At 41.0% G+C, this 52,658-nt stretch overlaps 1 protein-coding gene and 2 non-coding genes across 4 annotated transcripts; 2 read left to right on the top strand and 1 right to left on the bottom strand.

Moving 5' to 3' along the window:
- Positions 1-1,858: 1,858 nt before the first annotated feature.
- On the top strand, positions 1,859-1,924 carry LOC133225262 (small nucleolar RNA SNORD104). Its single transcript, XR_009729083.1, has one exon. It is a non-coding gene; the product is annotated as a small nucleolar RNA SNORD104 (small nucleolar RNA).
- Positions 1,925-2,110: 186 nt separating this feature from the next.
- Positions 2,111-2,245, top strand: LOC133225264 (small nucleolar RNA SNORA76). Its single transcript, XR_009729085.1, has one exon. It is a non-coding gene; the product is annotated as a small nucleolar RNA SNORA76 (small nucleolar RNA).
- Positions 2,246-3,120: 875 nt separating this feature from the next.
- TEX2 (testis expressed 2) lies at positions 3,121-52,157 on the bottom strand. Of its 2 annotated transcripts, none has more exons than XM_061377071.1 (12): positions 52,015-52,157; positions 29,801-31,452; positions 22,682-22,882; positions 20,712-21,048; positions 19,332-19,579; positions 17,604-17,753; positions 16,121-16,220; positions 11,406-11,538; positions 7,158-7,280; positions 5,705-5,914; positions 5,363-5,483; positions 3,121-5,145 (listed from the first exon to the last, which is right to left on the bottom strand). In XM_061377071.1, the coding sequence occupies exons 2-12, from the start codon at positions 31,424-31,426 to the stop codon at positions 5,023-5,025; spliced, it is 3,372 nt and encodes a 1,123-aa protein (XP_061233055.1). In that variant the 5' UTR covers positions 31,427-31,452; positions 52,015-52,157; the 3' UTR covers positions 3,121-5,022. The 2 variants fall into 2 exon arrangements, with proteins under 2 accessions (XP_061233055.1, XP_061233056.1); XM_061377072.1 differs by having other exon boundaries at positions 52,020-52,136.
- Between the last annotated feature and the right edge of the window lie 501 nt (positions 52,158-52,658).

Here is a 52,658-nt window from a genome sequence, read left to right as displayed (position 1 = left end):
TCCAGCACCACCCCACCCCGCTCAGTTTCCTGATTGATTTTTCACTTTCAAAGCAGATCATGACAAGTTTACTTGGCACAGCTCCTGTTCTGACCCGGCTGTGCCTTGCAGTATCTTAAATAAATGCAAAAAAAACCAAACCACAAAAACATGCTTTTTTTGAACCAAAACCCGGGTCTAAGCAGCTCTGAACAGATTAAACACACGCATAAAAAAATATATTGGATCAAACTGAAGTGGCTTTAAGAAGCAGAAAGTAAATTTACACTGCTTGGCAAAGGTCTAGCTTTCAGATGTGTATTTATATAACAAAGCCGCTTTGTCCTTGTTACATATTGTTTGCTTTTTAATACTGATATCGCTAATGGAGCTGCAGAGCACACCAAGTACTAAGTGTACAATATGCACATAGCAAATCAGCTCTGGCAGCTCTCTCTTCTAATGAGTGTGCCTTTGATGATATGGGCAGGACACATAATTATGATCTAACCTGCAAGTTTTAATATATAAAACCATGAAGCTGTGGCTGACCCATCCCTGGAAGTGTTCTAGGCCAGGTTGAAACCATTCTATGATTCTATGCTGGAGCTACAAACCGCACTGTGATTGCAGTTCTCCAATATTGACAGATAGGTTTACTTATGGAGGTCTTCGATATTAAGCATTCGCACTATTTGAGAACAAGCAGACCATATCACATGCTGCTTTGTGCGTGCCAGGGCAACAGCACACACAAGGAACACATCTAGGCCTCTACCACACACAGAGGAAGTCACAGAATCACATAGTGGTTTGGGTTGAAGGGACCTTAAAAATCATTTAGTTCCAACCCCTGCCACGGGCAGGGACACCTTCCACTAGAGCAGCTTGCTCCAAGCCCCTGTGTCCAACCTGGCCTTGAACACTGCCAGGGATGGGGCAGCTATAATTTCTCTGGGCACCCTGTGCCAGCGCCTCAGCACCCTCACAGGGAAGAGCTTCCTTGTATCTAATCTCGATCCACCTAATCTATCTAAAGTGCTCGTAACCACACACAACGGCAACCAACGCGGGCAGCTGTGCCCGTGTAAAAAGCACACACGAAAGGCACACAGGAGACTACTGGTTTTGCCCAGCTGCCGCAGCTCAGCTCCCGGCGGTACAGGTGCCGCAGGGCGGCAGCACTTTAGCCACAGCCCGGGAGGGCACGTTCCCAGCATGAAAACCGGCGGGCGAGCGTTAAGGTACCGTTTATTATCTTTACCTGAGTTCCATGCCGTGCTACACGAGCACCACGTGTATACTAACAAACTACAGTCATTTAACACAAATCCCTCCCAGCGGCCTCACAGGAAATACAAAAAGGCAAAAACCAGAGCTGAGGCCGTAGGAGACCACCGCGCACCCTCCCGCTTCTCGGGCACCTCTCCTCAGAAACCGAGGAACCTCCTCTGAGGTCCGAGCGGGGCCCAAAGGTTATACTTTTCTACCATTAAGAACTACCACTTTAACAGCATTGGAATACCAGAACACACCACTAACTAAACGAGCACACTGCTCTTGAGAGGACCGGGAAAGCTGCCCGCCGCGCCGGGGCAGAGCCAGGCTCTCCCAGAGCCTTACCTCCTCCTCCCAGCGCCGCCTCAGCGCTTCCCGCCTCACCGCTGAGGAGCCGCAGCTCCACCCACCCTCTCGTGCAGCCACACGCGGATCGGCGCGTGCCCCCGGGGTTGAACGCGATTGGCCGAGGCCCGGAAGGGCGGGGCGGTCGCTATATAAAGCGGGGCGCTAGGCGTTTTCGTTCTTTCTGCGTGTGTCGGTGGTGTGAGGTGAGAGCAGCATGGCGGGCTGTGGGTGCAGGGCGGGCGGGCTGGGCCGGGCCGCGATGATGTCTCTTGACACGTGTTAGACTGCTGATGTGCATGAAGCAAACCTATTACTGAGCGCCCAGGCTGCTGCTCAGCCGGCCGCGGGCTGCGGTGATCCGCTTGTGTAACCTCTCCCTTTTCCTTCTGTGTCTTGTAGGGCCCGTGTGGCGAGCGGCGGCGAACGGGCCGGTAAACAAATAAAGTTGAGTGCACCGCGAAAACGTGTCCGGCTGGTTCTTGAGCCCGTGTCCCCTCGTTCCCCCGCACTGCCTTTGACCCGGCGGGGTGCCCTGTCCGCGGCGCCGTCGGCCAAGCTGTAGTGCTAGAGTGAAGCGCTTGTTCATAACTGGAGCTGCTCGGCCCGACCCGGGTGGCGCTTTTAAAAGCAAGTGACAGCTCGTCCCCTTTCAAGGGAGCCGGGCAGCACCGCACAAAATGGCGCCGCAGCCCGACGGGAGGCGGTGCACGGCGCGGGGGGACCGTGTTTGACCTGGAAAGAGCGGTAGCTGGGTGAAAAGGGGCCGGGTTACCCATCATCTATCGGTGATTGACTCAAGAGTTTTACCCACTTAGACCACGTGCACCAGCATTTTCCTAAAGTAGGTCAGAGATCTGTTTGTAAAGGGGACTTTGAAAAAGCAGCAGCAGTCCTGGCATTCCTGTCTAGCAGCACGTGGGTGAAGGTGAGCTAGCAGTTGAGCATCCAGAGGGGTCCTTCATGTGTACAGCAAGGAACTGGAGACAAAATGGGAAGTTGACTCCAGGGTTCTAAGCTGCAGCTATTTAAAGTGCTTCCAGCTTAACAGCTGTGCTTGCACTGTTGTGCACACACAGAGGCTGGAAGTTACGGATAGTGCTTGCTTTAGATGGAAAAGTTGCAACATGCAAAAGAGTAATAGTTGAGTCTAGGAAGACTAAAACTGTGTGTTCAGAGGGTAATGTGTGCCGCCTCAAGTTTTGTAATTCCTGGTTCTCCATTTCAAGGTTCACAGAGAAACGTTTTTAAAGCATGTTCCTGATGTGAACGCTAACTGCTGCAGGGCAATTCAGTTTTCACTACATTAAAATTCAATTTAAGCTTTTCCTTTTAGAGCCAGAAAAGTCAGCATTGGTTAACCCTAAAATTATAACCACCACATACAGACAGCTCTGGGTATACATAAAAGTACCTGAAAAGCACCTAGCAGGCATCTTGGCAACCTGCCTTTAATGAGGTTTTTGAAACAACGTGCAGGGGACAGTGACTAAGCACAATGTAGGAATGAAATTTAACTGAGTAATTGTTTGACATGGGATAAATTTATTTAATAAAACAAAGCAAGCAGATTGTAGTTACCCACAGTTTATGAAGTGCAATATGACAATCTTGTGTAATAAGTCTAAATTTGTTTACACATTAGTGCATCTAGTCCTTTGACTTTAGTTATTGCACATAGAAATTAAATCATATAAAAGACTGCGTACAAGACATGCAGACTTCATTAGAGGCAAATAATGCCTATATGATCAGAGCAAACCCCAGAATATACACAGCCTGGAATGGTCAAGGAGGTGTTCAGGTAACAAATATAACCCACTAATATTTCAATTAAAGGTAACCAAAAATAGGTGTTCAAATATAGAATTTTAAATATATTAAATGCTAGGGTTTTTTTATGTTTCAGGCAAGGTGCTGTTTAAAAAACCTTCAATATAATAGCTTCATTTAGAGATGGTAAATCATCAAGTTACACATGGAAATCTCGATTTACATCAAATGTGACAACACAACATACAAAAAAGTTCTTAAAAAATTACTCCTTAAAAAAAAAAAATGTTATAAAAGGAGAGCCAAAACTCACCTTTGTAAACTGAAAATGTTTTCTGACATCCATGAACAGTTGGCAACACTATCAGAAAAATATCACGTGTTAAAAGAGTGGATATGTAGTGTTCAAATACTGAATTTACTGCATACATTTCATCTTGAATCATTATACCAGCGAGAAATAAAAGGCATTTTCCCCCTCCCCCCTTTGTTTTGGCCATTAATGAGCAGAAACAGTCTCTAATCACAATCAGCTTGAATAATTGCAATGCCTGAATTCCTATTCCACAAAGTCCAAAAAACCATTATGCATGGGAGGCAAAATCTTCCAGTCACGGCTGTTCCACAAACATCAAGTGATTTGATGTCTGGAGTTGCACGGCTGTAACCTGAGAATTTGGCCCCCTGCTTTGCATGTAAACACAGTGCAATGGAAAAGACAGCAACGAACTCCTAGAAGAAAAAAAACCTGTGTTTCATCATAGCAAGAGGCTCTATACACAGTAGGGTAACTAAGTACTTCTGGTAATGTGCAGTATTGACATTTTATGTGTGTGCTCATGTCTTTATAAACATTCAGAATTAATCATGAACCAAGGTGATTGTAACTCACTGTAAGGCGGCTTGCTATGGTTTGGTCTCATGGCTTTACCAACTTTTATCTCCTCATTTACAAAAATGTGAGTCCCACCTTCACTGATGTGTGTTTTATGGCTACTTGCTTCCCCCCAAAAAAGCATGAGTTCTGTATGAAAAAAGTTGTATGTATATACCACACTGAATCACAATACATCATACATCCGATTTACATTCTTTTATCCTGAAAGCATTTCATATTTCGATTGCTTGACACAAGCTATTGACTGCAGAAGTGAAAGAACATAAAACAGTTCATTCTACACCTCCAACTGCCTGAGAAATAAAAATATTCTTCCAGTTTTACAAATTCATTCCTTATTTAGGATTTTTTCCATTTGGCATGCAGTTCCTTTGCTGCCAAACAACCTTTCAATGCTTCAATGCACATTAACGTAGCATGAAAACATAAGCTGAACAAAAGGTGTGTCAACAAGCTCCTTGATCTATTACAGCTAGGTTCCTCCTCCCTCCCCCAAAGAACAGGTCATCTCAGCCTCCGAGTTAAAATCCTGATGGCAGCCAGTACAAAAATACCTGCTTAATGGAATGAAACTTCACATAGCTGAAGTACACAGGAACAATAACCAGGCAAGTGAGCACAAAGGTATGGTTATAGGCAGTCCTTTGGGGGGGGGAAGTGGCACAAGTTAAGGATGAGAACTACAGCACAGTTTATAAAACCATGAGAATAACTTTCATAATACTGTAAACTACAAGAGTCTTCACATGTCATGGTTGATCGGGGGCCTCCGTGCTCAGATCTTTAGGAGGGCACGTAGAGGAGCGGGGATCCATGGCTGAGTGCATTAAAGGGATATAAACATCATCCATGTTTGGCATGACAAAGATTTTCTGTGAAAAAGATGCAATTAAATGAAGTTATGTTTCATATGCCAGAATTCAGTTTCACTTCTTAACTTCAGTTCTTAACATCCTTTCCACTGAACAGAAGCAGTGGAGGATACCAACTAGTTTTGAACGAAATAGGGGACATGCAAAACGTAAAATCCCAGCCCCTCTAATAGACCAAAACTATAATTAATGAAAGGAAAATGTAAAGGGAACTGACCTGAAATTCTTGTTCCAGTTTCCTCTCTATCCAGTCAGTTACATGAACCAGAGTCACTTCTCTCTCACCAAGTTTTGGCCGAGCTTTTAACTCCAGGTAGGGAGGTCTTCGAAAGCCATACCTTAAGAGAGAACACAGAACAGGTTTTATTATAAACACTCCAAAGCACATACTTGAATGCATTAACTCTCAATTTTCTCTTAACAGCGACTTCTACCTCATTTACAACTGCTTTGTATCCCATCTCTTCCAGAACCCATTTAAGCTACACTTTATCTTTCATTCCTAGTTGCAATCACACACCCGAAACATTGCAGAGTTCTGCAGTTAAGTTCCTCTTACCATATTCTGTCGGTAGGTGGAGGTGGAATGTTAATTACTAGTGTTCCTCTGCACTCCTGTACTTCAACTGTTAGCAGCAACGGAGTATTGGAGACCTCTTCGATTTTCTTCTTAATAAACTCAGTCTCTGTTGCTTTCTGAAAGTACTTCGACTTAGTAATTTTATCCACAATTCTCATGATCTTACTTGTCCGATGTCCTCCAACATACCTTTACACAGATAACAGAAAAAGAGTACATCCAGATAATTTTCTTGAACCTATTGTTTGCTAAGACACCCATCAATTTCCTGTTAAATCATTAGAAGTCTTGATATTAAAATTCTAAACAGATACATATACATATATCCAAGCACTACCTACCACAGTCTTGCACAGCAGCTGTATTCTTTCAGCTACATGTGCCTGGCAGAAATTCTCTCTAGTCTGAACACTCCTTCCCAGACAGCATTGGAAACAACATTAATATTGCAAATACAATTCAATCATCCATGTATTTTAAAAAGATAATTAAATGCATCTATTGAGATAATTCCAACAATTTTTAACATCGTTTTCAAAACTGTTTAGGAGTAAAACACTAAGGAAACTCCCTGGAACATTCTGAATGTCACAGATTCTCTTGGTATGTCACTGCAAAACCACTGAGATAGGTTCAGACATAGGAAACATTGTGATTGCCTGAGCCATGTCAGGCTGGCTACAGCTTTCTCATTGCATGGCATAGTTTCAATCAGATACAGAAAGCATAGAAAAATAGAACAGCAGCCAAAGCAGGGAATGACGTGGCAAAACTGCTATTAGGAAATTTTCTTTTTAATTCTTGCACAGCATCAGAGGGCAGCATTGCACAGCTCAGGCACACAAAGCTCTGCAAGGTGAAAAAAACAAGGAAAAAAACCCAACACAAAACTCTGAGCAAGAAAGCCAGGATTGAATAGTGGCTGTTTTCTTAAAGAACGGAACACACTGGAAAGAGGGGATCAGCAGGATCAGCATGGGTATAATACTTTATACAAACAGTATTTTCAAGACCAGAGTGCTTCCAATTTTATATACAATATCCTGTTCTTCCCTCTGGTACCAGACAAGACACACTGGGGAAGGCCCCATAGGCTATGTGGCCCAAAGACTTGGCTCTCTCTGTAATCTACTGGTGAAGAAATTAGGTGCTCTAATAGCTCTGTATAGGTCACTCTGCAGAAGTGCTGTATAGTGAACAGTGCTCCCAGCACGGTAAAACACTCAGCAGATCAGCTTCCTTTCAGTTTGTAGTACATGGCTTGATTGCTGCTCTTTGCTCTAGAAATGGGTGGGTTGTGTTTGCTTAATTGCTTGGATATACTCACACTCTGACGTCCTGTGTGACAATGAGAGTTACAGGGCAGGAACAAGATACCAGTTGTACAAAGTCTGGAAACGTGGGGAGGAAAAAAGGATTAACAAATGCTCACCCTTCTGCTCCTGGAGTCACCTGCTTCTCTCCTGCCAGTTCTGGAGCATCATCCTCTTCTGAAGACCCAGCACTGGAGGATTCCTCATCACTGTCTGCAAGACAATACGCCCTTGGCCTGAAACTGAAACAATGCAATTTCCAGGTCAAATGTAATATTCTTAAATAGTTATTCATTATCTACAGCTTTGGCTGACATTACATGTATTTCTACTGGAGACTGAAATGTCCCCTCCTCTTTTTTATAAACTTGTCTAAAAGAACAAAACTGAAGGCACTCTGAAGCCGGTCTGTCAGAACTATTTTCAGAAGAGGGAATTTGTTTGCTCCAGTGGAACGTAATCCTGCACAGAAGAGGATGGGGAACGGCTATTCTCCATACTCAAATCCAATTCAGACGTTATTCAAAATGCATCTGAAACATTTGTTGTTGCTCATGGCTTTCCACGGAAGTTGAGCAGTATATAGGCTGGAGAGGGGGTTTTGTTTCTTTTTAAAACTCGAAGACATGCTTTTACACTGAAAGGTGAAAACATGCAATTCTGGCTTATACTAAAAGCAAACATAGGACTCCCCAACTTAAAATGACATCATCTACGAACTGAACCCCAGAATCCCTCAGAGATGGTAACTGAGGTGCTACTGTGTACCTTATCTTCACAATATACATCAGCAATTCACCTTTTTGTAGCTACACTGTGTGCCATCACTAACCAATTTTGTGTAGAAAAAGGCAATTTTATTAACACAAGTCCAGCATTACCCTGGGAAGGAATATTTCTTAGATGTTTTGCACAGATACTTTTGTCCCATACAAATTGAAGCTATAATCTCCCTTTAGTACCTTTGCTGGAAATACTCCTTTCTTTACTCTATTTGTGGGGAAATTGATCTTCTGGCTTGTGAATATTTAAACTCCTGTGACACAGTGAATGGTGGTTTTAACATTTAAGGTTTTGTTTAGTTTTTTCCAAGAAGACTCCAAGATGGGATAAGGCAAAGAATGTCATGGGGGAAAGAAGGGAAAGTAATAAAATCAAACAAGTGCTGCTCTTAAGATACAAAATATCACAGAGTAGGAACTTGAACTATGGAAGAATTCATGTGCACAATCACAGACAAAAAAAAAAATCAAATCTTTTAAATGGATTGAAATGAGGGAAGGATACAGCGAATACACTTCAGTACCAACAGATCTCTACCAAACGCAAGCGCTTGAAAGAGTTACACAACACAAGCTTCAAAAGCACATAGTTTTAGCCCTAAGGACTATACCCAGGACTGTAACATTCCACACTTTCAGAATGCAGGTCTATAGCTGCAGTTTCTTTCCTGTTTTTTTTGTATGTTCTTGGAGATTTATTTGAAGCATTTAATAACATCACACAGAGCATAGACTGAGGCTACTGTCTGCTGCTCTGTACATAGAATGAACTGTTCATTGCTTCATGAAGTCCTAACGTAAAAGGACAGTCCAAGTACAGCTCCCAGTGCACAACACTCCTTCCTAACTGCCTGTTTAAGAACTGGAGCAGTAATTCCTTGGCCTCTCTACACTCAGTAATTTGCTACCCAGGCTAAGGGATCAGACTCAAAAACCTCACCCAGAGATGCAGATTATACCTGCAGAAGTGTGAAACAGCACACCAAACTGAACCACCTCCCTGAGGACACTGCAGGTGGTGGATGGCTCACGTCACTGGCCCAAATAGCAGTGCTGGAGCAGTTTATCAGAGAGAAATTTGTAGTTTTAGGTCAGTTTCAAACTACACATTTTCTACCTGCGTGTGACCTCACTTCACTTTCCTGAGCACAACACACCACCCAGTTTGAAGCATGCCCAGTGCATTTTCAAGGCTCTCAAAGGTGTCACCTTCTTACAAGAAGGTGTTCTACTTGCCTGGGCAATGGGGCCCTGCGAAGTGCCTCCACAAGCGTGCCCTGACTGGCTAAGATCACAAGATCTTGCATTAAACAAAGCCACAATAAATAAGCTTGAGTGAGATTTCAGGGGATCTCTGCATACAATGGACCATTTATACGACACAAGCATTGGCAGAAAAACACTTTGGGGCTATAGTATTGTTCCTGAGCAGACTGCACACTATTTTTTGAATTGCCATTTGTGGGTTTGTTTTTACATGGTACAACATAGCAAAGTAAGACACTGCAGTAACTTGGGTTAGCCTGCCTGCATTTGCCTGATCTCCAGTATGGTAGAACCTGCTACTCTATTAATTTTATGAAATTGACAATTAATTCATTTTCCACCCTTTTTGAGAGCTGCATTTTCCTATGAGTGTATGCAAGACACCATTATCAAACTGTGTAACACCACACTCCTATTTCAAACAATAAACCAGCAGCAATGATAGAACTGGACTGCAAACACTGAATCATTTGTCTCACTTTATACTGACAATATCCAAGGTCAGTTAAAACTCAGCGCTGCTTTCCCCACCTTCCTCTTTCTGGATGAGTTGGTTGCTGCATTACAAGAGGTGTGTTTGTTCTAGGCTCTTGAGAGACAGAAATGAGTGTAAGCACCCAACATGCATCACTTACAGATGACACCACTGTGGATGCAAGGGCATGCAGAATAGTTTGATTTGTTACAGCAGCTGTCAACTGGTAATTAAAAAGCCCAATAGAATTAACTAACATAATGGAAAGCATAGATGTGAAGCAAACTGTTCTACACTTCTCCATCTTTGATTTGTTTGTTTATAATATCCATTGTCTTTAAGGAAAAAACAACCCAGCAAGCAAAAAGCCTTCATTCACAACTAGAATGCATGAGACTGCCCTACATAAGGCTGGCATGGTACTTGGCCCTTAGCATTTGAAACATCACAGGCATGTGCAGGAGCAGTGCAGTTAATGGTTATACCTTCAAGTAATTGGTTGCTTAGCTACAGACATTTACATTTGCACTGCTGGGGTCCTATTGCTCAGCTAGGATCAAGCTGATTTTTAAATATTAAATCAATGTGTTCACTAATAGTTTCTGAGGCCATTCTTGCACTGGACAGTTATGAAAATACACACAGAGAATCCTGAAGGAATGGGAAAGAAAACAAGAATTTTGTTTGTGCAGACATTTCCTCCTCTGCCCCCATTTTTTGGGTGGACAAAATTAAAGGGATTTTCCAAGGAAAATCACACCTATCAACTATACTGATGTAAATTCAGAAATATTTACTTCAAGCAGTGACAACAAATCTAGGTTGATTTTAAATCCTCTGCATTTCTACCAGTGTATGAGATCACTCAGCCATCAGGTTTTTCACATTTATTTTCTCATCCTGCCTGCACCATAATATAGTGCTGCTGTAACCATTACTTCAAGATATCTCAGAATAAATGGTCAGAGCTACGACATGAGTATACAAAGCATCTTGTGTCTTAATTCTGAAAGAACACAACATTTTATCTAAACACATGGCCAGATTTAGAGAATATTTTCTTGATTTGTTGGCAGTGGTTGTACAATAAATCAGAGATCGCTGCTTAGGGACTGCAGATTTCTTATGTACAAAAAGAGAATCAGCGCTCCACAGCTGATGGGATGGATGTTTGACAACTGCCACAAGATTAACACAAACAGACACACTGATGAGATTCAGGCAATATCATAAAAGTGACAGGGAAAGCACAAGTGCAAGTTAGGCAAGTTGCAGTACGTGTGTTACCCAATTAGCTCATCTATAAGGCATTTCACTTAGACATGGCAGGTGAATGGAAGTCAGATATGAGGAAACTGGAGACTAAAGCAGGGGTGTGATTATTCTCATGATGCAATAAAGCTATTGGAAAAAGTCTTTACACAACAATTACAGCCTATTTACCTTCCACCACTGTTTACTGTTACATGGTTTACAACTGTAGCTGTAACAGCATGTTCCATATGTATGTCTCTGTATCTACATGTGTTTACCACCAATATTCAAGTCTTACTGGCTAAAGCCCCAACTCAAGCACAAGACAGAACTAAACTTAGTCACAGAACATTTCAAAATCCTACAAAAATATATTTAAAAATACTGACTGTACTGCAAAGCCGAAGGCAATTATCAGTGGTGTAATCAAACATTATGGTTGCACGGAATGGCCAGATTCTGCTCTCATGGGTATGCATCCCCCACAGCTCCTTTCAGTCTATTACAAAGCCAGAGCTGCATATACAAGGAAAAATCCACTTTTTCCACTATGAAAGCTTTTACTTTTCTGTATGATTGTAACACCTTACCCTTCTTTGCCAATCTCTCCAACTTTAAGCGCTTCACCAAGCGGCTCTTTACCAAGTTTGGTCAAGTTCATCTTGGTCTCCAGGGTCATTAGAAAAGAACCATTGTAGGACATTTCCAGATCAATCCAAAGTCCTAAAATTAAAAACAATAAAAGATTTCACTTTAAGACCAATCACAATAATTTCATCTTCATGCCACGCCAAAACTCTTACAAAAAGTCTGTACTTCACACTTTCTTCCAAATAGAAGAACTACTTTTGCATCAACTCATTATTTCATTAACTCACAAATAATTAACGGCTTATCAAAGCTTTCTGTTCACAGTAAGCTTATGGAACAAAGTGGATGTTCAGACATATATCAAAGACATGCTGAAAGACAGATCAGTGAGTACTGCCAATGATCTAAAAAAAGGCGCGTGATTTACGCACACTTAAACTGCTTAAGAGATCTGAATGAAGATCAAGAAAATAGAATACAATCAGGGATTCACTTCAAAACTATTTACAGTAATGGTCCAAGCCAAGCAGTAATGGGGATGATCCTTTATATTACTTAACCTGTGCAAATGAAGCAGCTCTTGAAATCCCAGAGCAATATTGCTTGTCTCACATCACAACCTGCAGTATCTTTTGCTTTCAGCAATGCTGTATTGAAGTATGAAAAGGTTTGCTCAGTAACTCAGCTATAGGCACCCTTGTGACTCTCAGCAAACAGGGTCATTACTTACAACAACTCTAGATGTTTAGTATTAAGTTACATCCTGTTGTCTGGGCAGAGTATTTGTTTATCTCAATCTGCAGGAGAATTGTTTTGGGAATAACTGCATGATTAGGTCCTGCCTCTTAAGTGACACCCTGCTGCTCCACCGATTAAAAAGAGCTGTGGGGTATTTGTGATCCAGAGATTAGAAATCAGAAGCCCCTAAGCATAGATTATGCATCTTCCTTTTCCAGACCTTGCATCTGCACACAATATGCCCTACCAGTATCTGGCGCATCAACCATTAACACATCCTACTTTTATTTACTCATTCAGAAGCAAGCAATGGTAACTATCCTTTGGGTTTCACTGATCTAGAAATTACCTTTCCAGTTAAAGAAGAACTATTTTCTACTTGGCAAATGTATCAGAAAGGCACTGTCCCCAGTTCCACACATTTATATCAGCAGAAGGACACACAGCTCCCAAGGACCAGGTCACTGATAGACTATGAGATTACATGTTGGAAGCAGTACTGAAGGCAAGCTGCTGCTTTACTAACCCAAATTACTCTTTTCCATCATACTGTTCTAAAAGCAAAGACAGGAACTCAAGCACAAGCTTACACAGATTCTTCCTCTGCAGAGTAGCAAAGTAGCAGTAAGATCATGAGAAACAAGAAAACAGCTAAACAGACTTTTGGACAAAATGAATCAGCATGCTTCAAGCATCAATGCTGTTTTAACAGTAGTTCAAACTGAGCCAATGATGCCATTACTGAGAGGGAAAATTTCTCCTGGCTAGAAAACCTTCATATGCATCTTCCAGAGGGGAAAAGGGAGGTGAGAAGGAATAGGAGGGGAAATTAGGCAGATGGTACAATTTATTCAGAGTTATCCAGTTCCCTAGCCTTGACAGAAATACAGTAAATACTACAGCATATGCTGTCACCCAAACACGAGTGTATTAACGGAAACAAGATTATTTTCCCTAACATTGTCTGTTAACAAATTTAGTTACTTGGAGGAGCCACATAATAAAAAAATGTCTTCCTGCACTGGTTAAACAGTCTGGATGAAACAAAGCACATCACAATCACTCACTGCATTTTAACACCTCAGAAAAGGCGACCTCAAATGATTGACTGTCTCAAACACCTAAACAAAATTCTTAAGAAGTATTTGTACTGGATACTGGCCTGAAATTTGATATTTGCTTTTACGCCATATGTGGTTTACTCCTAGGTCAACTTACCAAAATTTATCCTTATGAAAACAAGCACTTCCAGTTATCTGGAAGTTACCCCTATTTATGTCCTTTTAAGTACAACAGCAAACCACATTCTTTCAGTAATTATTCACTGGAAGCTCTTAAAAACTCGGATCCTGAGAGTTCATGTGTGCTTCGACAATATGAAAGATGTCACAAGGATTACAAATGCTACCATAAATATTTGCTTGACACAGTTTAACTAAACAAGAAACTGAAGGAGTTAATTGTTCTCACTGCCCTTGTTGGCAATTCATTGAAGCCAAGTGTTCAGCAGTCTCCTAAATCCCATCTCATGACTTAGAACTACAGCATTTGGTTACAACTAAAGTTATGAGAACAGAGAAAAGAATTCAAAAACTGTTTAAATCCAAGCATAGGGAAACACTCTGACAAGAACCCCAAAGTGCAAGTTTATTTACAAACCATGACACAACTTTGCCAGCGTCATACATATCATGATTTCAAAGAGTTTTCACTTTGTTTTCTTTAACTCAAAATTTCTACCAATGGCAAAGCCACTTTGCTACTGGGAGCACAGGAGGATGTCATAGGTACTGTGGAGAACGCAGGAAGCATATGACAAGCAACAGCAGCGTGTTTTAGTTCCCCAAATACTGATTGTGCATGAGCTTATTCCATCTACTCAATTTTTATTTCTCTTAAAAGACAGGTTTTGTTCCTTGTGACAACAAAACAATCCACTTTTATCCACCATGCTTTCTTTATAAAGCTCAAAGGAAAACATTCTTTCCAGAAGTTGAGAGCAAAGTACTCAGTGTTTTACAGATAAGGCTTTTCCTCAAAGAGCTGCAAGTCTCAAGTGAGATAAGGGCAAACAATGGCATTTGGATACAACAGGCAGCATTAGTTAACATGTATGCCCAACAGAATTTTAATAATTCCTCAAAGTCTGTTTTATTCACACTTTTATGAGGGAAAGGTCAGCACTCACTAACATCATGTTTTCAGTCAGTGATTTGCATGGCATAACACTTGTAGTGTTGGTGATAAAGTTTACTTATTTCCTCCTAAATATCTTGCATCTGGTAGTCTTGCAAAGGTCTGATGATAACTGTTCATCTGAGAGAAGAGCACTGTAGTAAGAGTGGCAGACAAATGAGTCTTACTTCAAAACTACAGTTAAATATACCTTAAAAATACCAGGTCCAAACTATGTAATATGAGCAAAGACAAAGCCTAAATTGCTGCTAAGCAGAAAACTGGCTCCTTATCTCATACTGTGCACACAGCTGAATGTATGATAAATTCTCCATCCTGGGGAACCACTGCTGCTTGACCTTTAAGAACAATGAGCAGAACTGAGATCTTGTAGAGACAAACCACCCCAGTGAACAGAAACCCCCTCAAACCCCTGAGTTCATGCTGCAATCTCCTCCAACCACTATACACCTGCTGTGTGTTCAATACCCTCACGCTCTGAGAAGATACTACATAAAGAATGTAACAGTCTGTTCCTTAGCTAGAAATATTGTGCACAGGAGAGCTAGTGAAGATTAATCCTGTTACAATCTACAGCTAATTATCTGTTCAAACTTCTCTCTGTCCCTGTCTGTTGTTACTGTTCTAAACACACAACTGACCTGCTGAGGTTTGGCTCATGGCTGGCCTCTAATTTAGAGCTTCTCCAGAGGCTCTTAATGTTCTTAAAAAGTATTGCAAATTCATTCAACTCACTACCAGTTCATTTGGTTTAGCACCATCCAGAAATGATTTTGATATCTTCATCTAAGAGTTGAAAGAGAAGTTTAAAATAAAACTAAGCTGTCTGCCATGCAACCCATAGCTGCACCGCAGCAAGTTCTCCAAGGAAATATTTCCCTTTAGGCCAATTAGAAACTTTTCCACCCCAGTGTAACAATACAGTAACTAAAAAGATGAACAGAGTGAGAGGAGACAAGCTAAGAAATCCTTAATAAACTCAGAAACAATTTGAAACTAAAAACTGCTCTTTTTACATGTCTAAGAAGAAACACAGCGTCCACCTCTCAGCATGTAGAAATAAACAACATAGCATTAATAAGCTAAAATAAACAACATAGCATTAATCCAAGTTTGTGTTTCTGTGAAACGGAAGTGATAAAAGTATCCTCAAATATACTCTTGCAGCCATGTGCAAGCCCAAAAGAACAGAAAAGAAAGAAAAAGTTCTGATTAATGATTAATAAAGCAGCAGGAGGAAAGTCATTCAGCTTAAAAAAAGACCAAACTCCTATTCAATATTAAGGGCATAAAGGGATGCTGCATTTTGGAGGTTCTTTGCCAAGCAACACTGTAGTCTTATTTTTTGATTTATTACAATTGTATTTGCTGAACCACTGTTTTCAGAACAGAGAAACTACCCTTGAAGACAGCCGGATTTGTTTTCTGGTATTGTACAGAACCAGATCTGTCTTGAGGAGATGTGCACTGCTCTCTGTAGTCCATGTCAGAATATCAGATACAGGTCTGTGGCTCTGTTGCATGCAAATTTTTGTTTAGTTTAGACATTATTACCAATGGAAAGACATGTTCATATTTCCATATCTACAGAATTATGTTTATACCAAGCTTGTTGTTACTACTATTAAGATAGAGACCACTCTGTGTCTCTTCAGAATAAACTCTTATTAAGAGCACTTACCTCTGATTGAAACTACCACAAGATAAACAGATCATAATATTCTCCACAGGTACAAAAGAGTGAACCTGGCACAAGCAGAAAGAGGAAGCATGGGTTTACCTCTGTGATCAATAGAAGGTTTGAAGGCTTGAAGGATCTTCGGCACTGCTATCCCCATGTCAAGTTCAGTTAGAGTTAGCTCATTCATGAAGTATGGCAGCTAAAAGAACAGAATGCAAAAATCAAATCCGTGTTATTGAACTAAACATGGCTGCCTAAGAGAAGAAAAGTGATTAAATTTAAGGAATAGGTTGAGCTGAAAAGCCACCAGTGAAAGAACACAATTACACAGGTTTCTTCTAATGGCAGGATTTTGCAGTTAGTTTCTAAATATTATTTTTGGGAAAGATTCAGCAGCTGAACTTGGACTGTTTTAAAAACTATGCTGAAGTTCAGATGCTAACCACAAAACTCCAGCATGCTTTTAAGTCAAAGCATGTAAAAGCTTAAGAATGAAGTGTAAATCCTATTTTACTGTGAATAAAACTCACAGACTTCTTTGGGTTTTAAATTCAATCACATATTTTATAGTTGCAGTGTCTCAGCTATTTTTATCTTTGGCAAATTCTTTCATAGCACATTAACTTTTAAATATCTCGATTTTAATATAATAGAAGCACAGAATCATGATGATTTGGGTATCTATTTACTGTAAGGATTTCTAAATTATACAAATCCTATCTCCTGTGAACAGACAGAGCTTCAACCTATCAAAAACACATCCATTCCCCATTCCCAGTCTTTCCACTTAAACTGCTTCCAATGAGATGTTTGGGTACCCTGCTGTCATAATTGTGGAAACAGCTAGGGCAGAATTAGGTTACTGCTTATTACCCAAAGCACAGAAAGCACTATCTCACAGCTGGTGATGGCAGCTAAATTTCAGAGCTTTTGTCAGCAAGACTTCATCTTCCTTTGCCTTTAGGAACAGGCAAACTCCTCCCCAAACATCAGGAGCTAAGCAGGCCTGTGATTAACTGCTGCTGTTCAGCAGAGCTACAGAATGCAAAGGGAAGATCCAAAAGTCATTCAAAAGCACCACTCCTCCCTTCACCCTTTGAGCTTCTGCAGTTGATGCACAATTACACCCTATCACCCCCAGACAGCTCTTTCCCTGACTATTACCCTTACTGACCTCTCCTGCAAGTAGCATATGTCTGAAGTTAACAGGAACACATTAGAATCGTGGTTCCCTGATGTCCTCCATCTTAAAGGCAATCTACTATTTCCCAAAGCAGATTTCATCATTTAAAAGCAGCTCTATTTAGCCCTAAAGTAAATACGATATACCTCTAGTTTTTACATAAAACTTCACATACAGAAATAGTTAATCCAGCAGTAGTTCATTTGAAACTGAAGCACCAAAATTAATCTACTGTGAAAAGGATAGCAAAGCTGAACTGGAACTTTGTAGCACATTTATTTTCTTGTCTTTTACATGTAAGTGTAAAGTAAGTGTCTCTTCTACTGTTTTAAAACTCAAAGACTATGTGCTTGTTTTTCTCCAGTGAGGACATGTAGTGCAAGTCTCCACACTGATTACCTTTATTTTGCTAAGTTTCATTTGGATCTTCTTTGACACTAGATCAGACCAATACTTTTCTCCTAAAAAATCCCAAAATATTCTTCCAAGCAAAGCATTCACCCAGGCCTCCTGTTCTTCCTCTTCAGCTTCCATATGGGCATCTGGTAACTGAAAACACAGAGCAACTTATTCAGCTATATAAACTCTAAAAACTAAGGTTAGAAAAGGTTGCATTTACACTGTGAAGTTCTGTGTTATAGCCCAAGTTAGTCAAGAACACTGAATGCTCAGCATAGACAGCAGCTTTACAACCACATCAACTGGCTTGACATGAGCTTGCTTGTCATCATCCTGACATACAACAGAATGAACAAGATCACTTAGATACAGATTGACCTCTGGCAATGAAATGAGAAAGTTGTATGTAATTGAACCATTAGCAGAAAAAGCAGATAAACCCAAAGTGGGTAGACTTAGAAGTGTGTCTGTAGTAGAAACACGCTCTCTTTTCCCAATAGGCTCTAGAAGAGCAACTGCTCTACTCTTCCCTTGCTTTATCAGAAAATTTGAAAGCAAGACCAAATCTTACACCCTTAAATCCAGCTAAAAACCATTACAAATAGATGATAAACACAGTACAGGGAAATACATTAAAGGTCTTTCAAATGGCTGCAATGAAAGGAGAATTCCCCACCTCTCATTACTACAGACAGAAATCCTGAAGCCAGGAGAAACACAGTGCTTTCTAAGAGCACTCAGGCAGATGCTCTGAACATCATTTCTTGGCAGTGACTGCACCCAATGGCTGCAGCCTCACACAAGCAGAATTGCTGGGTTAGTAGCTTCTGCTGTGACGCAAGATTCCTGCCAGCCCTGTTCATCTATTTATAGAATGATCTCCAACACATGCCAGATTCAGCAGCAAATTCAGCACTGCTTCAGGGGCTGCCACAGGCTAGAATATCTTTTTCCCTGGGGAAAGACGTGTTTATTCATACGCTATACTAAGGCCTCCTCCTCCTTTCTGGACATTGTATGAAAGTCTGGCAGTAAAGATGCATGATGCTAATTACATCTTTTAAACGAATGATGATCATACTTAACATTAAGGATCCCCTTATTAAGAGTGTCATACTTAAAGTATTAAGGTTTTGTTTATTAAGAGTGATTCAAAGCAGTCCAAGAGGCCAAAGGATTAGTCAAGAGCTATAGACACTGTTCACTCTTATGCTATGTATACGCAACACGAATTTTGTGTCAACATGCCAGCACCTCAAAAATATGCTTTTTGTTCAATCTACTTTAGAATATACAAAGGAAAAAATAACTTTTTAATTTTACTGGGAAGTGAGGTTTGTGGCAGTTTGATTTTTGTTTATTAAGTTATTTTGGGACCAGTGTTCTTTAGGACACATCTGTGCATTCCCAAATGAAGGAAATCTACAGCCATATTGCCTTCAGCTGTACAATCTTTCAGGTATAAGACACTGCAAAAGCACAGACATTCTTGGGAGATAAGAAATCGAACTAAATCAAGGAAAAACTTATCTGTTACATTAAGAAGAAACTATGGCCAATAGGGAACTGGCAAACATGAAAACTCACGCTGGCTTTATAAAAAGTTTAGGTCCAATGTACAGTTACAGAAGTTAATTTTTCTTTCTACATAACTAGTTTTTAAAATAGTAGTTAACAAGAAAAAATACCTCCCCACCTCTGATGCATCTTTTGGGAGAAAAGCATTACCTTTTTCACAGCTGTAGGGCTGCTTTCTGCACTGAGGACTGGACTCCCTGCAGGGCTTTTCTTCTCCTGTGGAACACACTTTGCCATATAGATACTGTAGTCCAGAAGCATCTTCTGCCGTACATTGCCAGCCAGATCCTTGTGCTTTGGCTGAGATGCAATCTCTTCTGCACTTCCCTTGCTGCTGCTTCGGCTGTGTGTGAGAACTCCAGATTGACTATCAGTTCTACTTTGTGTTGGCAAGATCCCTAAATTCAAATTAAAAGGAACAATATCTATTGAACAGAAAAGGAACCTGACAGCCAAATACAGAGTGTATGATCAAACACTTCAAGGAACAAATTCAGCTTGCAGGTACAATTTATTTTGAAAAAAGACCATTCAAGAGTAGTGCTTTCTCATTTTGAAGGGTAAATTACACTACTGCGTGCTTAGGTGGTCGTAAACCCATATTAGTCAACACTCAGCAGGGTGTGGGACTGGAAAAGTCAGCTGATCAATAGCAGGTTTAAATATGGACACTCACATATGTATAACATATGGCAGAATTCCCAACAGCCCTGCTGGGGAAGGCCTAAAATAAAAGTCAGGTGATTAAAATGTACCTATAACTTTTTTTTTCAATGTAATTCTAGGCTGTTACAATTAGAAGGGCTGTCAACAGCATGTAACTATTAGAGTTTTAATTAGCCAGTAATTTTACATTTGCATTTCAAGAAGTTATGTGCCAGAAATAATGATGTTAACTAATTTTTAAAAGCATCTCAGAGAATAAAGACAGAAGAGCCTGAGTCATTCAAATTTAAAACCGTATCAGAGGATTAGCATTTCAAACATTCAATGAATACTGCAGACTAACATGTTTGTTGATTTAGATACATAAATATATATTAGCTCAGGACTTTCACTTAAACAGAAAAATGTGTTTTCTTGTGACATTAACCCATGAGAAAGCTCTGTTGCTTTCAAGAGACTAGAGTAGAAGGAAAGATGGAGGAGGAAGAATGGATAGTAAGAGGACTGAGTCTAAATACTGCAAATGTTGATGTCAGTTCCAGCAGTACAAAGCCTGAACAATTAATCCTTACAAAAATTACAGGAGCTGTTACAGTTACTGAAAACAGCATATGCACATAAACCAGCCTAAAAATAGTAAGAACAGTTGAGGGCATATAGCCAAGTGTATAGCCAGGAGAGGAAAAGGCAGGGTGGGAAGGTGGGAATGAGAGGCCAAGATAAGGAGCAGAAAAGTGTCTTTAGTATTATTCGTCTATAGAGATCACTATGGCTCCACAGTTGCTACAAACTGCCTTTGTGAAAACAGAACTTTGGTTTGTTTCTTTTAATAGAAACTTTTACTAGAATATGAAATTTGAATACCTGGCTTGCTCCCACATAAACTGGATAGCTTCTTTGCTTCAGACTTCAGCTTGGATGCAAGAAGGAACCTTCTGAACCATTCCTCCTTCTCCCTACCGGTCCTTCCAAAGAGATAAAGCACTTGATCCTTTTGGCTGGTGTACTTTGCTCCACCCTGAGATTTCTTGGACTCTTCGTTGTTCACATCTGCTTTTTCCGCAGATAACTTTTCCTCTGCGTTCTCTTTATCAGTCTGGGCCTTAGCCATAAAGTCGTCCTGTTTAGCGAGTTCTATGCAAATAGGGTACTTCTTATTCCAAACCCGTTTTCGTGCCAGACTTTTAGGAACCAGGGAAATCTGAAGGATAAATGAAAGGGTTAAATTAACATCTTTTAGTTATATCTTCTGTGCTTCTATACTCTCATAAGGAACACAGGAATGCAAGAGATACAGATCCTACATTGGATATGCTGGGTTTAAGTGACTTAACTTATAGCTGCCTGATGTCCAACCTACTGCTATCAATATCAACAGTCTTTGGTGAGCCATAGCTTTGGAATTAAAACAAAGACCATTTAAGTGGCTTACACATCTACAGTCATGTGGATTAGGAACTGTTTTCATTTAGAATGTCTTATCCTCATAGATATGAAGAAAATAGAAAGAAAAAAAGATAAACTTATTTATGTGACTACAGGATAGATAATGAAAATCCAAACTGAGTTTCAAACTCAACTTTTCAGGCCCACCTCATGAAACTTAAGTATTCAAATTTGGCAATGGGCATAGTAAGTATGTAGGACTTAAGCCAAAGAAGCAATTTGCAGATAACTATATTGAAAATTCAGTACATTCAGAGAGAATTGAGACAATGCAAGCGATGAGAAGAGTGATAAGAGTTAAAAGTTATCTTGGGGCTGAACTTACCAGTGTTCTCCAAAAACTATGGGTAAATACGCTGGAGAATAGTCACTCATCTGATTACTACAGTCAGGGCACTTGGCACTTGTGTAACCAAATGGGGCTGGGTTGTGGGGGAAAGCACTGGAAGTTTTTCTAAGATACCATGGGGAACAGTTGTCAGTCAAGCGCTCCTGTAGCATGTGAGAGCTTTGCTTGTCTTCGTTATGAGAAAAATGAGTCTGCAATAGCCAAGAATCTAATTTTTTGCTGTATCTTTTTCACTATCTCCCTTTAATGGAAAGCAGAGCTGACAACAGGCTCCTTTCCCACACTGACTGAGGGAAACGAAGAGAGGTTTTCCTTCCCATTGCCTTGGTCCCCCTCTCCCTCTGATTTCCATAGTCAATTGAAGCAGTTTCCTCATACATCTGTACTGCCAAGGCCCTCTCTTGATGCAGCACATTAAAAAAAAAAATCCATTATTTTATTAATGAGGTATTGATGTATTACTTAATACAATGACAATGGAATCAACTTCACATGGCAACTCTTCACAGATTTGAGGGAGGCACATAACATGCAGGAAAACTGTCCCATCATTACTCTTGATGCATTCTTGCAGCTGCAAAAACCCCTGCCTCCTTCCCTAGCCAGTGGGTACCAACTGCAAGTCATGTTTGTTCCAGCCGCCTCTCACTCTCCCCTTTTACATTCATATACAATGTATGTTCCCTCTTGAAATGGAATAGAGACAACCTAAGATTATGCATTTTGCTGTAAGCTTCAGAACACTCACGCAGTAATCTAATATATCAGTTCTCAAAACTCCCATGTGGTGACTTCTGCTCTGAACTGCAGAGGAAAATCATGCTTTTCTCTTGCTGTGCAAATACGTAATTGCTATTAAACCATGCTCAATCTCCCTCCCCAGCACAATCTTTTGCTGGTTAGTCACACCACCACTTCTGTTCACATAATGACACAACATGAAACTAGAGGAGGGAAAGAAAATTCACCATTTTAAAAGAAGTTTCAGTGTTTTTTGTTCAAATCAGACCCCAGCAAGGGCACACTCCCAAGCACTCACCTTGCTCTCTGTAAGTTCATAAATTTTCTGGCTGACATATGTGACTTCAGGCTTTGGCTCATTGTAGATGGCCCTTCTAGAGATATTTTTATTGGGTTTTGAAAGTCGTAAGGTGCTTCCTTCGAGTCGCACATAGACAGAGTGAGTCAGTGTAGCATGGTATGTTTCTGGATCATAGTTATAGATTTCGTTCATCCATCCCTAGAGAAGAAAACACTTGTTAACAGGCTTTTAAAAGGATGGAAAAATCAGGTCCAGCACGCACACGAAAGTTTTAAATCACCTATGCTTTTGCTACTGCACAAATACAACAAAACAGTAAATGTTCTAAACGAAGTCGCACCACAGTGACAGAGCATGAGATGAGGACTGTATTCTGAGCACATAATTTGTTTCTCTGACTAAATAATTTTGTCTATGTAGCACGGTGAGTTCTCACCTCATCTTCAAGAAACACTGCGAGATCTGCAGATGCACCTTGCTGGGACAACCCAAAGGGCAGCCAGCAAAGGGGACACTGCAGGGTAACCCATCTACTTGCAAGCAAGCATGGACTTTTCAATCACCAACAGACAAGGCAGAGCAAACAGTGCACCTGCTTATAGACAACACTGGCATTTTAATCACTCACAGTTAAGAACCAAGTGGAAAACCACACTGGAGTTTGTTTTAATGCACCATCATTGCTCAAGATCATTTAACATGTTGTGTAACTGCCCAGTTACAACACAGGAGTCATACATGTGCATTTGTTTCTGTGCAGTTAAAGAAGCAGAAAAACAAATCAGCCCTGCTATAACAAGCCTGCAAGTGCTGACTCTATCCGTGGGGGTGATGTTACTCCTCTTCTCTAGCATCTGGTTACAGAAAATGCAAGATAATAAATGGGGCAGAAGACAAGCCAGAATACTCATTCAAGGATGACAAGTTTTCCTTCTCTTGACCTGCCATACAACATTCTTTGATAATGACTCCTACCTGCACATCAAAACCTTCATTCAGCACACTCAATATTCACTAATGTCAACAGAAAGCAAAGGAGAGAGAAAACAGCCATGCCCTAGAGCGTAAGGTAAAATGGCACCTTTACAAATACCTAGGTGTGTATAGACGAGGGAGAGCATCCATTGCTGGGAAGTCAGGAGAGCTGAAGGAGTATCCATAGTATTCTTCAAAACAAAGAAGTTATAACTACCTTATGCAAAACATCCCAGAATTTACTGCAACATTTTGACTTAAAGGAGTTTCCACCCACACACAGAAATGTAAAATGTATTTTAACACTTATTTCCTTCAGTGCCATATAATTTCTCAAAGTAGACAGCATACACTGTCTTAGGTGCCATAGTAACAGTGATGTTTCGCTTACTCCAACATCTAGCTCCATTTTCAGTAGAAACTGAAGAAAAAAAAAACCCAGCATTTCTTTAATGTTCAGAAAGATTAAGTCACTCACCTTTGCTCAGTTCCAAAGCAGACTATCTCTTTTATTAACAGAAATACCTATACCCACATATGCTCTTTGAAGAAGCCACTTGCATTTAGGTTTTTTGCTTACACTGGGTTATAGACAACTACCATATAGGAAATACAATGCATGAGGGCAGGTTTTCTAGAAACCTCTCCAAGGCTCTGCACAGCAGGGTTGATGTATGTTTGAGCACACCCCATTTCCTTCCTCAAAATTATTAAGCCAAGATATCTTTGAGCAGACAGCAATTAATTTTCAGCCAGGAACTCCAGCAGGACTTAGTGAAGCACAAGGACATCACATGAGTCACCTAAAGCCACTGTGAGCCACTCACTCTGTGCAGAACTGGAATATCCATATGGCCCACAGGTCTCTGGAGAGACTCCCACCTGCCTCTGGATCAGATCTCTGAGCTATTTGTAGCTCAGACACCAAAGTCTGGACACTGCAGCCAGGCAAACACACAGATAAAATGCGCTGCCTCAAAAGTTCATTGACGTCTTTCAGGCTGAAGACCACACAAGCTGTACAAAGAGAAAAGGGGTACTTGGATATCCACATGAGCCCTTTTTGTAACTGTAATAAGCTATGATGTTATTTCCAGTAGGAGGGTTAGCAACCCACGGGTATATACAGTGCCCAAGAAGGAAGGTCAGAATACACTTGAAGTTTCTTTAAGTTCCTGCTTGAGACGGAACCAGCGTTCAGATGGAGTTTTCTAACACAAGCACTTCAGCTGACCAGGTGACACGTACTGATGAGAACAAGGAGTGATTTACACAGCATTCTCTTGGCTGCTATGTACCATAGTAACGAGTCAAAATCCATGAACAAGTGCTCAGGACACACATCAGATGCACAAGTTTTGCTGTAACTTCCCAATAGCTGTAAGACTGTTACCCAACACCCTTACAGTCATGTTTAATTTTATCTCTCCAGCGCATACTGAGCTAGCCACAGCTGCAATAAAAAGGAGCCAGGTCCAGCCTACATTAACTGATTTAAGCCCAGTGAATCTCTATTAACACAGGGAACTGAATTCATCCTTCACGTCATGCACTAGACCAGAACCTTTCCTATCCCATGTCTTCTGTAACAGTGCCAGTACCAGCCTTTCTGCCGTATTTCCTTGTCCTACACAACTAAACAACAGTAAAAGTCCTTTTGAAGACTGACACCTTCTTCCCAGCAGGAGCAAGACATGGCGAATTTAAAGGACAAAAATAAACTAAACTGAAACTCTGCTTCTCCAGGTTCTACATTCTCTCTTCTCCTTAGGCTTTCAGGAGCCCTGCAAAGTCCCACCTGCTTTTCTGATCCCTACCATGTGCCCAGGCTTTCCACTTCAAACAAAGGATTAGCTGTATAATCTGCCAAACACACAATTCTCAAATCCTGGACTGCTGCCTCCCTTGCCCACTGTACCTAACAAACCCAACAGAAGCGCAAACACTGCCTCTCATAGTTCAACCATCAGGTTTTTAGCAACTGAAGAATCTGTTTAAGACTTTTAACAACGATTTCTGGCTGCTTAAGGTACTGAACATTCAAAATTTAAGACCAACAGAAGACAAATGCATTTGCTGCCTACACAGTGATTTCTAGACAAGGAAAAGATCAGCCACTTCATGTATTTGAGGCATAGCCCAAACCCCAAAAGACAGAGAAGTTTAAATTCAAATATTTGGTGTTTTATTTCAAACCTACCCACCAGTCAGGATGAAAAGAGATATATATACCACATTACTACAAGCCTTCCTTGGACATAACTTTTTTGTTTCCTTATTTCTAAGGATGCACTGTTTGGTTTTGCACTCAACTTTCAAGTTCTTTTGTAACCCAGAGAAACACTGTGTGACTGAGAGCAAATAATATGTGTTAATGCTTCACCAAATAATGATTCTTCACTGAAAATATGCACCTGAAAATATGTGCCAGCTGCAGGAATTTCTTCCCCTCATATCCCCAGTGCTGTTCAAGGGGAGGATGACACCTCTGCCTTCTCACCTCAGCAATTTTCAGGTTTGTAAATTGTTTTGTTTAGCTTAAACAGGATTGAAAACAAGACCAAAAATTAAGCCAAAGTTCCTGCATTTTACAAACAATTTTAGCAGAAATACCTCTGCCCCCTCTCTCGGCAAAAAACAAGTTGGAACAAAAGATTTACAGCCTACGGAAATAGTTTTGCAATGCATCTAAACAGAGAAGTTACGTTACCATAACGTCCTAGAAACAGATACATTTTCCCAAACTACTGAAACAACAATGGATTTCCTTGTGTAGGAGAGCAGTGACTGTATGATGGGTCTTTCTTGTGCTAGCAAAGTTGTTAAAATAAGAAATTTAGTAATTCAGGGAGGACAATGACCATAGTCATAAGCCACTCTGCAGCTGCTTGCCATTTACACTGATCCTGTGATCTCCATTTATAAAGGTCAGCAGTTGCTCTGGATTCACAGCTGAAATCAGGAGAAAGTGCCTCACCATCAGACTGGTAACCTGGCAAAGCCTCTGGTGAGGATACTGGGCAGCATGGCTGGTACAGCAAAGAGCACAGTTACTATTCATGAACCCCTACCTGCGCTAACAGGATCTGGCCTGTCTGTTAGGTGGCAGAGATGGAGCTGGCTTTCAGAGTGCAGCACATCACCTCTGTCACAGCAGTGCTACCAACAGGAACAAACAGGTCCGTGGAAAACAGGCACCTGCATAAAATGGCTTTAAAAGGCACACCCTGGTTTATTTTTCCCCTTTCGTGGTTCTGGGCTCCAAATCTTTTATTTTAAATAAAAGATCATAACTTCTACGATATTTTCAAATACATAAATAAAGGAATTAGCAAGTCAACTTCAATCTAAACCCAGATCTGGATTAAAACTAGTACCAGAGTTTATTAGTGATATTAACAGGTTGATTATTATCCACTATCATTAAATAATACAGTCAAATGCTTCATCAAGAGACTGCTGATCACCCAAATCACACTGACTGTATTAGTATCCCTCTCATTACCACTATTTTATAACACTTCAATAGTATTTTGCTTGATGAACAAGGAAAACTAATGCAGTATTTTGAGCTTTTATTGACAGGGAATATAAAGACACAGAAAAGATCCAAGATGGGCAAAAGTAATCATCACCTGAACTGGGAAAAAAACTGCTTTCTTTTGCCAGAGGCCGCTAGCAAATCCGATATCCCTTGGGTGACTTCCAGGAACAGCACACTGGTAAAAAGCCTCCTAATGGTGTATAGTTGTGGCTCAAAAAGCTTAATTTCTCGAGCAGGCACTGCCAAAATGGTCTTCTTATACAAGTTCTTTCTAATGGAAAGTGTAAATTTATCACTTCCATTTCAGCTGTTACTTAAAACCTTTTGTATCAGCCATCAAAACACAACGGAATGAACAACTGAGAAGGCCAATAAGGAAGTTAGAAAAGCAATGTGTTCAAGAGGAAGAAAAAAAAGATGTAGGCAGAAGAGAAAAAAAAACGGAAAAGGAAGCCAGATAACTGAAGCTACAGAAATAGAAGACAAGAAAACACACACTGAAGATGCAGGGGGGCTGTGTGCATCTTCTGGTTGGGGCACGTTCTTCCTCCACAACAAAAGATGTTTGAGTGAACTAAGCACAGAAATCTACAGAAGCACACACTAACCTGCCCAGCAGTGGTTTATTCTGTCACATTGCAAAGGAACAATTTTGAGGAGACAATATTAATGGTCAGATATTTCAGCAATTGCTGAGGGGAATTCTCCACTAGTTCTTGAAATCAGGCAAATGCAAACTTCTTAAACAGTATTTACATGGGGGAGAAGGCACACGTACTGGTACAAAAATAGCCAGACAGTAGTTTGGCAGAATCCCAACTCCTACAGCCTCATAAAGAGATCTTACTCATAGCATTTATCATAGTGGCATGGAAGTAGACCAAGCCAAAATACAGGACCAACAAGTTCTGAAGATAACATCTTTACACAAGAGCATCAAGTTTGATTTTCTCATATTCAAGTGAATGTTTTTACAAATTAAGTCTTTATCTCATTTTTCAGAGGATTTAAACTGTCCAGTGCTCATTCAGACAGATGCAAATAGCAAATAGTTGTACGAGGTAGGAATAGTAACTTGCAATCTGCTAAATCATATTACATTATGTTCCACTACAATATGGGCACTGAGCTGGTTTTTAAATTTCTGAAGCATTAAAAAGCCCTTTTACAGGGCTTTACATATTAATGGCAATTACTTTGTGTGCTACTGAACGAAATAAATACTTACCAAATCATACAAAACAATAATCTACATCAATACAGACTTCTCCATGCAGTTTATTTCTTGCCTGCAGCCATTCTCATAAAATATATCTCCCGGATAAAAGGATTAAAATATAGTTTAAAGGTTCCTGAATAACACCTAAGATCTCAAAAAGACAGTTTACCACTATCCAATAATGAATAGCAGGATCTTTAACAGCTTTCAAGTATCAAGGCAAATCTATACACAGGGTCTCAGCACCCAGTTAAGAAGGACAGACCTGGAAGTTTGTCAGGATTTGTACATGTAAGCAGCAGGTAAATCAGCTGGGCAGACAGGAGTGTTGTCTACATTCACAACAGCAAAGACCACAGCTCATACCATTCAAGAAAAAAAAGGGAACACAAAGGTAAAATCAGGGCCGAGCCTACAACTGCTGCCTGAATTCAACCTAAGTTGGCTTTTATATCCATTTTTCCAACTTTCCAGTTACCTAAAGATACATGAGATTAGCTAGCAATACACTACAGATTCTACAGCATGTAATCAACACCATCTTAATTTGAATTCACGCAACCTTTGTGTTCCTACACATCTGCAGATGTACCTTCAGAAAGCTCAGGATGGATTTAATACTTAGAGAAATACAAGAAAGCATTCATAAAAATTCTGATAAGTGATGTGAAGGTTGTACCACCATCATTCTGAAATGCTTCTTTTACATATCAAAAAGAGAGCCTGAGAGCTTGATTTCAAACCCAGCTTTCAGGCACTCGTTTTATTGAGATGTAATCCATACTATACAATGCAATATTTAAGACAGCAGCACACACCACTGTCAGCACCACTGACATCATAACCCATAAGCACATCCCCTTCATTACCTAATTACAACAGGAGGAGAAATGAGCAATGTTGGAGGAAAATTCATATGCTTTCCAACTACTTATGCTTTACTTGAACACAATGCTTTTCAATCTGCTTGGACTGGACAAGACAGACTAATCACTGCGTAGACAGTAAAATACCACAGAAACAAAATACATCTCCCAAAACGCAGCTTCAAGCACAAATGTTACTTTACACAGTAAACTTTGACACTACTTGCTCTCAGTAGTTCCCCTGGATCATTTGAAAGCCATCAGCAAAACAATTAGCCCTTCTACTTTTGAAGCAATTCTGGTTTTCTACTAGTCCTTAAGGACACTGAAGTATTACATATTCTTGGATACTAAACCATTTGTGCCCCTGCCAAAGCTGCCTGACTCTAAAACAATACTGTTTATAAGCAGGGATAATTCAGCTCATTTACACCTTCAGAATAGATCTAGTTTACTACTTCTACCCAAAATAATGCACACAGATACATACATAAGAAATGTTATGACCTCACCTTCAGTATTTCAGGTTCTTTGATGTCTAGAGCTCCTGTATTCCATTGCTTTTTCATACTTTTATGAAATTTGAGATATTCATGAGTACGTGGAGTAAGAAGCCAAATCACACAGATAGCTATCATAAATCCAAGGGCCATTCCAAATAAAAGTCCACTTAAGTAGCCAGGGAGAGGGATAATAAAGTAAGCATAAACTAACAGCGTTAAGAAGTATAACGTTTTCACTGGTATTTTAGGCTGTTGCTCATATGGATTATTTTCATCTTCACTACTGAGCAAAGTACCATTTTCCTCAGTTATCTCGGGATCGAGCGAAGTTTCAGCAGGTTTATCAGTTTTGCTTTCGTCCTCTAGCAAGGAAAAGTCTTCAGAATACAGTTCACAAAACTCCTCATCCTCTCTGCTTGCTAGCGCAGACAATGAACATTTTTCAAGTACGAGTGACGTTTTCGAACTCACGTCCTTTGTGCTTGCAGACTGAGAGCTTTTGGTCTCTGTCTCTTTTGCATGTTCTTCAGCCACTTTTGACTGATCGTTCTTACTCAGGTTAGAATCACTTCCATAGAAGTCCCCTTCAGAATCACATTCTTCTTCCTTAATGCTGTAGTTGTTATTGCTTTCCAAATGGCCATTCAAACTGGAAAGGTTTGAGAGTTCTGAAGCACTTGAAGATAAGGCTTTGGGCCTGTGGCTACTACTTTCATCACCCATTATTTTACTGAGCAGCTGAAAAGGCTCATAGATTACTTCCGAAAGGCGTCTTTTAGTATCTTCAATTTTAGCCTCCATTTCAGGTACTTTAAAAAAGGAACGGGTGTCAGAGGGAGATGTTAACGGAGATGAGGGGGCAGTTTTTGAATCACCACCTGTAGCTCGAGGTTGAGTGAACTGTTTGAATAGATGCAAGTTCAGTTTTGAGTCAGGTGGCCTGTAAGACACAGTTTCAGATTCCTGTTTGGAAGTGTCTGTAGACAGAGATTTCACTAAGGTTTTCATTAGCTGTCTATGTCGCATCGGTGGGGTGGGTTCTTTTGGTTCCACATCTGTTGAAAGGGACTTGACTAAACCCTTAAAAGGCTTTGAACTAGAAACTGTGGATGATCCACTAGAGCAGACAACTGATCTGGAAGGGGATGAGGATGGGGAGGATGACAGGCTGGATTTCTGTTCCACAGGTGGTGCACCTGATGAGCTAACTGTATGACATGAGTGTGATGAAGGAGACAGGACTAGTGGCACTGCACTGAATACTTGGGATGTGGAAGGAGAATCCAACAGCTTTACAGTCTCTGCAGTTGGCAGAACTGCAGGCGATGAGGACAGTAGTGATGCAGAGTTGGCCATGTTAAGCGAGGTAGCTGGACCAGAAAATTCATGGCCAGTATGCTCAAAGCAGAGGTCTTCCTTGGCTTCAAGTGCTGTTACAATGCTTTGGTCATCTAGTTCCTCATCAAGAAATTCCTTAAACTCTTCTTCCTCCTCTTCTTCCTCCTTCCCAAATGCAGAGAAATGAATAGTGATGGTTTCTCGGGAGACAGATCGTTGGACCTGCACTTTTGGTGTTGACTGCTTTGAGGACATTTCACCAGTTTTCTCTGCATGGCTACTGTTCTGACTTGTCATTGCAGGTCCCAGAGACGTGTCAGAGTCTGTAAAGAAAACATAATACTATGTTAAATGCTTTTTCCTCCCCTTTCTTCCAAAACGCCCTTATTTTCAAGTGCTAAGCCAAACGCAAGAGTTATACACAACAGGTCAGTCAGTTGAAAATTAAAACGCTCTGGACATTCTTCATCTGACTGGATTTAAAGCTGTCTTGTCAAATTATGGACTGGTACTATGAAACTGACTGTAGATGTATTTCATTGCACAAAACATACCTACATTTTAGTTAATACCCACTTCTGATCTGCTTAACTACCTCATTCTTAGTATCACTGAATGCAAGAACAGGTTCAAAGAAACCCCATCCCATCCCAGCAGACTGAAATTCTTCACTCCTAACTCTCAGCTCCTTCTACACACAATAATTAATTAATTTCCATGTCTTTTAAATAAATAAAGTCAGAAATATGTAAGTCTTCATGTGTGGGGTCAGTACGACTTCTTGTATACATGTGTGAACTGATCTGTAGGAAGTAGAAATTTCAACTGCATTTTATCATATGTGTTATCATGGTTTATGGTTGGACTCGATCATAAGGGGCTCTTCCAACCTAAATTATTCTATGATTCCGTGTTTCTTGAACAGTTTTGCTGTAAGAATGTGTAAGGACACTTCAATTGAAGAAACTGTTCTCACTGATACAGCAACACTATGTTTGAAAATACTAATCTCTGATCAGATCAGTGCACACACACCACTTATGGATACACTCACACACCTGCCTTCTACATCAACTATGCATTATTTCAAGCATTCTATGGACCCACGAAAGTGGGCTTAGCATATGTTTACATGGAGAGGAAATATCACATGTTTAAAGCAAGGTACCCAGGATCATACACAAAGATGGATCAACAATTATACGATCAGCTCTGCCTTTCCGGCTGCAAGGCAGCATTCCGTCTTCATTGCCAGGACAGCAAGTTTACCACTTCAGTAACTGAATTATTTTTCAGAAGCTGTTAAAATGCTGTAATCAAACTGTCAGGCTGAATTAATGAGAGGCCTTTGCTGACCTTTAAAGAGCAGGTCGGAGGAATGATTATGTGGCGGTGAACAAATGTGCACTTCACAAACAGTTGTGATATCAGATTGTATTATCGAGCAAGCCAGTACCACCTGCGTGTCATCGTCTCCCTACTAAAGGTTGCAGCCCTTCATACTTGCTGATGGAGCTGGTCACAGAAACATTTAACTTGTCAATAAAATGAGCTGGGTTAAACATTTCAAAGTAGCAGGTCTTTGGTACCCGGCTCATCAGTAGCTGGCTAAAGCTGGAACAGAAACAAGTATCTATCCACAGCTTCCTACTCACTATAGTTGTCCATTTTATGGCTCCCAAATTGTTGAGTAGTTTATTCCTTGCTTTTTCTAGCATTTGTGTGATTTCTAATCAGTCATATCTGCATATGTAACTTGGTGAGAGTTATCATTGGTAAGAAACTTGGTCTCTCAGTTCCCTGTTGGATTAGCACACTAGGGAAACCACCAGCATAGAGAATGTTTTCTCCACAGTTCCATTTCACAGTTGAAACTGGAAATTTCCCTATTTTTTAGACAAATGCACCCAAATATATTTTGGAGAGGGAAAATGCATCCAACCCTAGTCCTGACCCATCAGCCATAACACATCCCTACCATTTTGTGCCAGCTGTGAAACTGCAAGACCAGAACACCAAAATTTGAAAGTACAAAGAAAACCCTCCTATCTTTCAGGTCAATGAGCCTTTAAAACACTATATACACTAAGGAAGGAAAAACCCACACAAGAGCTGTACTTGCACACAATGCTGTTGGCATCAGCTTGAAACATCTGACCCCTTCCCTTCTGCCTACCCAGCACTAAGGGTGTATCAATAATCCAGCAACACAAGAGGAAAACATTAACTACTCCTTCCACCCCCTAATAACATTTCCAGTGTGCTAGTCTCCCTCTAGAAATTCATAGGTTGAGTTAGCTCTTTAGCACACTATTAGCACAAGTTAATTACCTTGTGTTTAAACACCAGTTGCCATGTTGTGCTAATGCAATGCTAATTGCCTGAAACAGATGAACTTTACTTGCACACACTAAATGTACTGAAAAAAGATGTTACTGCTTACTGAACAAGCAATGTGTGGAGTTTTTTTACATCAGGACTAAGTAGATAACACAGAAAGGAAGGAAATTCTTCATTAGCCAGTATTTGCCTACCCAAACATGTTACCATACCATGAATTATGTTTTACAGAAGTGCATTCTTAAATCCACACTATCAACAGAGCAGCAGTGGAATATCAACATAATCCAACTGCTTGCACTTGCATCCTCAGTTCATGACTTACAAGATAACTCAAGAGTATCCAAAGCCCACAACATCTGGCCGAAGTGATATTTCAGTTGAGGGGCCTGGTTTCCAGGAATAACTATTTTTATTGGGGCAATGACCTTGCTGAAAGTTTCTACATCAACCCTGTTTATAGGCTGGTTTTGCTAAAAGGCTTCTCCCAAACATAGCTTCACAGAGCTGCATCTTGTATCAAATTTTCAAGCAATTGGTGTGTAAAAAACAAAGCAAATCAGTGTACAAAACAGGAGAAATACATTCAATGCTATTTACTTAACAGAGCATATGTGTTTTGGCCAACAGCGGGTATTTCATTGCAGGCATTCTGAATATCAATTTGGATTACAACAATAGCATGTTTTCTAGATGCTATTCTAGATGCTTTCTGGATTATTCCAAGCTTTTAACAACTCTAACCCCTCTCAACACACCAGATACCCTACTGAGAGTAATTTCTCCCTACAAACACAGGATAGGGGATTTTCCCCTTCTCTGGGCAGGCCCATGTTTCCAATCCATTCCTGAGAACAATTCCTCTTTTTTGTTGCGAAGGATTTGGTTGGGGAGGTTTTTGTTTTAGAAGTAGATGTTGGGAAGCTTTTCCACAGTGAATACAACAATAAAATCCCTGATTCCTCCCCTGCTCCCACTACTGACAGCTCTCCCACTAGGTGTTCAGTTTTGATAAAGATATTTCTTCACGTTCTTGAAGAACATACATTTTGACCCCTTAAATCATTCTAACAGATTGACTTCTTACTGATTCGCAGCTATGTTTTCCTCTCATTTCCCCATCTTTTTCCTACTCGACTCCTCTCCCAGCTGTTTGAAGATGTGGCATTCCTGACCTCCCCATTTGAAGGGAATGAATCTGAAGAAATTGCAGATTACATCAATACCTGCAGAGATGTAGGTGTCTTTACACTGGACCCTTCTTTTGAAAGCCACATTGTCTTCACCTTTGCTGGCTGCCTCGTTGGTTTTTTGTTGTTGCTGATTCTGAAGACGTGAGTTATGAGTTTTATTTATGTGGCTGGCAGGCCTGAATAATAATCTTAGATCTTCAGGCTTCAAATGATTCAAAACATTAACTTTTACCTGGAAGGGAAGGAGGCTGCTCAGAAAACAACTGCTTTCCCCCAAAGGTTTGAACTTTGGTTGCTTTTGTAGGGTGGAATGAGAAAGCTGCCAACTAACTTCCACTTTTTATGTTAAGGCATGGCACCCCCATTACCCACATAACAGCAGTTTCTAATCCTCACCTACAGGCACTGCTTTTAAAGTGCTATAACAGGAAACAGCAAGCCAGGCAAATATTCCTTGCCCAGCCCTTCACAACTGAGCAGTGAGGAAGCATGGTCAGGAGCTGAGGATGTGCCATTATGGAGGTGACAACACATCTCCACCATGCCATGACTCACCCGCTGATGAACAGAGACACCCAGGGAGAGACCAGGTGTTGGGCAGCAGTGGGTCACGTTTGGCCACGGCACCTTCCATAAGCGTTGCTACAGGAACACGTGCTCTTACCTACACTGCGAATGACTAATGGGGAGTGTTTACAGGAACCCAAGCACTCCATCCTTCTGCTCAACAGCATAAACAGCCTTCTCCAGTACTGACAAACCCTCTTCCTTTTCCCTGCAGCAAACACCCCACCCTTCCTCAGCTGAGCCCCAGAAACCATCTACTTCATGGCACTGAGAAAACACAAGGTGCACTCAAGTGCCTGGTTGAGACAATTACACTATCAACAGTATAGAGAAACCAACATTTTCACATTAACAATTTAGGAAGTGCTTCAGCCAGTAGACGAAGCATCAAAGTAGGAACTAACTTAAAAGAACAGGTCAAAGCGGCATACACCCCCCCTTATTTCATCCACACAGTTCAACTTTGCCACATTTACTAATTAAATAAGGGATACTTAGTAGAGCAATTCAGTGCTTTTCATAATCAGCCAGTTGGAGAAGCAGGACAGATTGGGTAACTAAACTACAGCAACCAGCTACTCCAGTCATATTGCTATTACTTAATGCAACATCTACAAAAGGGGGAAAGGGTATGCCGTAAAATACTTTCACAAGAATCAGCAGCAAGGTTCAAAACTTGTCAAGAGTACTTTCCCTGCTCGTTGCTACTAAACACAGACCTAAACAAATGTTTTCCACGAAACAAAAACTCCTTTCCTGCTAAGCACAGAAAAAGTCTTACATGTTATTAAAAGCACAGTAATACTTTCCCCTTCATCTGTCAGTTGCATCAGAAGAACAAGCCCTAAATGCTATTCAGGAAGCCACCGATCTGATTGTTGATAATGCCACAACTTGACTTCCTGAGGACTGATATCACTGTTCAAATGGAAAGATGTTTCTAACTGGTTACATCTCTGCTTTCCCCAGTGATCCTTCTTTCCTGTCACCCTTTTCAACAGGAACCTCCTATTTGGCAAAGCCACCACCAGGACTAGGAAAGAAGTAGTTGTACTTCCAGAGTGGTGGGGCTCATTTTCATTATTTTGGGTTACTCAGTAATCATTTCCAAGTCTCAGACTGAAGATAGATATATGTGTCGCACTCTATGCCCTATTTGGTAGGAAGGAGAAACAACATATTTGGTTTTAGACTATCTTTGCAACGTCTACATGGTGTGACAAGAGCTACAGAAGATCTTATGTTACCACAGACAGGACCACCCTAATGCATTCAGCCCCTCTTTTCAGACCAGGTTAGAAGCATGCTGAATCTTTCCCAGTTTGGGAAAACCTGCACAAGCCAATGTGATCCGACACTGCTATTTGCTCTCGGAACTCAGAGTCCGCTCGATATACTGGAGACTCGGCCAGTATCTTCCTTCCAACACCAAGAAATACAGGACTGCTGCTATGCTTGATATTTATTTGAAACAAGTAACAGAGGTCTCAGCAGACAAAATTCCTTCTGCTAAGAGCTAGAAGCCTTCATTTCAGGGCCTTCAAAACAAAGCACAGTACTAGTGATCCTTACTGGATACAGCCTTTATTTAAGCAACATTTTAAATCATCAGAAATTTACATCTCCCATAATCCATTACCACTACTCTGCCACAAAAGTAGTCAAGAAAGCCAGGTTCCATTTAGCCTAGAATGACCTCACTGAAGAGAGATCACAGCTGCTCGGACATTCTCTGTCACATAAATATAATCTCATTCATCAGATTTATTCCATAAAAGACAAAATAAGGATACAACCCCCAACTTTCAACATCCTTTCCTATCCCATTGAAATTCCTAATTAGGACAAATTAAATTCCCCTGACATGTGCACGAGTTAATGTATTCCATGGTTAACATCTATTATTCCTTTTACATCCACTAGTCATTACTTTTAAATGAACTACATAGCAAGTGTTGGTATCATCATACAACAGCCCTGTAAAATCTTTGTATCAGAGATCTAGTTACCCAGCCTGAAGACAATACTTCAAAACTCACTTTCCAAAAGGAGTAAGACAGAAGTTTTGCTTCACCTTTCAAGTTCACGCAACTGGATTTGAGATACAGAGGAGGGAAAAAGAGGAAAAACCTGAATAAAACCTGTTTTAAATCCAAGCACAGAAATGAAATCTTCTATGTTGAGTACTATTAAGAGAATGTAGTCCAGTGTGCTCAACAGAAGCCAACACTGGGATCACAGACAAATTAGATGATGCCTATGGACTATAAAACACACACAGCATATACCTCAAACAGACGTCAACCAGGTTATCACAGCTAAGCTGGTGAAGGGCTCAAATACCTTCACTAGGACTTTTCTGAACCTCATTAAAAATCAATAAATTCTATTTTTTTGTGCATATGCTTTTAAGGTAAGACCAACCCAGTTAAATAACCACTGTTCAGGGATGCTTAGGGATACTTAAATGAAAGATCCTAAGCAAGACTTTAAAGTGCTGCCAATAAGACTATACTTTTAATGAAAAAGATGAACCTACCAGAGGCAAATAAGGGAGGTTGTTTAGTGAAGTCTAAGAAAGAAAGGTCAAATAAAATTGCAATGGCAAATAAGGAGTCTTCAAAGTTACTGGGATTCTTTTCTTTCAAAGACAGGCGTTGCTAATCACATCCTCAATACAAGCTTGTATTTACAGTGCTTCAAAACCAACCAAATACAAATTGTTTAGTATTAGCTAAGCGAGTCTAGTCTACATTAATATTTTCTCCACAGATCTCAGAAAGGTCAGCTACCACATTAGTTTCTCTGCCTTCACTGATAAAAGATTCATTAGTATTCTTTCCTCTTCCTCCATGACACATCACTTCCACCAAAAAACTTCATAAAGCTACACTACAGACTGATTCTGACAACCACAGAAAGCGAAGCAAAGGATGTCCAGAAACTCAGAAAAACTGAACTTCTTCCTATTTCGTGCTGTTCTAAAGCCTGAAGTGAAGCAGTATTTGTGAGAAATTGAACTCCCCTCAGAGAAAAAAATAAAAGAAGATAAATCAAAGCTTAAAACAAAACATGCAATAACTCATGGAAGAACAGTGAACGGTGGCTAGAGAAGAGCCACTTCATTTTGCTACATATTGTGACACTGACTCCTTTAAAAACAAGAACACATACACAAACACAGGAACAGGAGTTTCTGCAAAGGGAACGAAGCACAGTTACAGGACACACTCCTCATCCCTTTGGCCTGTATCCGAAAGGACATTCACAAAATGATGCATAACATTCCTCTTCTCTTTGCAGAGATTCAAACTGCACCAGTGTAATTTCATTAAAGAATACTTACTCCCATTTGCACAATGGAAACAGAAGCTCTAGCACATTATACTTGCTCCATTCCTCTCCTCCTATGACCTATTTATTCTTGTTTATTATTCATAACTGCAAGCAGCAGGTAGCATCTTTTCTTTCCAAAACACTCAGCATTAAACACTTCAAAGGGACTGTTCACTACATCCCTGATTTCCACAACAGAACAAAACAAAGTAATAACAAAACACGAACCAAGTCCCCCCTCTCTGCCTCCATCATGGATTTGGAAGATTTAGTAATTTCCTGTATCACATATTGCTGTCTCTTGAAAATACATTCAAATACTTACTTTTCCAGGTAACTAGCTGCTGGCACCAAAATTACCCAAAAAACTAATTTGGTCATGAGTGAGAAACAAGGGTTTCCAGACCTAGATCTGAAACTCCTGCAGCAAGGGATTTAGAAATAAACACATTAAAACCAGAGTATACACACAGAGAGGCAAACTTTGTCACAGTCTAAAGCCAACATTTTCCACTTTTCTAAAGCTGCTGCACTACCTGGCTTAAGCACTCTCTTAGATCACCCTGATACGCCAAAAGAGAGTTAAAAAAACACTGGTCTTGAGCAATAAATACTTAACTGCTGCATTTGTTCTCTTCCAAAAGAGAGGAGAGACTAAATCAGAATTTGCTGGTGCTGCAAAAGGTCTGCATCTTGACAAAAGATGTTTTATTATTACAGAAATCAAAAGCTTATGCATAAAAAAAACTACGTCCTATTGAGAGGGTGAATGGTGAGGTAGAATATAAAACTTTGCAGCGCTGGAACTCCCTCTTATCTCAGTGGAAACGAAAAAAGAATCAATTTCCCATTAATCTGATGAAAGATTATCTAAAACCTCTGCAGATTAGGCCACAGCTGGAAATGCTGCCCCCATCACTGATTAAATTACAGGTCACTGTAAAATCTTGGGATGAAATTTGGACTCATTTACAGAGAAGCATGTTTCCAAACTTAAGTACAATAATCTGCCTTAAATCCTAAATGAAAAACGGCTTGCTAGAATTGCACCACAGGCTCATTTTCCCCCCACACAATTCAAATGTGCATCAAAATAACAAACCGTGTTATTTTGAGTTTCAGTATTATTTGGAGGGTGAGAAAAATGTTACTTTTCAGTGAGGTGAATCTAAGCAGTGTTCACACAGCCCTTCGAGCAAGTTAAGATCATCCAGAATCATTAACTTCTTAAAACAACAACAAAGAGCCAAGCTGCAGCAGCTGAAGAACCATGTAACCATGCAAGAAGCATGCAGAGATCATAAACTGCTAATAACAGCTTCTATGCTTTAAATTCCTTTCAATTCCTTCTAATTCATAGAAGGATCCACTGAAGGTTAACAAAACATAAAGTCAATTCTGAAGAAGCGTGTCCTAAGGACAGCAGGAAAACAAAATGCCAAACTCTCAACTGACAAGTACCAGACATCTCTCTCTGCTTACGGCAACATTCATCTCGTTTCAGTCAGATTTATGTTCAACTGAAATACCTAGAAACTAAAATGCAGAAGTTCAGCAGCACGGGAGCTTTCCAGCTGGAGGATGCAGCACAGTAATGAGGACAGAAGAACATTCAAGATACTGAAATTCTCCCCAAGACTGAAATGGAACCAAACGGTCCCTGACAATTTTCCCCATGCTAAAGACAAAGATTTAACTTATTAAAAAGCAAACCAAACCAACAAACAAAAAACCCCACCATACAAGCACTGTCAAACCCCAAGGAGCAAAGATACGAAGTGAGGCTCAATCAAAAACATTGTGACAGACACCCCAGACTTTCCCAGCTTCCCAACTATCAAGACATAAGGGGCCTTGGGGTTTTCTCAGCTTGTCAAAAAGCTTCTCAAGCCTCACAACTGTCATATACAATTCAGTATAATATCTCAAAGATTAATTTTGCATTAGAATGATTTAAGCATTTAATGATTAAAAAATACTGGACTATGAAAAACAGCCAAAAAAAACCACAAAACCCGTAAAATTCCCAGTCATTCTATTACTGTACATAGAAATATTTTATACAATCCACAAAGTATTAAAGTAAAATAAGTAGAAATATGTGGCAAAAAGCATCCACATGTGTGTTCTCATTTAAATATGTTTTTTCTTATTTTTTCCACATAGTATTTATAACTCAGTGTTTCAAGGTGTAAACTTATTAACTGACAGATGTTGGCAAGAACCTTCCCTGCACTTGGTTATCCAGAACATGAAAGAAGTCTACTAAAAAAATCAAAGCCACCAGCTTGATTTGCATTCCTCTCCATCCCTTGCATTAGACACGGAAGACAGCAATAGTTAATGAATTAGTTTAATGTATTAAACCCTTCTGGTGGTTTGGGGGTTTTCTTTCGGGTTGGAGATTTTTTTGGTGTGTGGTTTGTTCTCTTTTTTCCCCCGAGAGCAATAGAGGTAACTCCTACTTCTAGCAGCTGTGATACATTTTAATTACAACATATGATAGGTCAATTACAGATTGCCTGACCTTAGCAGCTGCTTTACAGGCTTGACTCCTATTGAAACCAACTGAGTCAGAAAATGATGAGCACCTCCCACAACATATTTTTCAGTCCTAATTGCTAAGAAACTATGGCAGGTCGATACACAAAAGAAAAACAACTTTGCTGGCAATGTGAATTAGCAGAATCATTTCACACAGAAGTAAATAGAAACACATATTTCTCATAAGGAGAAAGAAAATCAGTATACTGTGATGACAAAGTGGGGTCCTTACACATCTTAAAGCCCTTTCGTAAACACCCCTGGGCAATCAGAGAATCCCTCTTAGTCCGTTTTTCTCTCTCACAAGGTGGGTACTGTTAACATGCCTAGAAGGGTAATCTGTCATGTGAATACATCCAAAAACATAAACAAGATTGGGAAGAACGCAAACAGTGCTCTCCTCTCTTTGTTTGCAGCAGCATGGATCTACCCCAACAGTCTTCCACTGCATGAATCAGGCCACAGATGTAAAAGAAAATGTAAAGCAAAAAGTATCTCTCAAAGGCTTAAGTTACTGAACAGTTTTCTGAACTTCCCAGCACTCCTTCAAAAGTGCTCTCACTGCCTCTGGTAAAAACTAGTTCCCAAAGATCAATAATGCACGAAGCAACACACAGCACCAGAATTACTCATTCTCTCTGCTCAGAGAGCAATTACTTGTTCCTATATGGTATAATTTACTCTCACAGCATGCAGACACAGACATACAGACCTTATCTTAGTGGAAAGTAGATCTCAGGTAGAAGAATAAGATGGGGCAACATCTGTAAATTAAGTTATTCCTCCAGGCCTGTTTATTTCAGAGATGCACATACTAAACACTGAGTAGCTACACACAGAGCTGTAAAACACATCTCCCTTTTGCAAATGTTGATCAATGCAGTTGTCTCCAGGAATTTCATATGACAAACCCCACAGGCCGGAAATTAAAAGGTCAGAAAGTGGTGCCTTGTGGCAATACATACCCCAATTCCCCAGCTGCCTGCTGAATCCATAGCACAACAGAATCATAGAATAATTCTGGTTGGAAGGGACCCCCCCCAAAGGCCATTTAATCCAACCCCAAATAGGAAGAAAAGCGCTTAAATTTGTTTTCAAATTAATTAAGAACCCCAGTTCTACTTTAAATTCAAGTAGTATCCATGCAAGCTCTCTACTGTCATTCTTTGCAATTACTTCCCTGTAAAAAAGGGCTAACATCTTTTATTTCTCACCCTATGATATTTGCTATTCAATAACCAGGTATTATCAGGTTTATGTTTGTCCAGCAAATGCCTTCAGCACTGTAAAAGTTTCTACTGTTGTAGGCAGAAATAATATCTACAGCCTCAACTACTTGATAAAACTGGCAAGAACAAATGCACTCCACCATATGTGGGTTACATTTCGTTCACACACATGCACAGAAAGAGAAGTGTCATTAAAGTAGCTTCAAGGAAATTAATTTTAGGTCATCAATTTTCAGGTCTTGATTTGCTGGGAGATAAAAGAACAGCAAAAGCCATCAGATTGATTCAAAAGGGCAACAGGAAATAGGCATCTTTGAGCCATATCCTGCCTTGTTCAATTACAGCAGTACACAGGCAATTCTCATTTCAGGCAGATGGCAACGTTCTTATACACATGCTTAATAAATCCACCACGCATTTGTTTATCAAACAGTCAAGCAGCTACACAAGCTCTGAGTTACATACACTACGTTTGTGAGTACTTCCTCATCCATCACCACACATCAGGGGTGTGACTGTTTCAGCAAGGCTTTTAATTGCAGAGAGGTCAAGTCAGAGAAGCCAAGCATGGGTGGCAGCTACAGCTGTCTTCCAGGATAAGGTGACAAAACAGTGATGACTGAAGTGTGAGGAAGCTGCACACATCCCTGAGGAGCTCTCTCTGCCATGCCACCTGTAATGAAGGCTTTAGAGACAAGATTGGTTCATCTTTTGGGGAAACTATAAAAAAACTCTCCAGTACACATGGAAAACTAGACATTGGATGGAAATCTCATCACCTCGTATTCACCACCACACTGTGAGACACATTCCTCTGTTACAACATGGAACAGCCTCTACAACCTCTCAGATTTCTCCTGAGCAACACAAAAGAGTCAGAACTCTGATCATAACAGACAAGGATTCTTTAACAGTGTGAGATCTGAACGGATCACACAGCATTTATCTGGCTTGGGGTAGTGGACGAGGAGGCCTGAAAAGCCACTGTTCACATCATATCTGTTTTGTGACTAGAAAGAAGTTTGCAGGACAGTGAACCCATAGAATTTTCATTGCTGAATACACCACTGGGCATCCGGATGCAAGAAACAGAATTTTTAAAAGAGATCCTGAGAAAGTAAAGTACTGAAACACCACTCATGGTGCAGCACAATGACTTGTTACCATTGTAATTGTGAAGCCTTAGCTTGATAGAAGGAATAATAAATATATAGCTAGAACTGGTAAGACCTGGCCAATAAAAATGGAATGGAAAAGTTGTCCCAACTCATTAGAAAAGCAAGGGTTCATAAAACCTGTTCAATAATCAAAACCAGTTACCCATCCACACCTCACAGTCACATGGCAAAAGAAGTGGAGATGCATACAACCAAGTGTTTATGTTCTTAAATACAACACGCCTCCAAATTCATCTTTTCAGACACTCAAGAGTTTTCTAGAACTGTTAGGCACAGATCTTCAGCTTGCCTGTAACCTCTAGACAGTGTTAAGACATCCTGGAAAACTCAGCCTGTTATTATAAAGGGAATAATAACTGGAATTACAAAGCAGGAGACAGTCTGCATGCACAGCTGGTCCCTTCTCTACCCACATCTCTTCTTATTCACAAGAACAACACATAAATAGAATAACAGCAATTATTTCTCCCCCAACCCCTCATAAAAATACTTCTGTAAAGTTGTCACGTATTTGCTCAGAAGGTTCATTAGACCTGGCAAAGCCTGTATTAACTGGTACATTTTTGAGCTGACATTCAGGACTATTTCCCCCTTCTCCTACCTAGTTCATATGTTTAATACTTCAACTCAAGTTGAAAAGGAAGAAGTGTGAAAGTGATTAGACAAAAAGAACTGCTACTGAGAAAGTCTTACAAAGATAAGCCTTATCAAACTTCACAGCAGCTACAAACAAGAGAAGAAACATACGGATCACTTTCATTTACCACCAAAGTACATTTATTTATGTGTGCAACACTGAACATTACACAAGTGTATTAGGAAAGAAAGTGAAGCCCCTCCAGGCAACAGAAATGACAGATATGTATTAAGCAAGCAGAATGGAAATACCCAGCTTGGAAGGCACCCAGAGCATTGGCCACTTTGGGGCAGGGAGAGGGGAACAAGAGGTGGGAATGCTCTGCAATGCTCAGCTATTGTGAGATTACCATTCCTGGCCTCAGCCAGAGGATGTTCTCGGAAACCTGGCAGAGCTCTGTGCAGGCAGGTTCTCCATGCCCCGGAGTTTCAGAGAAGGTAACGCAACACACTGCAACTAGAAGCCAAGAGACAGCTCCAAACTTAGACAACTTCCACTGTCTGCTTTTAGCATCACATGTTAAGCAGTATTTCCAATCACAAGTGTGTGAGCATGACTATCTCCCTGCCTCACAAAGAAGCCTTATTCTTTGAGCCTGTCTGAACTCATAAACCAGACATTTTTATTTCCTCAGGCTTAATCCTGACTTCCAGTGAAACAAAATTATTTCTGCAGCTCTCTATTTGATTTCAGATCAGAACTTCACTTCAGCTCATGACAGGTTTCAGTCCTGTCACCTGGTTTGACATTACCATTATCAAAGGATATAGTGGCTTGGTTTGTGCTTATATATTTTGCAGTCCTGTTTTATGACTGAAGTTAATTTAAACAAAACACATGAAATCCAGGGTAAGATCTAGAGTCTTACAGCTCTCAGACCTCTGCAGAAGCTACTAAAACCCAATATAGCAGTTTTTCAAACTCAAGCAGAGCCTTTAGAAGAGCATCCCAATTCCTGAATTTTCACTCTTTTTTAAGAGATCCTTTTTTAAGCTTGACCATTACATCTCCTCACAGCTTCAGGATAACAATTCTGCACTGACAGGGTAAGTGGTCCATGATGTGCCATACGGTCACCAGCACTAAGGGACATTCTTCTGCAATGTTCCTGTCATCCAACACCAGTAGGGTCAGAGAGCATAACAGTTTATAAACCACTGAGACACACGATAATGAATATTAAAGCCCAGTTCATATGACAATTCATTTGCACTACCCTCCTGGCCTTTATGGGAAAACACTGCTATTTACTAGGTCTTATTGATCTTCTCCTATCTTTTGTCCATCAGTTGTCTTGTCTTTTAGAACACCAACTTAACTGCTGCACTATGTATCGATTAGGACTTTGCACAGCAGAACAACACACCTTGCTGATCATAAAGGAGCAAGTTAAACAGGAGAGAAAAACAATGAGCTAGGAATTTTGAAAAGCAGGAAGGAAAGACAGGCAAGATCAGAGAATAAACCCTTTATTGCCATTATGTTCTCATGTCTCTCCAAAGACACCAACAATCCGCTTCAGAGGCAACAGCTCTGAGTACCCAGAGAATAAAGATGATTGGTAAATAACCTGACACCTCAGAACTCTCAAGCAGGAAGAAAAATCCCTACATGGATGACTGAACACTGCAGATATTTCAGCCACCCTGTTGTGAAAACTTCCTCCTCTGCTTCCTATCTCCCAGGATTTCCAATGGGTGCAGGACTGGTCTTGGCTAACACAACAGGAAGTTTTTAAGCAACTCCGATGCCTTATTTGAGTAATTACAACTTAAGGCACTCACCTTCTATTTTACAAAGATATTGTCATCAAGGACCCCATTAAATGGTGATGCAGGCAAATACTGCACTACAGAACTGCTCTTATTGGAAGTCTTACACTACTTGCCAGAGGGGATTTGCTCAAAACTCATGAAACAAAGTTAGCACGTGGCAGCCTCCAGTGCAAAATTACTCCAGTAAAGGACGTGTGTGAAAGACCCCGAGTATCACTTTAAAAGCCTTAAAATTTCATTTGCCAAGCAGGTAGGTGCTTTTGGAACTACAATACACAAAGCTGGTCCCAGATCCAAGCAACTCCATTCACTTTCAGTTCTTCTGAAGAAAACCATACTAACTCTGCAGGTGGTTACATCTCAGTCCTCCCAATGCTCCTGTCTGAAGAGACACACAGAGGCTAAGGCTGTTGGGTGAAGCTCCTAACCAACATGCAAACTTCACATTTTGTTGGCTCAGGCTGGAAACAGGGTCTTGGGCAGTAACTGTTAACCTTCTGCCTTCAAACTTCTGGGCTTGCCATGTTAACAGAAGCTTAAAAAATGTTAAGCTGTCCAAGAACAGATAATTCACAATTCTGACAAAAACAGGTCATACATTTTTATGACACGGTATTCGGGATTCTGTCCCACACATCCAGAAAACAAGCTGAATTCAACCACCCACAGTACAAAAAAAAAATCTCACAAACTCTTTACTTTGTGGATCTCAACCATTTCCTCTACAATAATGAGACAAGCAGTACACTTCTTGGTTTTTAAACCAACCATCAACAACAGCTTTACACATACCATAATGATATGCACTGAAGGAATAAACTCAGAATGGGGAATACTAACTAATAATCCTAAAGCTTTCACTATTTACCATGGTGCCTCTGGAGGTCTTAAATCTTGCTCTTATGCTAGAGTGAGATGTCTGAGGGACAGACACCACTTTATTTTGCAGTTCTGCCTTTGCTCCGTAGCTGTTAAACGCTGCTCTTCCTCAAGGTACCCATGATGGTGTTACTCAGCTCAATTCAGAAAAAACAGTTCTGAATCTTTCAGGAAATCTTCACATTTTCTGTTTCCATTCCAGTCTGCAACAAGAAAGAGACTTTGCAAACACAAGCCTGTTTTTGTATTCCATGTCCTTTTCCAGGAAGCCTAATGAAGATGCTGCCTTCCCTACAGACCTGCACAATAGAGACAGAGCAACAAAAGAAAACACTTAGAACTAGGGAGGCAACAATAGAAAATATTTTGACAACTGTCTCTGTGTTACAAATTTTACCAGTTTCCAAATAATACAACATCCAGACAGGAAAGGGCATATCTGAGACACCAAGAGACATCAGTGAGAAGATCCCAAGCACCAAAAAGCCTGCACACGTGCAGCTTATGCATCATTTCCCACCAGTTGAGTCTCAGCAGAGTTTTCCAGAGGATCTCTTTAAAAAATAATTACAACAGCCTCCCACCTACCCTAGTTAAGCAATCTCATTTCTCCTCCTCTCCTTCATATCCCTTCCTTCCCTCAACACTAATGCTTATTTCCACAGTATACGCAGTCGCTTGCTTACTTCTCAGCACACAGGCCTAGTCTGGCACTAGGAATAAATAGTGCAAGACATCGAAGCCTTCATGTCAGGATGGCTCAAGAACTATGAAGATGCACCACTCTGCTTGTTCCATCACTTTGCTGCTGTCCTTTCTCCCACCACACTGAGCAATTTATTCCCGTAAACTCCAGCATGAAAGGACTTTACACAGCATACTAACTGACAGTTCTCTATCAGAAAACAAAAGGGAGATGAAGACGGAACTAAGGTAATTAAAGCACTTATCTAGTACACTGAACATGGAGCATTTTCTGTCTTCAAAGTACACTGCTAAAAATAAAATCTAAAAGCCCATATAAGGTATTTCTTTACAGAATACATATTCCTCTTGAAGAGCTGATTGACTGGTTTCTGTAAATACACAGGCGGGGTGCTTGAGTAGATAACTACAGAGATAAACACCTATGTCAAGGTCTCACACATACATAATGAAAGTAAATGCTATCTTACAAACAACATACTTCAACAGAATTAGTTCATGTAAGTACTACTTTTTTCATATGAAGACTTCTGCACTACATCACACTGTGAATGTGGTAATTTGCATCTAAAGCTGCAAACTGTATTTTCTTAACAAGACTTTGGTGAGCTACACAAAGCTATGAACTATAGCTGGACAGAGCCTTGGGTGGCATGGTTTAGTGTGAGATGTCCCTGCCCATGGCAGGGGTTTGGCACTTGACGATCTTAAGGTCCTTTCCAACGCTAACTATTCTATGATTCTATAGCCATAAGAGCTGCAGATGTTCACAGGGCAAGAAAGAAGAGACTGCTCAGTGAGGGCAAGCCTTCACATTAGACTGACTTAGTAAAATTCAGGAAGAGGTTAAAATAGCTGAAAAACACTAATAATCAAAAGAGGACTTGGAATAAAAGGTTTTTCTGCACATAAAAAGTAGTGGAGAAGAAAATTAGACTGTAGGAATCTAATAAAAATCAATAAAGCTACTAAACTGCTCTCTATCAAATTCTCTTTTAAGTATCTCCTTTGTCATGATGCCTTAAAAAAAGCTTAATAATAGTATTAGTAATGTACTGAAATCATTGCCTGCTTGTATTGTCTCACTGTTTGCTTAATTTAGTCATCTGTTGTCTCTTGAGATCCAAGCACTTTAGAGAACATATTTTCCCATCATTGTACAACACCTTGGAAAACCAGAAGTGTTCCATGAATAGGGTTCCTAGATGTCACATGCCAGTGCAGATAGGTTGTTTTCCCCAAAAAACTAAGTGCAAATTTAAAATACATTAACCAATTTATCTGCTTATTATCTGGAATTTCAAAATCTGACAACTACATTGCCCTACAAGTAGCTCAGGAGTTACTGTTATGCTTGTCATTTCTCCTCTGTAACTGTTGTGGCATCACAATGTAAGTTTAGGTTGAAAGAGACCTCTGGAGATAGTCTGGTGCAACATCTTGCGCAACACATGGTCAACTTCTTGCTTTATACCAAGGAGAGGACACCAGGACTAAGGTCAGCTGTACGCAGTATTGCAAGTGTTGCTCTGAGCATCAGAGATCTTGGGCCATCAACTTGAGGCAGTCTATCACAGTTTAGACAACTCTGCATGAAGGCTTTTCCCTGAACAGGTCTCTCATGACCCAGCAGGCACAAAGCCAACACTGCCTTACTTAACTCGCTCATTTGCCCCTCAAGTGCTGCATTCTTCAGCAGTCCTGACACACAGGCTACGTTCTCATTATTTCACTGTTCTACCATCCTCCCCCTTGAAATCACAACACATCCTTTCCAGTGTCTGCTTTACATTAGCTACAGTAAGAAAAGTCATTCATCTTCCAATTTATTGGGTACATGTGGCAACCTTATGCATTTCCAGAGTTGATTTCTACTTTGAATACATCTCTTCTAATACCAAGTACGTACTCACAAAGACTCACAATATTAACGCTTATCTTTTATTTCTCTAATCTCTAAGCCTACACTACACTCTTATTTTCCAGCATACATTGTCATCTGATTGTTTCATTTAGGGCAGCAAAGGCTTCTAGAATATGATGCCTTTATTCAAGGGTAAGTGCTTTAGCTTACACAATTAACACTACTACTTACTATGGACATCTGATACCACAATTTCTAGCTTACCAAAGGAAAAGAATAAAAATCCAGAGGTTCAAGGGGCTTTTCCAAGCTCCGAGACTGTGTTTAAGACCAGAATTTAATTACCATGCTCTTCACTCTTTTGAAACCTACAATTTATCCTAATAAACAGCCTTAATTTTTTTCAGCTCCTGGGCAGGTATCAGCTACACTCTGTGCACCCAGCACCACAATCTACTCATTTTGTGGGCCATAGCAAGTTGAAGCTCAGAACAGGACAGGGGAAGAACAGCACATGAAACATACGCTTACATATGTTCACTGCCATGCTTGCAACTCGTCACCTGCACACTCACACAACATACGGCTGGCAGCCTTTCTGACATGCTACAAGAGAAGCCTTCTGATTTCATCTAATGGATTTGGTCCAGTTTGCACAGAAAGGCGAGGCAAGAGCAGCACAATCCACAAATCTATCAACTAGGAAGCTGTTAGAACATACCTTCAGTCCTCTAGCTACATCACTTTAAATTTCAGCTACATTAACCTTTTATTTACTAGGTAAATTTCCCTATCTCCCACTGCTTTGTTTTGCACAAACACATCAAGGAAATTGCTGGCATTATACATTCTCTAGCTGTCCTGCTCCTCATTCTTTACTTTGTAAAACAGCTGTATTAGAAGTTCTTCAGTTAGAAACAACTAAGCATTTGCTATTAAGATCTCAAACTACTAAGTGTTCTTCTCATGCAAAAAGAAGTATGTGATTACCATATGTGCTTTATTGGGCCATGTCCTTCAAGTTTTTACTTTGGATTTCATTAACTTACTTTCTTTTCTGAAATAAAAGCAATATAGGTCATTTAAGGAAGTTCCTTGCATGGATCAAAGTAAAGTTCACTAGATAAGTACTTGGCTTACCAACACAGTTCACAGAGGATACCATATGCTGGGAGAGTCTAATATAACACATCTTTGAATACAAAATTACCTTCTTGGTCTTTTGCTCAAGCACCTTACTCTGCCCTGCCTTAGAAACACTGCCTCAAACCTCAGCACCTACCTGGAGTCTTATTAATATGTCACCCACATCAGAGCAGCTTGCTAGATCAGCCTTGCCAGATCAGCTTTGAAGTCAATCAGAACAGTAACCACTCATATCATAAAAAAACATGATGTCAGTCCTTAAACGTCTATTCTAACATCAAACACGTTAGCTTACTTTCTTTTGCTTAAGTTACAGTGCTTTTACCTCTGATTTAGCACGTTTTCAACTAAGAAAATATGGAAATGGTGCCTAAATTTTATTCAGGTTAGGAATATGAAGTTATTTCAAAATTAAAGAAAAAAAAACCTACATCTTTTTGTAAACAAAATACACCCCTGAGACTGCAAGCCTGCCTTGTTTTCACAGCTATGCAGGCAAGATCATCTTGAAAGAGTTGTGTGAAGACAGAGGAGTATGACAAAGCATCTTAACAGAAGATAACCTTAGAGCACTGAAGTCTTATACAGATCTATCTTGGAGTTACAACATGAAAGTTACACACACGAAAGTTACAACATGAAAGTTTAACTTAAACTCAGCTGTACACTTAACTCCTCTAAATTACGGGCAGGAGCTCCGTCAGATATCTGCTGATAAACATCATCAAGAAGCTGAGCGCACCCGTTTAGAAGGAACTTTAGCCCATGCTTAAGAGAACACGTTAAACGCACTTAGACACTGAACTGCAAGAGAGGTAAATTACAAACGATGGTGAGAATGAAGGGAAACAGACGCTAAAGAGCTGACACCTAAGAAGAGACGGAAAGGATTTTAGGAGCCAGATACAAAAAGCTAATTGGAAATCCTCTCCCCGGTTCCACCGAGAACAAACGTTATCGCTGCTCCTGCTGCTTGTGTTTAAGGGATCGCTTCTACTCCAGCAGCGCTCCTGCCAGACCGCATACCCCCTCAGCCACCCCTCCAGCTCAGTTACCCTGATGGCAGGGGGAAGTAACTCCATCCCGCCGGACCTTGCCCAGGGTAAGAACCCCGCACCCAGCCGCGCCAGCCCCGGCCCGGGCACGGCTCCGCACCGCCGGCGGCCCCGCAGCACCACAACCCGCCCGGGTCCCCGCGGCCGGACCCACGGCAGCGCCCGCCGGCCCCTCACGGCCGCCACCAGACCCTACCGGACCAGCCCCCCCCGGGGCGCCCCGGCCGCCCTAGGCCCGGCCCGGCCCGCTTCCCTTCGCCGCCGCACACCCGTTCCTTCTCTCCTGCCGCCAGCGCCGCGGAGCCCGCCAGGCTCCGGCGCCTCACGCCGGGCGCTGCTGCAGCGGCGCTTCCCGCCCCGCCGGGTGCGGCACGGAGCGCGGGCGCTGGCCGGAGCGGGCCAAGGCGGCGCGGCGGGGCCCGCCCTGCCTCGCTTACCTTACCCGCAGCTCATGGCACTGCCCGGCGCGGCCCCGCCGTCCCCCGGCCCGCGCCACCAGCGCCGCGCCGGGCGGCGGCAGGGGGAGGAGAAGCGGCGGGGCTGCCCGGCACCGCCAATCCGGGGCCCGCGGTGGGCAGGGCCTGCCGGAGCCGCCGCAGCGCCGGACGGAGGGGAGGGCGGGGCCCGCGGCGGGCGGGAGGCGGGAGGTGTGCGGAGGGCGCGGCCTGGCCGGGCAGGGGTCGCTCCGTGAGGGGGGAATCGCCCGTTCCGTCCGGCGGCCTCCCGCTGCCGAAGTTGACACAAGGAAACGCTCCCCAAAACGCTCGCGGAAACGGTAACGGTCCGGTAGGGAGCCGTGCTGGTAACACGTACAGCTCCCGAGCCTTGAGAACGGCCGCGGGTAATAACGCGGTGGAACGGCAGCGGTGTTCAACCTCCCCATTCCCCGCGTCTGCTCTGACCGCGTTCGGCAGCAGCCGGTTCTAGGAAGCGTTGCCTTTGGCTGGGTTGTCTCGCCAAGGCAGACGTTGACCGCTGTCATCCCTGACTATCTCGTGTGGTGGAAGGTGCTGCTGCCTGCAGATGTGTGTGCGAGCACACAACATACAGCTGTTTGGTAGCAAAACGTCATACAAATAGC

The sequence above is a fragment of the Neopsephotus bourkii genome, unplaced genomic scaffold (assembly GCF_033783945.1).
Source record: "Neopsephotus bourkii isolate Nb327-2 ecotype Australia unplaced genomic scaffold, CSIRO-AGI_Nbou_v1 NB_1749, whole genome shotgun sequence".
NCBI lineage: Eukaryota > Metazoa > Chordata > Aves > Psittaciformes > Psittacidae > Neopsephotus > Neopsephotus bourkii.
Note: the sequence above shows the minus strand (reverse complement) of the source record. Positions and strands in the feature narration are given on the sequence as shown.

Excerpts from the sequence above, each read along its gene's own strand:
- TEX2 (XM_061377071.1), bottom strand. The coding sequence starts at position 31,426 with ATGACAAGTCAGAACAGTAGCCATGCAGAGAAAACTGGTGAAATGTCC. Across the intron at positions 19,580-20,711 it reads TTTATGTGGGAGCAAGCCAG|GGATCTTGCCAACACAAAGT; the intron begins GTATTCAAATTT and ends ATTTGAATTTAG. Across the intron at positions 7,281-11,405 it reads GGAGAGATTGGCAAAGAAGG|TTTCAGGCCAAGGGCGTATT; the intron begins GTAAGGTGTTAC and ends GCATTGTTTCAG.